Here is a 72,089-nt window from a genome sequence, read left to right on the forward strand (position 1 = left end):
AACTTTAACTACATGGTTGTCCAAATTAAAGTTCCCCAACTCAGAGGCCTGTGCAGGATGTTCTATGGGTCATAATGTGATGAAATTTTGGAAACAGACACTTCAGATCATGCGCTCGTGATTTATTTAAAAAAAATAGTACTAAAAGTTGCCGATAGAGGGCGCTGTAACACAAGTAATTGGGAAATTTGCAGAGTTCGACAACGCGATTTGCAGAAATAAAGCTTCTGCGCAACATATGCAAAAGGTGAGCCCTACAAAAGTGGATGGTGGAAGACAGGCGCTGCACAGGCAGTTATTTTCAACCTCGCTGGTACACAATGGTGACTTTGAAAGACAAAGCTCTATTGGTCAAACTTTTTTACCAGAATGACGAGAACTCATGTGCTGCTTTAAGAGCATTCCGTCGGCTGAAGAACATGCGCCGAGGACAGATGTCACCACGCGCTTTAAGAAGATGATGAGAAAGTTCGAAAGATCTGGACAACTGGGAATTTTGCCAGATAGAGGATGTCATGCTGTGAATTCTGCACGCGTAGAAGACGTTGCTTTGGCGGTCGTGGATACCACTAGACAATCGCCACATGGTGTTGTCAGTGTGTCACGTGTTTCTCGTGCTGTGGATATGCCCTTTATGACCGTCTGGCGTGTGATGCGTCGAATCCTACGCTATTTTCCTTACAAAATCCATAGTCTTCATCAGCTGTCGGACGGGGACCCTGTGGTTCGGGAAACATTTGCGCTGCAGTTCCTTGCCAGAATGGAAGTCGATGCTGCTTGGCCGTGGAATATCCTTTAGACGGATGAGGCTCATTTTCACCTGAATGGTCAAGTGAATGCGCACAACTGCCGCATTTGGGCAAGTGAAAACCAGCGAGCAATTCATCAAGTGCCCTTGCACCCTGCAAAGGTTACGGTATGGTGCGGTTTCACTGCAACATTCATCATTGGGCCTTATTTTTTTTTTGAAGAGGTGACTCCAAGAGGATTCGAAACCTGCTCTGTCACAGGAAGACGATATCAGGACATGTTGACAACGTTTGTGATTCCTGAACTGCAACAACGTGGCCACCTCCAGGACACGATATTTATGCAGGATGGTGCACCTCCCCATATTCTTCTGGGCGTTCAACAGGTGTTACGGGCAACTTTCACTGATGCACGTGTGATCAGCCGTTGTTTCCCAACAGCTTGGCCTCCTCGCTCGCCTGATCTCACCCCATGCGACTTTTGGTTATGGGGATTTTTAAAAGATCAAGTCTACCGAGAAAATCCAGCAAGGCAGATCTGAAAGACTCAATTATTCAGAATGTGCGTGGTATTAATGTGCACTTATTGCGTTCCGCTGTGGAACACACTGCTTTACGGACGGAAAAAGTTGTGGAGAACCACGGCAGACATATAGAACATCTATAGAGTGTCTTGTTGATCTGCAACGCCACCTATCGGCAACTTCAGGTACTATTTTTTTTTTTTTTAATAAATCACGAGCGCATGATCTGAATTGCTTGTTTCCAAAATTTCATCACATTATGACCCATAGAATATCCTGCACAGACCTCTGAGCTGGGGAACCCTGGACAACCCTGTACTTTAGTAATGTAATAAAGTTTTTTAGAGATTAATGTTGGTAACATTATATAGCTCGCACATTGTGGCAACATCATGCTTTCGAAGTAGCTATTTACTTAGTTTGTCTGAGAGTATCATCTTTCATTTGTAGTGTAAGTCACACAAAATGACTTCATTTTGAAATAAAATTAGCTCCTTACACTATTTTGCGTTTTATTTTCTGCGAATTAGAATCCTTTGGAACAAATTCAAGACAACAAATGATTCACGGACAGGGTAGTCTAAATAAATAGGAGTTTAAAAACGTACCGCAAAAATGAGTTTTGCTCTCATCAGGGGTGACCATTAGAGAAGAAGGGGGGGACGGGGGCGGGAGGCGCAACTTGCACCAATGAAAATTTTGAAGGGTTCTTTTTAGGGTTTTTTTCTTTTAGGTGCTCTCACTTCAGGGGGGTGTGGAGATTCGTCATTGCTCTTCAGGAGTGAGAGGGTGGAGATGGACTCTCCTGCTTATAGGGCAAAACATAATCCTTTTTTTTAATTCGTAGCTAGGCAATTTACGCGATTTTTGAGCTCAAAACATTAATTACAAAAAAACTAATGATAATTTAAAAAAAATAAAACCCCAGGTGCACACCCCCTGGCTCGAAGTAATTTTGTGCAAAATTTCAAGGTTGTAGGTACTATGGAGTCTCCTGGACGTAGGTCCGCCACAGACTTCCTTCCAGAATTTTTTAGAAACCTTACTTTTGTTTACTATAAAGAGAATAAACGAACTAAACTACTTGAGGAGTTTTTATGTACTATGCCTACATATGCATAATAATTTCTCCTAATTTTATTTTTATACTAATAATATTATGAGTAAAATTTTTTCCAAAGACATGCAAGTCAGACCTGCATGAAATTGCTAAAACTTCTCATGCAAACAACAAGTCAAATGATTAGGAAGACTTGTCAAATACCAAGTGAAAATGTTCACCCGGCATTTATTAAATATTTAGTTTATGATCCAACCTTCTTTTCACAACTCTGAGACGAACTTATTTTAATTCAATTCTCGGTATATCAAGTCAACATTCCTCGCCAATTTTATTAAATTATGTGGCACCCCAATTCGTTGACAACTTTATGATCCATTTCGGCGAATGTGATCCATTTTAGACACACCGTATGTTTTTTCAACCTCTGTCTTCCCATACCACTGCTATTTTAGTCCGGAATAACTTACCCGAGAGTTCTGGGTTTAAAAGTCTTTTAGCTCAGCTCGCGATATCTGTTGACATTTTTTTCTTCGCCAATTTGGAAATGTTCCCCCCTCACGTTAAACACTGTTTCCTCGACTCGTGGCTTGAGCGGAGTGTCGTTTCTGTTTACAAAAATGCCTCATATGAAAAATTGTTTCGGCACATATAGATTATATTGAATTAATTTTATTGGATGAATTACTTTCACACGATCTGGCAGGTAATGTGTTAATGTCAACTACGTATTTCAATCTGAAATTTATGTGCATATCCATTAATCTCAGGTAGTGTGTGTGGGTATTTTATTTATTTATTTATTTATTTATCTATTCATTTATTTACTTATTTATTTATTCATCTATTTACTTATTTATTTATTTATTTATATATTTATTTATTTATTTTTATTTTTTTATAATTTCATTTGTCTTATTTTTATTAAAATGTATTTGCGATTTTTTTTTTCATTTCATTCATGGAACGATGTCAAGAAAATAAATGATTGCAGTAATTTTTTGCAGCAAAACTAATTGCTTCCTTTTTTTATACGTTATTTATTATTTAACAACCTTGTGAAAGGGAACCCCGTGAAATAATATTGAATGATATAATGTTCTTAAATCAATGTAAATATTTAAAAGAAACAGGTAGTTTAATTCCGAAGGAATTTCTTTTGGATTTGGAATACGAAAATTTAAACATTGCATTCAAACTCTGAAGATGATGTAGTTTACATCGTTTAAGTAATAAATTAATAATGTTATAAAATATTTCTCATTTTTATAAGTTTGTTTATCGATATTAATAATTCAATTTCATAGCGTTAAAAATTCCTTGAACCAAACTAAATAAATATGTCGCCTTACTTGACACCAAACTCAAAACTTAAGACGGTTTCCCTGTCTGGTTTTCTCAAATGACTGTTATTTATTTCAGGGAGCTGAAGTAAAGATAAACTTATGCATATAAGTGATGATTCATAAACATTTGCTTAGTAGTTTTGCTTTTTCTGTGTTTTTAAAGCAAACAGCAGAATATCATCGCCTCAGAGCAACAGTAGGACATCTTAGTGTTATTACTGGAATTAGATGTTTTACTGTTGCTCTGAGGCAATGGTATTTCAAAATAACGCAACTAGTGGGAAAATGTTTTGATTTATTACACGTGCAAAAGTGAACGATTCTTAGCATAAGCTTATAAGTACATCGTATGTTCTTTGTAAGTGCTGATGTGGTGTAATTGGCGCAAAGATTTATGTGTTTAAGTTTTGAGCTCAGGCAAATTCTCTTTTTATCTAGTAATTTTAAAGAAAATTTTTAAGAGGCAGAAAGGAGGGATGTTTTTGAGGTGAGTGGAGCGATTGAGCAAAAATGACGCAGACAAGTGAGAACGATGCATACCATGAAAAGTGCCAAAAGCATTTGAAAAACCGCGTTGTGCAGTCCTAGTTCAGATTAAGCACCCAATAGAGAGAGCACGGGATTGTTTTTAGGTGCCAACGTGGAACAGGTTTTTATTTGATTGTGAAGTGATATTCTGTCGCTCCCCCGCAAAGTTTAATGAGTTAAAATTGCTGTTCACCACTTTTTGACTATAAATGCTTTTTTTTTTTTAACTTAAGTTGACATAATTACCTCAATAACCAAAGCTCGCCAATGGATTAATGTACTTAGAAACAGGAAGACCTATGAAATAACGAAAAAGAAAGTGATAGATCTTCGTGGAGATTTTCTCGTGATTCCAAAGGATGGTCACTTTATCTACTAGAATAATTCCTCTTAGAATCCGTGTCAATCTACTCGGAAGGATTCTACTTAACAGAGCCTCAGTTTATTGTTTGATGCATCGTATTCTTTATTTATTCTGAATGCCCCTACCACAAATTGGCCGCTGTTGTTACTCGCTTTAAACTCATTGACTCGACATCAAGAAAGTTCTTGATAACCTTGTTTCCAAGTTCGATGACATTCATTGCGTCTATTGGTCCCCTGGCTTAGCCATGTGCAATTCTATCTTGGAAGGTACCTCAGGGTACTTGTAGGGGGGGGGGGGTAAAGCCCTAAAGACATAGGCCCCGTGTAATGACAAAAAACGAAGGCGTGATTTTTCCCGAATAGGAGAAACGTATTTCTTTTTTAAAGAATCTGATTCAAGGATAAAAGCTATGCTAAAAAAAGCAATCGAAATAACATGCTACAAGTAATTAACTAAATTTTACTGAGAAAATAGCAATATTTCTCCATTTATCATTTAATATTGTGCAATGTAACAGAAAACTGAATTGTCCAAATACATTCATACTGGAGACATAAAATGCTCTCAGTTATTAAAAAAAAATTTAACGCATTTTAAGCCTTTTAACTTCAGTAAATAAAGTAATTCGAGGATTGAAACTATACATGGAATAAATCAAAAAAGCATTCTGAAAGGAGATTGGTGTAAATACTTCTATGCTGTTAGTTTTATTCGACATAAAACAAAAAATACATTTTTTTTTCAAATAATCTTTTTAAACTGGAGGTAAAATCGATGTACAGAAAATTATATCGTTGCTGTATACTGCTGTCTTGTGACTGATAACATAAAAATAATTGAGGAAAAAAATTTGACTTTTTGACAGAAAAAAGTAATTAACCCTTATTCGAACATACAAGTAAAAACAAAACACTAAAATAATTCTGAAAATGAATGTATTTTAACTTAATTTCAAATTTGAAGCGAAATAAAATAATGCGCTTCATTGTTTAACAGAAGCGTAATTTTTTAACGAAATAAAATAATTTTTTAATGGTAAAAGAAACAAAAATCAAAATAGAGGAGGAGAATAACTATAGGTTTGCACCACAAGACGGATCAGTTTGCAGAAAATTTTCATCATTTTTGATTTTTGGCTGAAAAAAACTTTTAAAAAATATAATGATGCCATTTACATGAGCATAATGAAATTAGAATGTTTTCAATAGTGTTAATTTTTTAAAACGGTTTTTCTACAAAAGAATTTCTGTTCGAAATATTTACAACCTTAACCGATTTGGAATGAAAAAGATAAAACTTAGGTAATAATTTCTCAAATAATTTAAAACCTAAAATTTTGAACAATTTATTGCCGAATACACTTGTACTGAGAGTTTTATTAGCATAAATCTAATCTGCAGAAATTATGCTTTTATATAAGGAAGAAAAAAACAACTTTTTATAGGAAAAAGTATTTTTTGTGTAGCCTGAAACTAAGCTTTATGTAAAAAAAAAAAAAAAAAAGAAAAAAATTCTGTGGAAAAATTACTTTCATGTAGCCTGAAATTCAGCTTTATGAAATGAAAATAAAAATATTTTTCTACGGAAAAACATTTTTTTTGCCAGAAATTAAGCTTTATGTGAGTAAAAAACTGCCTTTTTCTGTAGAAGAAGCATTTTCGTCTAACGTGAAATTCAGCTTTATGAAAGGAAAAAAAAGTTCCGTAGAAAAAGCGTTTTCGTGTCCAATAAAATTAAGCTTTGCTAGTGGATTTTTTTTTCTGTGGAAAAAGCATTTTTGCGAAACCTGAAATTCAGCTTTGTGTAAGGAAAAAAAAGTATTTTCCTATACAAATAGCATGTTTTGTCGCCTTAGACTAAGCTTTATGTAAGTAAAAAAAGACTTTTTTTTCTGTGGAAGAAGCATTTTTGCGTGCCGTGAAAGCAAACTTTATGTAACCGAAAAAAACTTTCTTTTGACGAAGCACTTTCGTATCGAATAAAATCAAGCTTTACTTACGGAAAAAATGATTATTCCTGTGAAAAAATCATTTTAGTGTAGCTTTAATGAAACTTCAAGTACGAAAAAGAAGGATTTTTCATTGGAAAACACAATTTTGTGTACCCCAAGGTAGATGTTTGATTATACTACGGATATTGATATGAAAACCTTGAGAGTAAACAACGTAGAAAGGCTATAGAACGTAATGGCGTAGAAACTAAGGAGGAATATGTCACTATGAAATCACTTGTAGCTGGATGCAAATTCCTCGCTTTATATCCATCATTTCCTGCTTTGGCTCTGCTTATCACACAGTTAGTTCTCATTGGCCCATTATGAAGAGCTATGTAAACAGTGTTTACTAAATCTTGGCTATTCATCTATATGCGAGTCTGTATGCTACTACTATAAGCTGCTTCAAATGGAAGCTCAGTCAAGATTTGACTTTAAATAGCGTTCTTGAGTCAATTAAATTCGATGCACTGTACATGTAGCAAGCGATTCAAGCGGCAATAACTTCTACTACATAAATCGTTACTCTAATTATCTGCTGCTCATCCCTCAGTTGGTGAGGTGATTTATTTTGTTATCGTAAGTAGTGCGTACTGCTTTAGATTGTAAGCATACTATTTATTTTTTGCTTTTTTTTTACTCCTTTTTTATTTTTTCACAAAAAAAATAATCTTGAAAATGACATTTTTACCGATTGTGACATTTGACTGATTTGACTTTTAAAATCAATCTTTTTTTTAATTACTCTTCTGATTAATCAGGATTATTTGACTGAAACTATGCTCTTTACAAATGAGGCAGTGAGAAGCAAAGGGATGTAAGTGGCAAGATTAAAAATTTGGAGATAACCGATACAAATAGTAGGGGAACCTCTCCTCTGTTTTGGGGCAAAATATAGTACTAGTAGCCCTGGTAGGTGCTGCCGTGCAGCATGATATAGGAAAAAAATTACATGAAAGCCTACCTATGATGTTATTTTTAAAGTCGTTGCACTAAAAATTTGAAAATGTCCTTTTACATCCTTTTGCTTCTCACTGCCTCAAATGTAATATAGATTCTAAAATGTTTTTAATTAGTATTCATTTTGTATAAATATTATTGTACCATTATACGTTTCAGTAACATGTTCAAAATTGTACCTTTAATAACTTCAACTATGTCACGTTTCTCAATTTGTAATCGATAGTAAAATTGTTAATCATTATGCACAACATTTTTTCTTCCTGTTTTCGTAACTATATTTTTCAAAATTGCAATAAATGCCGCTGGTTTTCCGGGTCTTTTCCTTGTTTGGAAAACATTGGATAGTCACTTAGAAACTCCCACTAAACCGAGAAGGTCTTGTTGCTAATCGGGGAAGAGGTGAAGGATTTGGATAGGAGTAGTGCGTATGTATAACCATCATTACATTTCGTGTACATTCCACAAAATTTAACGAATAAAAGTAGAAAAAATTCCATTGGTCTAGTATTAGTTATCTATATAAATGTAAAACCTAAGCCGTGCTGTGAGCAATATGCACGTCATTAGAAAGTTATACAATGAGGCAATGAGCAGAGGGATGTAAGTGCTAACATCCCATCTCATTAGTTTAGGTTAATAAATAACTTTAAACAAGAAGTAAATTATTACAGAAGAAAATTTCGCATAAGTCTATATCGTGCTGTTATTCGTGCGGATTTCTTGTATAAAAAATACACTCTTCAGAAAACCAAATAAAGGTAAACAGAACACATTTTCCAATGAAAAAGAGCGAATTATTATTCAAAACTTCAAAATATATCTTTCAAAAAGAAGAAAATGCTGCAAAACTTCGGTAATTGGCATAAACACATTACATAGATGAATCCAATAACGTTGATAAATAGTTAATGTCAATGTTAACGGCATTTTATAGATCAGAAACTTTCCAAGAACTGCATATAAACAAACATTTTTTAATTACACAAAATATTGGGAATTCTGAAGAATGGCATTTTACACGAATAGTAACTATGTGTAAGGCTTTTTGTCTGAAGGAAAACAGAATGATAGTTAAGTGTTATTTACTCTAAATAACACAAAAAACGCAAGAAGGAGGAGGTACCGACTGTTACAAAAACCTATAGATAATATGTATAGTGTACACACTTTTAAAATAAAATGCATACATTATCGAGAATTGAACGTTGTATTCAACAAAAATTCTAATGCAGGTTAGCTCGTGACCTTCCACTGCATAGCTTGTCATTCACGTTACAATTGGACGGTTAAATAGACGCAGAGCTGTTCTTTGAAGCTGAAAATTTTGGATATGATATTTTTATTTGTTAAGTATTTTCTTTACTCTTTACTAATGATAAAGCTAAAAGTCTGTATGTCTTGATCTCTGTCTGTTGCGCGCATAGCGCCTAGACCGTTAGGCCGATTTTCATGAAATTTGGCACAAAATTAACTCGTAGCATAGGGGGGAGCACCTCGAAGCGATTTTTTGAAAATTCGATTTTGATCTTTTTGTAATCCAATTCTAAGAATATTTTATTGAGAAAATTATCATAACGTGGAGAGTAAATTACCATAACATTAACGACCAAATTACCATAACATGGGCGAGCAAATGAACATAGCATATTGGCAAGAAATTCATCATCCATCATTTGCAAATATATGTGAGAACCAAAAGACCTTTTAATGTTTTACTACGGGCAAAGCCGTACGGGTACCGCAAGTTAATTATGATATAACTTGCGTCTCAATTGACTCAGCACTATATTTAGAGAAATTAAATTCCAATTTGTTTACATAATCATAGTAGTGTTTGACGTTCAGTCCAGTTCCATCATTTCGAAAATTTCATGGGACAAAGGATAGACACTCAACATTTTTATAGGGGAAAAAAAAAACAAATTAAGCTATGTTTCTTAAATTCAGCAGGACAATATGCTGCCTAGAAAAGATAAAGCGCAGAATGTGCAAATTACTGCTTTACTGTACAAGCTTGCTTGTTTGATTTTTGCGGAAAAAAGAGCACCAGAATGATCAAAATCTAACATTTCATTGCTGTTAGTGGGGAATGCAACACACGGTTTTTTTTTTTCAAATAACTCAAAAACGAATATCGACAAATGCTGCACTTTACCTTTCCACGTCAGTATACTGCCACAATCCTGTAAAGGACGAGCACAGCAGACTTTGGCAAAAGAGTTTTCAAGCTCATTAAGCAAATCATTTGTTTCCTGTAGTTCAGAAAAATACCATAATATAGCTAGAAGCACTACTTATCCAAATCTTTGAGTAATTTACCTTCATTTACAGCAGATTATGTGAGGTAGTGAGAAGCAAAAGGATGTAAGTAGATATTTTAAAGCTTTGAGGGAAAAACGTGTTTGCAGTTCCAGTCATAGTTAGGCTTTCATTGAATTTTTTTTCTAAATCATGCTGTATCGCAGAACCTACCGCGGCTACTAGTACTATCTCTTGCCCTAAGACAGAGGAGAAGTTCACCCCTACTATTTGTACTAATTATCTGCAAATATTTAGTTTTGCCACTTACATCCCTTTGCTTCTCACTGCCTCAAATGTTCTCTTGTATTTAGAATGTACTCAGAGCTCTTGTACCACAAACTGCGCAGTTCTTACCGAATAGTCCTCCGACATATTAAAAATTCTCATATAGATAGTTTTCATTAACATACGTTATACCGGGATTTTTACAATGTTTTATTAAAGAAACGTACTAGATTTCCTCTTTATTTTATTGTAACTATTCAAACATACTTTTTTTTCTTAGGATGAAGCAGTGCATCCGTCGCATGAACAGCAACTAAATCTACTTCGAGAATCCCAGCTGAAATGCATTCTGTCTATTAACCAGACAACATATCCTCTTAACGGTAAGACATATTTTTCTGCATAGAAGTTTGAGTAATAAATTATAAAATCTTAATACTATGCCTCAAACCTGAAAATTATTGTTTTAACTTTTGACACCCTGCAAGATCGGAATGAAAGGTTGTATTTTTACCTTTATTATTATTCTTTAGTGATTTTTTAACGACTTTAAACCTTGACTTTTTTTTTTGATTTTTACTTGTTAATTAATGTATATTATTATTTTAATTATTGTTACAAAAATGTCTTACTTTTCAAAATGCAGAACATCCCAATTGTTTAATTAAGACACACTTGCCGTTTTGCTAATATACCATTTTTTCGTTCAAATAGTTAGTAAAAAATTCATAAAAAACCGAACAGAGATATTTTACACCTTGACGTCTGATTTCCTTCGTATAGCGCTAAAATATTTTTTTCCTTAGTTCATGATATTAATTATACACCTGTCGATCCAATTCGCTCAAAGTAAAATTTTATCAGTCCATAAAACTTCGTTTCAACTAGTAAAATTTTTTCTAGAGCTTTGTAGTAAGTAATAAAGGTTTCAATATGTTTTTTTTTCCGGAAAAATCATTAATTTTTCTCCATGACAGTAACTTAAATGTTTTCAAATGTTTCAAAATAGGAATAATTAATTACTTTCATATTTCTTCTCTCAATTTGTTGCAAGTATAAGAAATATTTCAGTTCTTCGAAAGCGTGTTTGATATTTCATGAAAAGTAACTTGTACGTAGCTGTATATGAAAGTTTAAAAATCAAAGGAAAAAGTTCACTTTTTGTTTCAAATAAAATAAATTTGTCTCTTATTTCTAGTGTTCTATTAATTGAGAAAGGCTCATTAGTGTAGTTTATGAGCAAGGTATATTACCATCCTCAGATATCCAAAATTAATGATGTTCGTGTTTGTCGTAAGATTTAAAGTTACTGATTAGTCTTTTCTCAATTAATTTCTACTGCCGTGCGATTTGATTAATTATTACTAATATTGGACTTTTCTTTAATTTTTATTTTGTTTGTTCATACATAGCACACAGAAAATATAAAGCTGAGAGTCATTTCCATTCAGTTAATTTTCATATAAAAAATTTAAACCCTGAATACCAAAATAACGTGATTAATTTATTCTTGGGGGAAGTTCTTGAATTCGCCAAGTACAAGAACAAATTTGTTCCTTTCAGTGGAGTGGACAGTAACAAATAGTATTTGAGAAGTAAAACTAATTTCTTTTCATGATAAATTCGGCGGTACGAAGAAAAAGGATGTAAATAATTTTTAAAGGTTTTGAATGAAATGTGTGCTAAATTCAAACTCTAGGTAAAGGCTGACCACCGATGAGATGGAAAGGCACACTTCCGGTTCATAAACGGAAATAGATGCATTTATTAGTTTATTGGGGTGGTGATTTGTTTGTAAAAGATTTGCACTTTTGTCTCTTAATTAATTGGACGCAGTTTGGTAAAAATGAAATTTTGTACACGGCAATAATTTTTTTAATATAAACTACATTCGATCTATTTTTTCACTACAAAAGTTGATTGACTCATTACTTTTTTACAACATAATTTTGAATTAACCATCTTGCTTTTACATTTCCAGACGAAATGATAACATTTTGATTCCTTGTTGTTGTTTCGGTAGACACTCATTTTGTTTCCCTTCATCTAGAATTTAGAGAGTGCAATAAATTAATAACGCCCTAGGGATATTATAAAACACGTGCATCAAAATCCTTCGCAATTTTCCTTTCTCTCCTACCACGTTCATTCGGTTGGAATAGTCCTAACTTGGACACTTGCCAGAGTCCACGTCTTCTGTGGTTAGACTGTATATGAGTGTATCAATTGTTTTTCTTCGAATGCTTTCTTTTGTCTTGATACTCTGTTTTCAAAGAGATTGCTACTTAAAGTCACTGAAACTATATTGAAAAACTATCATCTAGATCTCAGATTACATGCAAATGAATATGTGCACATGCAATTACATATTTTTGCTTAATTTGTTGTTAACACCTATAAGTGCATTAAAGCGATAAATTGTGAAAATAAATCCCTATCACTGAATGTTTTACTTAATTTTCTTTCTTTTGGGACATGTTTTTAGTGGGTTAGAGCGACCAATATCTTTGAGTAGCAAATCTACAACGCCATTTTAAAATGGTTTTTCAAATTTTTACTCATAAGCAGATCTAAAGCAATAGCGTGTAAGCGTTTGATTTATGTGTAGATGAAAATGCACTTTATTTGAAAACAGAAAACAAACAATGGAAACGTTTAATAATATTTCAAGAAAAAAGCAAAGGTTATCCAAAATTGAAAGAAATCGATAACTATCTAAGTAGCAGGGGCATGAATCTTCAAACTGATATTTCACAGCAGAGAACAAAGTTAAAAACTCCAAATACTGTTCAATAACATCTATAGCAGTTGAAAGGAGAAACTTTTCATCTGGATAAATGGTATTAAATGGCAAAAAGCGGGGGGGGGGGGGGGGGACCTGGAACAAGATATCGTGGTTTAGTCAAATAAGAAAAATAATCTGCACAAAATTGCAAATTACTTCATGCACATGTTTCGGGATCGCTGTCTTTTCACCCATAAGATTACTTATTTTGCAATGAAAAAAAGGTTCCTGGTAACCTGGAAATACAGGTATGCAGTAATCTGCAATTTTGTGCAACTAAACATTGTTGTTTTTTGTTTAACCTTTCAAGCACAAAGGTATTTAATCAATTTTTTTATCGTGTTTTGTTTCAACAAAAGTAATTATCGTTCACCCTTGTGGAGATAAATTTTAAACGATTATTTATACATACATTTACCACCTGAATAACAAAATGCAAACTGGAACGGTCGAACATATTTAATTTAAATGTGATCAATTTTCTTTATGTAAGTAAAAAAAAATAGTTCATATTTTTTTAGTTAAAGTAATGATGTTAGGTATTTTAGTGCATATTTGTTTATCTTTCTAAATGATTTTTAGTGAACATAATCCGGGCTGTAAAATTTCTGGCCAAGAGGAACTCTGACAGTTGATAAGTTCGAACAAATTGATCAAGAAGTCTACGCTTTAGAGAGACTTTACAATTTATGGAGCTTCGTTCTAGAGCAAGCTTTCTCTCAATAGAAGTGCAATAATTACCTCAAAACCCTTTTCTTTGGAAGTATTTTATCAATAATAGGCCGAAGAATAACTTCAAGAGAATATAATACATTCTCGGATTCGAGATCAGTGTAACTGAAAACGATTCTTATACTATAGGGGCTCTCCATGAATGATGTTACACTTTGTTTTCAACATTTTTTACCCTTTCCCCAAACCCCATTTGTCTCAAAGTGCCACATTTAACCTTGCCCCTTTTGTCACCTGTGACGCTATTTTTCATAAACAAATTTCTAAAAAAATGCGTTACTTTCTTCCTCCCCCATGCCACAAACTGGATACTTTAGGACAGATTCACTGGAATTAATCGCACTGAAGTGAAATTCCCTAATTAAAATAGGACAATTAATTCTCAAGGTTTTCAAGTAAATAACTTTTTTTTTTTTTAAAGAAAAATCTCAAAAAAATATATTTATTTGCTTTGTATTTTACGCAAAAAAAAAACAGAGTTAAATTCCACAGTAAATAAAAATCATTAGTGCTTATTTATGTATTTTTTTTAACGAGCTCCTCAAAATTAGGGGCAGATTTACGTTGTTTTTAAAAGTTTTTTCATATTCTTAAACATTTTTAAACATAAAACACTTAACAATTTTTTTTGCTATATTTGCTTGCTTAATATTTGAGAAAAACACAATGGTCGGTGATTTGGCACCAAAATAACTAAATCTTTAACGAGTCACAACTTTTTTTTCAAATTACGACCAGAATTAATTTCTAAAGCTTCTTACATGCCTTCTTTTTTCAACCGATGGAGTAAATCAGTACCAATTGAACTTTACAAACTTACTCTTTTAGGGAAAATTGCATAAAAAGTTGAAATTTCACATGTGTACTGTTCATTCATTGCAAATAAATAAATATATATTTCAATGAATGGGTAAATAAACAAATTGAAAAAGAGTATACGACTAATAAAAATCTTGTAAAGAATATGAGAAAGGTAAAGAGAGGTTTATTAGAAAATATGTGCAATATAAAACTCAAAACTCTCTAGAAATTATATCGACCAAAAGAGATGTTTCTGAACGTAAGGAAAACATAGAAAGATTTATTAGATATTAAGTGCAATATAAAATTAAAAACTCTACAGAAAAATATATCCAATATATCTAATAAAAAAGTTAGTGAAGAATGTGAAGAAAATGTAAAACGTTCTATTAAATACACTGTGCAATATAAAATTTAAAAAGAAAACTTCCCAGAAAAATAAATCCAATAAAAAAAGTTAGTAAAGAATGTGAAGCAAACATAAACATTTCATTAAATAATTTGTGCAACATAAAATTAAAAACCCTACCTTAAAAAAATCAGTAAAAAAATTTAGTAAAGAATATGAAGAAAACCTAGAAAGTTATTTTAGATAATATGTTCAACACAAAATTGGGAGCACCCGTGAAAAATTTCTCGCACGTAAAACAGTCGACCAGAGAAATTGCAAAGTTATTGCTCTCGGAAACTAGATACAGCCACTCTACCAAATGTGTGAGGATTATGTCCCTGACAGACAGAAAATACGTTTCGGATATACTATTACGAATAATATGCTAGCCTGGAGGCGTCAGCACTTTTCTCAAACTCAATTTCTGAGAAACTATTACTGATCTAGGTCAATAAAGCCCAATTGCTGCTTCTTTGTCTTTCTTTTCTTATGTGTTACATCCGTTATGTCTTTTAGTGTTCCTGACGTTCTTATGACATTTTATTGAACCAAATTCGGTCAGTCGATTATGAATTGATGTTAGAATCCTTATCTTCGGTAAATACAGGGTGGATCAAAAATGTCCTAACAATGTTAAACACATATAACTCTCGAAATAACTTATTTCTAATTTTTTAAAGATATATTTAATACATTTTATGGAAATTAAGGCTCTATATGTGGAATACGACTTTAGACAAATGTCCACTTCTTTGCTCTATGCAGAGATTGGTTCTTTTTAGTGCATTTTCGATTACTCCACGTAATGTTTCTGGTTGCAAACTCCGTATTTCGTTTCAAATATTCTGCTTCGACTGACAAATAGCCATTAGTATAGATGCTAATAGTTTTATTAGCATATGCTTTTTCTTCTAACTATCTTAATTTTTTAAAAAATGGGCGCAATAGGAGGTTATCTTAAATAAAAATGTTGGCAGTATTTTTTTTCTGCGTTTGAACACGTTGTTGTGTTCTTTATGATTCCATGGATTTCCAAGAATTCAATTGCAACTAGCAAAGGAAAAAAAAAATAGTTATATTAGGAAATAAAAAAGTTACTAAAGCTCTTATTTCACCCACCCTGTTCTCTGGTTATCTATATAGACACCTAACATATCCATTCAAGAACTATTTAAAAGACTTTCCCCCAGATTCTATGTCTGTTTATCATGACTTCGGAGAAACCTTGTTACGGTCCATTCCGTGAAAAAGTCAATCCTTTGTCCCAAATGTCGGGATTCATATTGCGATTTTTCATTGGAACAATATTATTTCACTAGTCCCTTGGACTTCGCTATAACATGATCCGACTTCATTGTAATGGTTTGTCCTTGGTTATTCACTTTCAAGCTGAGTGGTCCGAAGACATCGGCTGGTTTGAAACCACTGAGTTTTTGCAATGTGCAGTCTTTTCGAACACCAATTCAGTAACTGTAGACAAAGAAGTTGTCCTTGTTAAGCCGCTCCATCCTTAGTTAACTAAAAACAATGTGTATACTGCATTTCTGGATAGGTTCTAGATTTTTCCCTCTCCAGGAAACGACATTAATAGTGTAATGATGATATAAAATTCTATAATAAAGTAGGGGAAGGTGGGGTACCTCAGACCTATTTTCACTTTTCAATTTTTAATTTCATAATTATTTGCCAAATCTAAATACAAATACCTTTGGTTAAAATTTTATGATTTTTTACACAACATATAATTATCTTAAAAATTTATTTAACTTATTTCAATTACATTTTTAAGAAAAAACAGAAGAATGCAATTAGTACCGAGGTACACCACCGGTGGTGTACCTTGGGTCTTAGGATGGTGTACCTTGGACCAATGATTAACAGGTAAAGAAAACATGATTTTCAGTAAGAACATCACTTTTTATCAATCAGTAAACCACACATTATTTTAGAAATACATTTTTTATTTGTTTCAAAGATAAATAAAAATTTAGATCTTATCTTATTACGGTTCACTTTTTTAATAAAATGACCAGACGCTCTAGCTTCTGAAAACCATACTAACGATTATTTTTTTAAGTTACACTTATTTCTAACTAAGATTCTAATCGGATAAGTCAATTCCAAATGTTAACTCCTCGAGCTGCCTTTCAGGTCCACCAGTTAGTATTGGGTGTGGTAACTTGAATATGATATCCTTTTTGTCGACTTCATAAAGGGTAGGATCTTCTCTGGTGAACTTCTGACAGTTTGGATCTTTTTTCAGATATTTAACTTCATGTCCATCATCAGCAATAGAAATAATCTCTGCAAGAAAATATTTGAGTTTTCTTGCCAGCGAATTTCACCAATACAAACACCACCAATCTGAATATTGACGTTATCTGGATCTTCTAGCTCATTAAAATGATGATCTAAAATATTGGTATCCTCATATAAATCTTCAATATTCTCAAGTTCAGACTCTGAGGAATAATAAAGTTTTCTTTTAGCTGACTTGGTAGGGGTTTTACTGTCTTAGTTTGATTTACTTTTTTCATTGCCATTTTAGAATTTTCTATTTCAAGACGCTCTTTCTCGGGTGTGTCGGTCAAAATACAAGACTTTCTTTTAGGTCTCCCCCTATAAAATTGTTTTCTCGGTAGTGCCTTTGGATATGGCCTTATTTCTTCAGGAGTGACAATTCTTGGCAAATAAATACTAGCTTTAGATATTGACACACCAGTAAAATCATTCTGTGTGTTATTTTCTCGTTGCTTTTGCATTGAGAGATCAGTGACATTTTATAGGAGGACTAGTGGCACCCGCACGGCTTTGCCCGTAATAGAAAAATTAAAAGGTCTTTTGGTTCGCCTGTATATTTACAAATAATGTATGGTGAATTTTCTCGCCAATTGGCTTGCTCCCATGTTACGGTTCCACGTTATGATAATTTCGTAATTTTCATAACGTTTTTTTTCTTAAAATTGGAATAGAAAAAGAACCACATCGAATTTTCGAAAAATCGCTTCGAGGTGCACATCCCCATGCTACAAACTAACTTTGTGCCAAATTTCATGAAAATCGGCCGAACGGTTTAGGCGCTATGCGCGTCACAGACATCCTACAGACATCCAGACATCCTCCGGACAGAGAGACTTTCTGCTTTATTATTAGTAAAGAAGAAGTCAAAATCTTGAGAAATATTTTCATTCAGTATATGTAAGCCAGTGACTTTAAAGCCATTAATTATATTTGATAATGGGAAGGACAGTGGGAATGCTCGTCCAACTATTCCAACAAACTGGAGAACATGAAATTTTAGGAGTTGTAATAACTATATGCAGAAGTGTGTACCTTGGACCAGTCCAAGGTACACCACTTGTATTGGGTTCGAAGTACACTACTTGGTATAAAAAACAAAATAGCTGACCATTATGTTACAGTTAGGTTTAACTTTGTTTCAAGCACATGGTGTTATAGCTAGAACATGACTGTATAATGCATAACCTTCATTTCAGAATAAACAATATATGTTTCATAATAAAAAATACATAAAAGTATCTGGAAAAACTTATTTTTGAATGGTATATTTCTTTTTTCAATAATACTTCAATCAGATAAGATTTCAACAAAACATAATAGTATGCACTGAGACATCTAGTGACAAATACTTTAACTACACATGTTGCTATTCAGCTATTTTAATAAGCAGAGCTATAATCAGCCTAGGTCCAAGGTACACATATGTCCGAGGTACATCACTTACCCCTATACATCATTTCTATTATTTGTATAATAATATAATAATGAGGTATAATAAGGAATAAAAAATAATATACAAAAAATACTTTTGATCTAAAAAGTATTTACTATTGTCTCCCCGTCATCGAGATACATGTATAAGGTCTGAACGTTGAGCAACATTTAATAAAAAGTCACCACATTTAACAAAAAAATGGAACGTTCTGGAAACATTGATCACACCATTTTACAAACCAGAGGTGGATACAGAAAACCGTTTTAGGTGGGGAGGGGGGGGGGTGCTGAAGACTGACAGAATCAGACCCTCCCCCATGAACGAACCTATGGTTTTGGGTGCGAAAAGTTTCTGAAACTGCTTGGGAGCCAATAAAGAGCACAAAATCTGCCAGGAATAAGGCACCTAAATGAGGATAAACGTTGCAATTTAATTTCATAAGCAATGAAGCGAAGTAGTTTTTCAAATATCTACTTTCAAAAATACTTAATGAATTGAAAAGATACTGCAATCGATTACATTTTATGCTCTTAGTGTTTGAACACAATCTGGACGGATACTCTTATAGACGGTTTATGGGTGGGGGATCATGACCTCCATGACCCTCTTATTGTATCCACCACTGCTACAGACCATCAATTAAATGATACTTTTTATTCTATGGGACTTCTACAATAGTGGTAACAATGCAATGTTCCATTAAAGTCGCTGTACCCTCGTTAATATTCAAGATATCGACATTCTGAGGTGAAAAATAAATTTTGTCACATCTACTTTTGTCAATTACCATAAAAAAATAACGCGCAGGTGCCTTCATCATCTTCTTCTGACTCTTCACTCTTTTTATGTAATAATTTGTAGAACAAAACACATGCATGAACATTTCGCTTTGATCTGTCATTTTAAATGCTTATTCCTCTAGTTTTTGCTATTTTATGTCACTTTTCTTGAAAAACACATAATGCATCTCTTTTTGTTTCATAGGTATATTTTGTCCTCAAATATGGGATGGAGCATACTGCTGGCCGTTCGCATCAGCCGGCTCTTTAATCACCCGACCATGTCCTGACTATATAGTTGGATTCAATCCAAATGGTAAACTTTCTCTTTAGTTGATATGATAAAACAGAAGTAGGAGTTTGGTAGAGGAATGTGAGACAAAGGAATATAGTTAAGCTAACTACCTCTTTCAAAATTAACCAATTGCAAATTTGGTTTGAAAATTGCAGTACAAAGAAAAAACAATGTATTTTAAGATAAAACCCTCATTGAAACATTATTTTCATTTCTAGCGGTAAGTTCCTGTTTTAGTGGATTTTTTTCACCTTTGTTTTCATGGGGCAAAGTGAAAAACAAAGCAAGTGGGGCAAAGTGAGTAAATAATAGTATGCATGGATAAATGAATGAATAATGAAACAAAGGACTAATAAATAATTTAATTAATGAATATGTAAGAGAAAATCAATGCGTGAAACTATAAGAAAATAAGTGAATGTATGAATAAATGAGTAAATTAGTAAATGAAGTAGTATATATGAATTAATAAATGAATACAGAGATAATTAAAGAAATGAATGAATAAATAAACGAAATAAGCTACAGTCGAGCCCGTTAATAGGAATATCGGTTGAAAGAATATCCCGCTTAATGTAATAAATTTTCAGTGTACCAAAAAATGTAATTTGTTATTGTGACTTCGGATAACTGAGTATCCCGCCTATTAGGATAATTTTTTGGGTCAAATGGGCTATTCCATTAAACGGGTTCTACTGTATTTCCCTTTGCCCCGCTTGTACGCGACAAATTATGTTAAAATTTTAAATCAAAATATGAATAATATTGACAAAAAAAGCACTGCACTAGATATCAGTAAATCTCAATTTATACTTAAAATGCTAATTTCAAAAACTGTATCATTTTATTCTAACATAAGTTATTTTTTATAAATCAAAAAAATATTGCAAAACGAGTTCACAATTTTGAGAGATTTTTAGAGTTAGTTATTTTTTGACTGAAATCAACTCTAATATATTGCTACATAGGTGGCAACTTATGTGCAAACAGTCAAAATATTTTGCCATTACACTTTGCCCTACTATTACACTTTTCCCACATTGCTTCACTACAAATGTAATAATATTTAAAATAAAAACAGTTTATTTTTTTTTTCTCTTCAACAAAATCTTGTAAAAATTTTGTATTTCTTTTGCTGGTTACACTTATGTTGTAATGTTTGCAAACTATGTAGTTTTTATTGCAACTTACAACTTATTTCTACTAATATATCTATAACTATATTCCACCAATTAGTTTCTTTTGTTTTCAGAAACAGCCAGCAAATTTTGCGCTGAAGATGGCACATGGTGGCGGCATCCAATTCTAAATCAGTCTTGGACGAATTACACTCTTTGTGAAGACAGGCATCAAGATCCTTCAGTATTTTCTGTAAGGAAATATGTACATTATATTCTCCGACGCATATTAATGTTACTAATGCTTCATATATGAAAATAATTTGTGTTTAAATTGATGCGTTTAATAATAAAATTTTCTCAATCCACCTTACACTTGAAAACTTTTCAAAGCAAACTAAAAAGCTTTCAAGCTTTAAACACTTTCCAAACTTAATAATTTTTCCATTAGATTCTTTTGCGTTTGAAAACATTTTGTTGTACGATTTCATGTTTGTCTAACAAAAAAATTAACAATTAGGTGGCGACACCAGTAACTTAATGTATTTAGCTTAATGTATTTAGAATTTTTAAACTTTTTTTCTCTCATGCAACTTCATCTCATCTAACGTTTGGCTGCTTCTGGATCGTCTGAATTAGTTAATTCTATTTTCATTTGCGCATTTTCGAAAAAAAGTCCGACCCCCCAGTAACAGACACCGAACATTCTAACGATACCCAGTCACAGGTAAGATGAGCAAAGGATGAGTGATCAACAAAACTCCCTTTTTCTCTTCAAAATATACAAAAGTTCTTTATTTTTAGGACTAAATCCTTATTTAATTCAAATGAACATGGAACACCAGCTGATTCACGTGGTGTTTGTTTATAACATTCCACCACTGCCTTGTAAACAACCAATCGACTCATAAAATTCACTCGCATAACACTGGATGGGTTGCACCGTATTCATGGGCCACAACAACAGTTTTACCCGCGTAAAATCTTATTATTTAAATCCAAACTTATGACTGTCTGTTACTGGTGCCATTGCCCTATTGTCTAATTATTTAGAAAAAAAAAACTAATTTGGGTTTAACTGATTTTGCAGTAAAACAGCCTCAGTTTATTATTTATATTTTTATTTTCCGTTAAAATTCCAATTAAACTCATGTGGTTTCTCACTTTTATGCTATTTACTAGGCTTTATAATAAGATGGTCACAAAGAATCAATTTTTGATTTTCTTCCGCTCCCCCCCCCCCTCCCCTCTTAAATACACCAATGGACTAGAAAATATGATTCGCCGAGTTTCAGTTTAATCCGATGATACTAATAAGTGCCTCAAGAGACTAAAGTTACGAAAAATAGCGATTTTTGGAAAAAAATCGTAGTTTTTCTTCTTCAAAACCAAAACTGTTCATCCTAGAAACTTTGTTCTGCTCTCATTTAATGGAAAATATCATTCTCGTGATAAGCTATTTCATCCATTTTTTAAAAGAAAATGTACAGAATGGTACTTGACATTCAGGTCAAAGAAAATATCACCAGTAAGGAATTTCCATGCAAAAACCTAACAGCATTACAATATTCAATCACATTTCTTTGCTCTTTGCTGGTCTTATTTTATTCATATAATTTGTTATATTTATATATTTTTTGTTACAGAAACTGCCATTGCTCTTCGTCTTTCGTCAAAAAGGAGCTGAAAACTTGAATTCGTTTTATGCCTCTTTCAGCTGTGCCATTGACAACCCTTAAACTGTTTCCTATTTTTTTTGATTTAATACAGTATTGGTTTTCACACCATTTATCAGGACCAGTAATTAGGAACTCGATTTAATCTCTTTAAAAAATTAAATCTCATAAAAAGTTTAAGGAGAAAACTTCCAAAACATGAAAATTTGGAGTCCCTCCTCTCCCCACCCTGGCACGAAAAGGTTTCAGTGTTAACTGTTTATGTTTACATTAAGACTGAACAAGAGTTGATAGAATTCATGACCAATAAAAAGCGCATTATTGATCAATATGATTGACATTTGAATAGTCTATGCTCATTACAACGATATTTCAAAATACGGAACACAAAATTAAAAATGTAGTTTTGGAAATAATTTCACCTCAAAATAATAAAAGTAAAAATCCTTTTACTTAAAAGATTAGCAATCACGGTCACGTCTAAAGCAAAATTTATCATAAAAAACAATGATCTTCGTTGTGAACGAACTGCAGTAAGATGAATTATATAAGTTCGTCCGTGCTTTCAAAGTTTTTCGGCGGGGGGGGGGGGGAGCTGGGGGTAAAGGATATGAATTCAGTTTATTTAAAGGAAAAAATCATCAAAATACAAGAAAAAATGCATAATTGCTTTATGTTGTGAATATCCAGAAGGATCACTTGTCCCCCCCCCCATTGATTGCCAAGTGACGGGCATGTATGTAGGTAAATTGAAAATTCAGACATATGGGGTGTCATGAAGATAATTATGCATCCTTCAACAAGAATATTAGTGAACGATGAATAAACTGAAATAAAATTAGTAGCTACGTAATGCAATTTTGAAGCTACGTCAGCATTATTTTAAACAAGAAATAAATTTTGATTTCCTAGAGAAGAAAACCCAAGGAAATAAATATTTCGTTATATAATCAGTAATAAAAAGTGTTACCAACATTTAAAATAATTAGCCTTAATAAAATCAAACCATAAACGTAAGATGGTTTGATAAGAAAGACGATAAATCACCATTTGGTAATAACATGTTAAAAGTAATGGAACATTTATTCTAAACGCAACAATGGACTAAATTTACAACACCAGTTTTCAAGAATTCTAAGTTAAAATCAACATTAGAGGCAATAAAACGACGAAATAACCCTCTTTTGTCGAAAAAAGTTTAGGCAGAAAGTTTAAACATTTTCTTCAGAAGAAATAATGTTAGAAAGGGAATTTTCTCTCAACACAGCTAAATTGCCGCTATGTCAATACTTTATTTCAATTAGTATTTGATGAACATTAGAATATCCATGTTAATTACGCAGTTAAATACTGGGTAGATCAACAAAACAGTATAGAACCAGTGGTCAATCTGCCGTGGGCGACTATTGGAAATGCATAAGAATTACGTACCCAATGGTCGGCCACCCCTCTAAAAATAATTGATTCGATGAAAGAGTTTATTTTTCAATTGAAACGTAATGTTACATTATCCATTAAAACATAAGTAAAAGCAAATTTACATCAGAACGAAAAGAATAAGGGTACCTAACATTTAAAGAGGAAGTGTCTTCTTAAGAAAAGAATAAGCAAAATCGCAAACTAGGATGATGGGCACACTCATTACTACTTAATAAAACATACTTACAACTTCACTGTTTTTGGATGATAGTTGGGGACAGGTGAAGGAATGTGGGAAGGCATCATATCCGATTTTAAGTTATACATATTTTATTTATATGCAGTTTTATGTCTTTCTGGTCGACTACTGGAGCACTTACCCTACTTATTTGTCTAATAAACTAAACTTCCTTCAGATTGAGTTGTACTTTTGTAGCACTTTCATCATCGCCTACTTCGGATCTTGATTTTGCAGCCTTGTTTGTTTTTATCTTCTTTTCCTAAAGTATCATGAAAAAAAAAATGGAAATGCAACCTTCTCTGAGCTCAAGAATCATATGTAGATAATTATTTTAGCGCTGTGTCTGCAAAATCTTCATCAATGCTCTTGCATTGAACTAAGGATTTTAATAAGAGATCTTGGGGGGGGGGGGGGGAAGCTGGATTGCAGACAAACGATTGGGATTCGTTCCCAATCGCTTAGTGGTGTGATGGTATAGACAAAGAATTATCATATTATCAGGGGAAAAAAAAACTCTTTTGAAAATTAATGGATTGAAATATTTTTTATACTAAACGCTTCAATTAAGTGATCACTTATATTCGGGCAATTCCACGAACTGATGTTTTCAAAGCAAAGCACTATGCATTTTGTAATATTCAACGCAAAATGTACATTATAAAAAATAACTTTTCTCCCGTTACGTTTGTAAGCTAAAATTAGTGGTGTAATGAATTTTCAAAATAAAGAACAGATAAAAAAATTGTTAAAATAACGGTAACTGACTTACATGTTACTTTTTAAAAAGGCAGTCATTTACAATGTTTTAAGCAAATTTTTAGAAATAATCCAAAAGGTATTTCAGGAATTCAACTAATGCAGCTTAAAAATACAACAATCTAAGATCTTTTGTATCAATATATCGGTATATTTTGCGATATCACAAAATATAACCTGTTTTGCTTTTGAAATGTTAGTCAGTTAGTTGCCCGTGGAATTTCCTATTCCTAATTTCAATGTACCTTTTTGGCTAAATTTTTCAACGTTTTATTGCTTCAGTTAATGGTATAGTAAGTTACTCCAACGGATTGGGACTCTTAAACCTCTTCAAAGTCTGCTTACGTATTGAGGATATATTCTTACAAAGCCTAAAAAGCTTCTGGAAGTGTTTTTTTTCTTCTTTTTGAGAATGAAATTTATCACCGCTGTCGTATTCTACACTACTTTCCATCTTTAAAAGCAGGCCCACTTTAATGTCGTCTTCAGTTTTGGAAATAATCAGCAGTACCAGGGACTATGTTTTAGAGAGAAGACAGCATGAAGGACAATTGGAACTGAGTCCAGTGACTGGAATTTTATCGAAATTGAAAGCAGGATATTTTCAATAAAACTGCAATCTCGCCGGTTGGAATTCTAGTAGATGGAATTACGGTTCAATGGAATTAAAGTTGTTCATTTTACCTTCTATGCGCTACATTTTTTGTGTAGGCACTTGTTTTCCAAATTGATCACGACATTAAAAATAACCTGTTTTGAAAGTAGAGTAAAGGAATGCATAAAGTTGAAATAGACAAATAAAACATTTGAAAATAGTCTTGAAGAACTTTTTTTCCATTGAAAATGGGCTTACTAGTTTATAGAGTTTAAAAAACATAGCTTTTAAAACCTGTTGCTTAAAACAAATGTTGTATTCTTTCTTTCAGGTGCACATACCAGTCATAAGAGCTATATCTCAAGTGGGTTATTCCATATCATTAACTCTCCTTCTGATTGCCTGTTTGGTTCTCGGTAGCATAAAGTAAGATGTTCCTGTTGTATAATTTGTGATACATTACGTACACTCATCGTTGCTTCACTTTTCTTTCCCGCCGAAAGTTTAGAAGGATGAATTAAAATAAACAATAAACAAAATTTAAATCTAAATTTACTTGAATAAAATGTAACTATACGCATAAAACTTGCCCTTAATGTTTGTCTTAAGTGCTTTTCTCAAAGTTACTTAATGTGTGAAGATTTTTTCCAATATCTAATATCATTCTAATAAACTTTATTATCCAGTTAAATCATATGAGTACGTTAATGGGTTAAAAATGAAGTACATTTGACATGGAAATAAGGAGGTCAAACAGAGGAAAGAATTTCCTCGGATGACTTTTCATCCAGAAGCTCACACTTATTTTCATTGAAAAAGATGTTCCTTGTAACACCGAAACAAGTGTCTGCAGTAATTTGCAATTTTTGTGCTTCTAAACGTTGGTTAATTGATTCATTTAATTTTCAGCACGAAGCTATTTATTCATTACAAGATGATATTTAGTGCCTCAAATGAAATATATCGTTAATTTTACGGCTGACCTTCAGTGGACCCTGGCAGGGGTGGCTAAACTGTGCCGAAGAAAGTGAAAATGTGTCATGTTTGAGGCTTCCTGGTTCCATGCACTGAGGTTCAACCATAGTTTTTGTGAGCAAATTTGTGTAATAATATTTTTAAATTATTAAATAGGCTCATTAAAAGCACGGTTAATGCTCATTGCTACTACAAAAATAGCAGTTTTGTCTTCAAATTATGATAAAAAGTGTACCTTTTAGGTGCCTATATCTTAGAGCACTGAGGGTCAGTTTAGAACTTGATGCCTGCATTTCAAACTATAGTATATGTCTTTTCACAAACAAATGAGAGAACTATGGGCAATGGTTCTGCAAGCTCATAACATGCACTTCAAGATGAGGAAATTGCATACGAGTTAACGACGCTTCCTGTTAGTTGTTCTCAAGTTATATGCTTTGTCTTGCATTTTTTATTGTCCCACTAGTCAGTTAGGCAACCATATCCTTGTTTTATAATGTCATAATATTGCTTTTATCATAAGTAATAAAATATGACTTAGTAATTGTTTGTTATCATGGTAGTTTAGTGCAAAGAAAATAATTTTAGCCACTTTAATGTACAGCCTAAAAATGGAAAAAAATAAGTCATTATCAAACGGAAAAAACTATCTAAATTATAATATTAAAAATATACCTAAAACACCTTCAAAAACATTCACTTCTAAAATATTCACCACTTATTAAAAGTGGTGAAGCATCAAGAAGAAAAATTTGCTCCGAGAAAGTGGTAGAAGCAATGCGCACTGCCACCATTAAAAAACATGACTATGTTTATTCCTCGAGAATATTTAAAAAAAGCACAGATTCAGTCTTTTTTTTCTCAAGTATGTCAACAGCAAAAAAGATTGGGAAATTGTAGCCACCATCAATAAACGAGATGGAGGATATAATTTGAGAAGATAATTTAAGAAATGAGGTAAATTATTTGTCTGTTTTCAACAGATATTTCTGACGTGTACTATTCTTAAACATTCCTCCTTTTGTAAAGTAAGAAAAACAGCCTTAAAAAAAGCACAAATTTGCTGCTTTTTTTAACGTTGTTTTCCCTCCTTTACTGTTCAGCACAAAGGTATTTATTTATCTTATTCCTCCTTTTGTTTCAGAAACCAGGTTTTTAAACTGCTTTTGAAATCAGTAAAATTATGAACGATATTAGAAACGATGAGAAATTTTCAGTACAAATTGTATAAAATAAGTCTAATCAACTACTTGTACAGCTACTTCTGAAATAAAATACATGTATAATGTAAAAAATACAAATTTGCGTGAACTTTGTGTATTCTCTTATACTTCTCTCAAATTAAATTTCAATCATCACCATAGTGCCAATCCGGGGGAAAGTGTAAACCGGGTATGTTAATTGAATTGAAAACTGAATAGCTCATTTTACTGTTTTGAAATACATATTGTGTTCTCAAAAAGAATTTACCCATAGTTCTGTCATTAAAAAAAAAAAAAAAAAAAAAAAAAAAACGTACATACTCCTGTTTGAAATGCAGATATCTAGATCTACACCGATTCTCAGTGCAGTGAGATAAAGGCTTATGAAAACTGCACTTTTTAGCATGTTTCGATATAAAAAAAATCTGCCATTTTTTGGCAGCGCAGAAGGTGAGCCATGCAACTAATGAGGGTATTGAATAATTTATATATATTATTACACAAATTACGTACAAAAATCATGGTTTAACCTTAATGCAGGGAACCAGAGGGCCTCAAACATGGCACTTTTTCATTGTTTTCAACAAAGTTTGGCTACCCCTGAAAGGCTGTACAGAAGGTTAGCCACAAAATTCACGATAGATTTCAATTTAGGTACTTATTGTCATCACAAGATTTTTTTTTGACTGATGCTCAATACACAGAAATAATCGAATTTAAAAAAAACGCTGATTTGGAAGAACCTTTACGTCGAACTCCACTTTACGAACTTGAACAGGTCCCCAAAAAGTTTTTGGAGGAAAAGAAATAATACATGTCTCCTGAAATATTTAAAAGAATCCACCATAAAAATTTGTGCAAAATCAAAAATGGTGTATATCCAGACACCCCATTTCTGCTCGGTTCTTATAAAAAATGGCTCTTAGAATTTAAAGAAAAAACATGCTTGAAGTAAGTAATTAAATACTTCACAAAATATCAGTAAGTCTCAATTGAAATTTCAAACATAATAAGAATTTTATCATTGCAAAAATTATTTTTGTTAAAAAATAAAATGTTACTATTTGAGAATCAAATTTTAGAAATGGCTTGTATCATTGGAAATCTTAATCTTCAGAGAAAACCGTTTTCTGACTGGAAACAACTACATGTTTAATAACCTAGTTAAAATATTACCAGATAGGTGGCACTGCAAACTGAGTAAGATTTTTTACCTTTTCACTTTGTCCTGAAATTTCAGTTTGCCCTAATGCTTTTACGTAAGAGTAAGCCAAATTAAAAATATTAAACATATCCAAAATATCCTAAGATAGTTTCGAAATTGATTGTTTATTCCTGAAATTCATACCTCTTATTTATTTTCAGGAGGCTACGATGTCCACGCAACAATTTGCATCTCCAACTGTTTTTGTCTTTCATTCTACGAGCATCTGTGACACTACTGAGAGATTTAGCGAGCAAGAATGGGTTGAAAGAAGTAAGTTACGACATATTTAATTGGAATACAGTCGTCGCTCATTTCATTGTGAATGTACCAAACACCGTGGTAATTTGCCATTTTTATCCTGGATTATAGTTTTGAGCGGCAAATCCACTATTCCATTGACGGGTTTGAAGCTACATTTGAAATTAGAAAGCATACTTGAAAAATAAAAACCCGTCGTAGTATGCGAAGTTCGAATAGGGACCTTCCCCAAATGACGTCAAGTGTGGCGTACATTCAAAGAGCACATAACCCAATTTTGCCTCCAAGTCCTGTGGTCATTTTGAGATCATCTGGCTCATCAGAAAGTTGGTTGTGGAGAGGGTGTAAAGTGAAGCGAACATTGTGTTACAAGGGGAGGGGTCAAATTTGTTGAACACGTCTTTTGTGGTCAGCCTCATAGGAAATATTGAGTTATGTAAGATTTCCTTATCTATAACGTATGGCAGTTCAACTCTGAGAACGTAGTAAAATCGTCTTCTTATTGCTTATTCTCCCTTTAGAAGAAAGGTTTTCTATCAAGGTTATGCTTCATCGCATCAAAGCCCGGCTGAGTGCAGAATTGAATTTTGTTGTTTATTTATTTGTGGCACTAAAAGACAGCAATGGAACAATATTTTGATTCATTAAAATGTCAGTAAAAACATTAAGTCTCTCTTTGTTTCCCATTTATAAAAAAAGCGAAACTTTATGCAGCTTTCAATTTTCTTTCTTCTATGTGTTTAACTATCGTTATTTCGAAAGTTCCAAACTTTTCTACTTTTTTCTTCTAATATTCATTTTTTTAAATTCCTCTCCTGCTAATTATCTTCATTTATAGATAATCAGAGACAGAGAGAGAGAGAGATAAGATAATCACATTTTAAATATATATTTTCAACTTGCCTTACTCCGCTGAGTATGGTAAAAAAGTTTAAGATAAATCTGAAGACAAATTGCAGAAATAAACTTTTAGACAAACAAATCTTTCCACAAATGAAAATGTATTGTTGTTTTCTCCAGCTCGTGAAACAATTAATGAATGAATTGTTAATATATTTGTTTAGGAGAGAAACTTTCTCCTTTTTTTTTACGAACTTTTGAAAATGGGATTTTAATTAAAGATTTTTCATTGATTCTCAGAAGTATTTTCATGCTTCGTGCGATTTTAGTTTTTCTTGCTTTGAAGTTTATTGATTAAATGAGGCTAAACTGAAATGAAAATTCTTCGAAATGTTTGCCGACAAAAACAGAAATATTAATAAAAACTCTTTAGAAAAATAAAATTTATCAAATGCAATTTGCTTGAGGCATTTGAATATTTTCCATAGGAAGTTTCCTTTAGCTTCGGAATCTCGTTTGGTGCCAATTTAAATGGTCACCAGAGAAAAAGCCGCAAGAGGCGTTATAAATAGGATGCTGCTATTAATATTAAAAAATACACTTTCTTCTTTTTTAGCCTACTTTCCCAGTAAAAGTCAGAAAAAGAAAAAAAAAAGCATGAAAGAAGGCTTAATGCATCTTAAAAATATCGCAAAAGCAAAAAAAAAGTCAAAAATAAATAAAATAATTAAATAAATATTGAAAAATTAAAAATTGGAAAGTAGGGTATTGAGATGGGGAAAAATGTCTGTCGGTCTGTCTGTCTGTCTGTCCCCCCCCCCCTAATAACTTTTAAATGAATCTTCCGATTCGAACAAACTTTTTTTTGTTCGAAAGATCTCGGCGAGAACACCTCATTCCCATAGTTCACTTTTTGATTTGAACTATTTTTTGTTCAATTTTGAACAGTTCAAAAAACTTAACATTAGCGCCTACGGGGAAATTCAAGGCAATTCCGAACTGTGAGGCGAATTTGCTTCAAACAAACTTTGTAGGAAAAAGCGTTTGATGAAAAACTTGTATATAAAATATCGTTTTGATTTGAACAATTTTCCGTTCAATTTTGAACAGTTCAAATCCCTTAACATTAGCGCCTACGGGGAAACTGAAAGTCAATGTAGATTCCGTACTTGAAGGCGGATTTACTTCAAACAAATTTTGTTGGAAATAGCTCTTGACGCCAACTCCAGACTTCGACTCCGAGAATTTAGGGGCACTTGACTCCGACTCCGACTCCTGTGCCCGACAATTAATCGGACTCCGACTCCCCGACTTCGACTCTGACTTCGTAGCCTTTGCAAAAATTTATACACGGAGGACAAATGACTGACTCCGATTCTTAGATATTCGACTCCGACTCCTTTACCTCAAAATGAGATTGACTCTGACTCCGACTCCGCAGCTATGGTTTTGACTGTGAAATAATTATTGTTGATCTGACTTGTTTTTATTTTTACGCTGAAGTTTTAATTTAGGTATTCAGTTTTCGGCGAATAAACTCGAAGTCATTTATGTTTCTACATAAAGATATGCGCAGACGATTTTTTTTTTTTTTGACAATGAAAATTATTTCTTTAAGTTGACATTTTATTGTTTTTATTTATTTTGGTAAGTGCATTAATTCATTTAAAAAATTGTTTTTGGCAACAGGGGAAAAAGAAACGATATTTTTATTATTTTGATATGATGTATTTATTTTAATGAGCTTATGAATTTTAATTATAATTTTTTCGTTTCGAAATCTGTTAAAGATTTTTTTTTATTGGGAAAAAGTGTATTAGCTGCTTTGTTTAAAAATTGCTGCTTTTTTTTTTAGATGAGTGAGGAATATTTTATTCCTAGAAATCAGCTTAAAGAATTTTTTTTTAAATATGTTTGAAAAAATTCGCGATTTTAGCTATTTTTGAGTATATTGATCAGGTGTTAAAAAGTAGTATGGGTATACGGGAAAGTAGGCTCGTCTAGTTCTAGACAGAACTTCTTGTATTTTTTCAGAGAAAAATGTTTGTGCAAGGCATATATCTGAACATTTTTTCTCAACTGTGCACTTCCTCTATAACCCGTGAGTCTAATTTTCAGTAAACTGAAGATGACTTAAAAAATAAAGATAAAGTTAAAATATACATATACAACTTTCAATTTAACTTTTATACGTACTTTGAAGCAATTATTACAAGTGCTAACATGTTTCAATTATCCTGTTTGTCAATACTGTTTCTAAGTAGTTTCTAAATCACAAAATATATGAATGAAATATCCTTTAAAAGTGTAAGCAAAGTCAATTGCTCTTTCAAATACAAATTCTTTGTCACTGCAGTTTTGAATTTCCACCGGCGGTTGTAGCTGCAAATATTCTTCTCCTCCCCCTCCCCACATCTGACCATATTTTGAATATCATTCGGACGGTAGCCGTTACTTTTGAGTAACGTTTCGTGACTTCAACACAAAATGTGTCTTTGTTGCCAAGAGCAACGAATGATAATTTCGGAAATCATTTTTATTCTATTTGAAACTAACTTATGCGCCCTTAACGTTGCAGATTACGCTCTCGTTGGGTGTCAATTATTTGGCTAATAAAGATTGCATTTCATTGTAGCTGTGTTTCAGAGGATTGTTATTTGTTGACGTCGCAGTGAGCACACGCAGGAGGGGGAATGGAATTTTGGTGCGAAAAATATAACAAGAGAAAAAATAAAGCATAGAAATGTAATTTTTTTAAGCGTGACTGAGGTTGTGTATTCACATACATTTAAAGGGTGTCCTGAAAAAGACTGGCTGTTTTCAAAAATTTATAACGCGAAAATGGTTAATGATGAAAAAATAACTTTTGCCGAAAATTCATGTGGTGGGCCGTAAGTTTCGTCCTTCAGAGTTCCAAAATTTAGTTCAAAATTTTTTCAATAGATGGCGTTGCAGATAGTAAGCTTCTTAAGTCAAAAAATAATTATTGGAATTCAGCGATTCTTCCTCCGATTCCGACATGTGGTTGCAGCCGGCGACAGGCATTTTGAAAATATTATTATGTAATTTTGTTTATTAAAGCATTTTTCGAAAAACTATGATATAATTTTCTGTCTTTCTTTGTTTTACGGGCTTACAATCTGCAGCGCAATCTATTGGGCAATTCTTGAACTATAATTTGGAATTTTGGGACACGAAACTTATGGCCCATTATATGAATTTTCAGCAAAAATTATTTTTTTATCATTAACCATTTTCCTTTTATAAATATTTAAAAACAGACAGTCTTTTTCAGGACACCCTGTAACATGCATGTCGATACATCGCTGTTCCAGTGGAACATTGACGTAACTGCAAAATTAATTGAAAAGGAATTATTGTCGTCTCTGGGTCCAAACATGGTTACACCATTCAGAGGAACACTGACAGATTTTTTTAAAAACTTTTAGCCACCAGGGACACGAGCGTCAAATTTGCAGAATCAGCTGATCTTGGAGGAACAGTTTTGTATATTTGATTCTCCTGTAAAATTACGTTTTTTGAAGTTGCTTCAATGTTCCACCAGAACGAAAATGGCCCAAAAATGCAATAATTCGCAAAAAATAAGGGAGGAGTTTTAAATTAATTATGTAAATTATTACTCGTAGTAGTTCTTTCACGTTATATTGACGAAAACCCACACAGCAAATAAAAAATTCTTAACAACAATTGCATTACAATATTTGCTTTTCATGTAATCTTAATCAAGCCATGGATTTCTTTTTCGAAATAAAAATTATGGACAGAAAAGCTTTCAGTTCAAAGTTCAAACTAAATTTCCCTTTTTATCAATCCACTGAAGGAGTTTCGACTTGTTTCCTTCATTTACCTAAAAAAGAGTACATTCGGACCGTAATATCGACTTCGGGGATTTTCGAGCTAATTTTATCGAGTTTTGTCACAACATTGTTACACAATAAAAACGGTTCGCAGTAGGAGGTTGACATTTTGTATATCTGATCCGTATAGTGTCTATCATGCATTTATTATAACTGTTATTAGACATTATTATTTTATTTCATTTATTTATTTATTTTTTTATTTTTTTATTTTTATTTACTTATCTATTTATTTACAACTAGAAGTCTCAGAAAGCCAAAAAACTCTTAACGCGTGTTTTGTAGCAAATCATTTTTTTTCCTTAATCTCTATTCATTTCAATAAATCCATATGTATTATTTCCTTCTTTTTTGACTAGCGTTGGCGACAATGGATTACCAGTATCTTTTTATTTCTTTGTTGTACGCAGTTACAGAAGTTTTATAATCGCAATAGCTTTCGGCTTTCCGATGTCAATGGTAATGATTTTTCAAATTAAACGTCTTTCCGTTAAATGAAGGTAAAATGTCAACATAAAATAGAAGTAAGGAAATGCAATGCAAGTTAAGCTGCAGTAGAAGGAACAGTAGTTTTTTTATAGCTAACTTCCTTACTGTCAAATTAAGTTTTCTCTTTGTTTCACTACGCAAAGTTCTAAATCAAAACTTTGAAAGAAGCAGCATTATGTGCCTCACTAAACATCAAATTGTTTCCAAATAAAACTTTCGAGCTTTTTAAAGACAAATACTAAATTTGTAAAGATTCTTTTCTAATAATATTTGTTAACCGAATAAGTCAATACGTTTAAAATTCGTTCTTTGTGAAATCGATAAATTGTTCTCGGCTTTCTTTGTCCAAGTGTCATTGATTACCGTTATTCAATATCTTTCATCCATTATGATGGGCAAGTCAGGTGTGAAATTGTAAACATTGGTTACCCTCTCACGCGATGCAGACGAAAGGAATGGCCTCTATCCTTTTAATCTATAACGTTAAGTTCGATTTCTTCGTCATTTCTTATCAAGTTTTCACTTTTAATCAAATTTTGAAATTTATTCGCTTTTTGCATAAAGGTATTTATCTAATGTTTATTATGATGCTTGCAAAATGGCTACATAATTATTTGTTGTTGTTGTCTTGTGCCAGCTAGGCTGGCAATTTGAAGTGCGCTGCTTCACTTTTCCAACTGTATCGTAATTTGGTGTGAAATCTGACATCCACAGTACACACATGCCATAATGACACGTTTATAGGGTGCTGCTATTGATGTAGGGAACCATTCACAGCATAACAACACATTCACACAAAGGAAGGACAAGGACAGGAGAGAGAAAGTACATCCATGCCCAAGCCGGGATTCGAACCCGGGATCTCCTCATCGCAGTCAGACTCCTTTGACCACTAGATAAGGCGACAAGGCGGGCAACATTATTCGCTCATGTAAATGAAAGGGAGTTAGTACCGAAAAGCCTTTAACAAAAATCAGTTTTATATTCAAAATATTCAAATAAAGTGATTCCAAGTGACACAGAATTCATGATTCTACGTCGATTTGAAGTAGCTACAGCAACCTTTCGTTATATCGCTCTTGTCAGGACAACAAAAAAGCACGATGCATCTGAAAACGCGATTTCACCAAGGTCATATAAAGTAACGATTCAATTAAATTAAAAATTAATGGCATGTGCCTCTACAAAAAACATTACTTTATTTTCTTACTAAACACAAAAGAAAATTAGTTTCACAATTTTCTTTTATTTCTTATTTTATTTTATTTTTTTAAATTTTCATTATTATTTTTTTTATTGTGAAATGTTTTATTGTGGAATACGGATCGAAAATTTCAACCTTAACCGTAACGGATTAAGTTACTGGAAATTATACCAGTTTTTTTTTTTTTTTTTCATTTATTTAAAAAAAAAAAAGAAATTTTTCTGATTAATATAATATTTTTTTTCTGTGGTGTCAAACGTTAATCAACATAGAAAAATAACAATATGATTTTTCGAGAGACAAAAGAAAAGCTTGATCTATCTGAATGAGTGATATAACGAGCGGTTACTGTTATTTAAAATGTTAATGGGGGCAAAAAGGCATAAAAATATACGCGCAGTTTCAAATGCAGTTTTCCTAGACCACCAATTTTAAAAATTCGTGTTCCTTTTTCTAGAAAACTACTTTACATAATACTTTGAATTTTTACTACATTTTTGTGTGTTCAGAACTATACTGAAGTGAATTTTTTTTTTGCTTTAGGACTCTCTTTTCCCTAAAAAGCTGTTTGTATGGTCAAAAAGTCTTTTGTTCATTTAAAAAGTGACTATTGGTTCAAATTTAACAATTTTTAGTGTAAACAGACTTTTATATTTATTTTTAAAACACTGAAAGTTGAAAGATCTCATCAATAAAACGTTTTATGAAAAAAATGCATACAATTAAGCAGTGAAATATTACACGTATACAGGGTGCGATTCCCTTAAAATTGTTATATAGAACAGAAGTGATGAAAATATTTTGAAGAAAGTAAAACACTTTCACAGCTGTCACCATAAGCATATTCGCAGATAATCTTGACTGCTGATTGAACTTCATTTCAACTTTCAGTCAGTTACGTTCTTTGACATGATTGGTTGTAATTCACCTATGACGTGTGAACCTATAACGGCTTTTTGAAAGCTTAGTTAATTTTATTTTAGTTTTTGAAGTACAAATTACTGATGTTGGTAAAACTAATAAAGCTCTGCGATGTAAAGGTTCAATAAGGATGTAGCACCTGTCAGGTGCACGAAATTGGTTGAATTGAAATTGGTTGAATTTTGTTTTTGATATTAAAACCTTTCGATATATTTTAGTGCTGTAAAGACTTGTACAAAACCTGGTAACAGCACAAAAGTCTATTGATCCTATATGGTAGCAAATTTAAAAGCAACCGTTTATAATTGTGTATTATCTATGCAAATACTTTCCATTCTAAACTATAAAACTACTTGACTTATTTCTTTTCTTATTTTTTTAAATTTCCTTTTTAACATGAAATTTAATAAATTGAATGATACTTACAGCTTATATAATTTATCTAATAGGGAAACTTGTGCAAGACGCTGACAAGTGTATGGCAGTATTGTCTAATGGCAAATTACTGTTGGATTTTAATGGAAGGTCTTTACCTCCACAATTTAGTATTTCTGTCCATGTTCACTGACGCAACTGGAATACTCAAATATGGAATATTAGGATGGGGTAAGCTTCCTGAAGAAAAGCTCTTCGTTAAATTTTATAAAGATTTTGTTTTAATTTGATCACATTTGCATTGATTTTAATTATATATTTTGTAACTCAGAAAGTCAGTTTCTTGTGCTTAAGCTTTTTTTTTTCTTAACAGGCCTTCCAGTTATATTTCTAATTCCTTGGGTAATTGTTAGAGCTACTCTGGACGACGATGCGTGAGTTTAACATTTTTACATTTATTATTCCATGACAGACTTCAATGTTTTCATTCTTATTGCATGATACATTGGCATTTTATACATGTAAAGTGGTATTGACTAAATCAATTAGTTCTACAAAGGACTATTCTTTTTCATTATTGGCTCATTTTGCTGTTAACGTCAGTGGAAGCGTACATCATGTTCAACCACCAAGCCAAACAACATAACCTATATATTCGTGCTTTGTAAGGAGATAAATGAAGCTTTGGCAAGAACACACAAGGACCAGTGTATGAATTACCCTGGTCTACAAAAAAATATTTTTTTCCTGTCCCAAAAACTTTATTGACTGATTTTCATAGTAGTTTTAACGCTAAATTTGAAAATGCAAACCATTGTTCTCCATAACGTAAGGGTTTTGAGTGAAAGGTGATGTAATAATTTACAACAGTGGCTTATACACAAAGGAAGTTAAGTAATGTTCACCTTACCTTAATAGTCTGATTGAGGCATGGTCAGCATAACTTGCCTCTGGAAAATCGTATAAAAAAGGTCAACAACAGTCTGCAAGAATACTTGCTCCCCACGTTTCTCGATTTCATAGCAGAAATGTCCTGACAGAAGCGCCCATTATATTCATCATTACAGGAGTCAAAATTGTCTTAGTCATGGTAGAAGCCGATTGTGGTGCCATAAGATAGAATGGTTGCCAATTCTTAAGAAGAATGCACAAATGTCTGAAATTTTTGAGGCTGTAATAAGTAACCCATGTTAGAAATAACAACATATCCGCTTACAAGAACTATAGTGGAACTATGATATTTTGTGCTATGATCTTGATAAAGTTTACTTCTTTGTAGGGAGAAGGACGTGTTATTTCTTTGAATTTGAGTTGGGACACTCTTGCAAAACTACTACGTTAACCAACTTAATTTAGCGCCATTTACCATTCTCTATTACCACAAAAAGAGGTAAGCATTGCCAAGGTCACAGCTCAACTTATCAGTACCATCACACAATCCAAGGATTCCTTTTTCAATTGAAAAACGTATTGTCTTTTACAAGCAAACCAGAGATTAAAAAAAAAAAAAAAAAAAAAAAAAATATCTGCTCTTCGCGTATGGCTAAATTGAAAGCATTCAATTCATGCTGACTTTTATCAGATTTATTTCTGTGTAGTATCCCTATGGTCTTTTATTTTGTAGAACTGTAAACTTCATTCAATACGTCATTTTCTCGTTTCAAACACCATAACACTTCATTCGCTTATACACTTGCAGTAAGTAAATATATGTTATTCAATGAATAATCAGAATATTTTATCTGGCATCTGTCTCGTGCTTTTTGTGAAAGAAAAAGTAAATTATTTATTTAAGTTCAATACCGGGGGAGAAACTATGTATGAAGGAAAGTGTTAGAACTTTGCAAAAAGTTTTCTTCTGCATAAATCCAATCTGAGCAGTATTTTTTAAAGATAAACATCAGCAGTTTTGTATCTCAAGGAAAGAAAAAAAAAAACAACTCGTTTAAATTGATTTCTTAGAATTCACTCTGAAAGTATTCGTTACTCGCAGAAGAGTAGGCACCGTTTATTATTTGATTTAAAATGGAAAACGAGTCATCTTTTTGAAGTCCCTTTGATGTATATCAATACATAAAAGAGTCTTCTTGGTACGTAGGAATAAATGTATCTAAGAATGTTTGTATGTAAAAATAAAGACATAGGCCAATGAAATAGGAACCTTAGACAAATCTTATTAGACCTCTTTTGCATGGATTGCAGCTCGTATTTCTGCAGCTTTCGAGTCTACAACTTCCTGGATTGCATTTAACGCACAATTATTCAGGTAGTATTCAGTATACTGCATATTCGGCAGGCAAACCGAATATTCGGTTTTACTTAGTTGTTCGTTGTAAACGAACAACAGTGAAGCACTGTTTATACGTTTTTGAAGGGATTGAGTGAAAAAAAGTGTATAAATAAAAAGAAACGTATACCAGGTATACGTTAAGATGTATTAAACTGTGCAGAGGTCAATTTAAAAAACGTATAATTGATAGAGACGTATAAAAGAGCAACGTATAAACGGTGCTTCACTGAATATTTTTTATACATTGCATGGAAGTTTACCACATTACAAAGTTAATTTGAATTGTTACTTATTGATTTTATCTCATTAAAAGAAATTTTAATGTTATACAAAATACTCAAATGTTAAATTTCAATTTTGTTGCTTTTGAATTTCTTTCAGATCTTATGACACACTACATTCGACTTACTATTACTAAATCATTTAAATATGAAACAGTAACCAGTTAAATAACAACTTCATGATGTTAAATAGTAATAAATATGTAAAGTAAATTTATTACTAATTAACATTAACTGCTTTTTTATACACATGTATAAAATACACAACTAAGAAAATAGTAAAACACTTGAATATTAAATTTTGAAGTACTTTAATTTATAAAGTTTTACAACCATATGAAATATTAAGTTCTGTTTAAAATGTACCTAATTAAAATAATCATTGAAATCAAAGTTTAATAATACTTTGCAATGTTTCAATTTCATTCTTCATTTCTTTAATGATGATACAATTATTTATCAGTTACTGAAGAGATTAACATAGCAGAAAACCACTTGAATAATTTGTACTGCTATTTTAAGCAACTTGGTTTGTATTTGTCTGCAGCGTTCTTTATTTATGATATAGCATGTTTTACCATGACTATCAGTTATAAAGCCATCTCTCTTGAAATAAATTATTTATGCAGAATTTCAGACAAACATAAACCAAATTATTATACTTACTATATTAATTTATTTTTGAAAGGATTTACTATACATAAGGTAGATAAAATTACGATGTTAAATGAAAAATGTATTTATGTTTCTTAAAATAGAATAATATTTTCTATTTTAAATTGACGTAAAATTCTCAAATATTAGGTTGAAAAAAAAATTAAGCAATTGTTCGGTATTCGGCAGAATATTCGGTTTTAATTTTAACTTAATATTCGGTATTTGTTATTTGGAGTATCTCTAATTTATATCCATAGTTTATTCTAAAAAAAGAGTTCTAGACTAGAACTGTCATCCACCTTCCCAGTACGTTTAACCATAATCCTATTTTAATGTGAAAAATTATGGTAAACGACACCAACACTGTGGCTAGTTGCGCAGACGCATTAGTTACAAGTCTAGGGATTTGAAGCGGACTTTGTTCATAGTGCGGCACGTCAACCCGTATATTGGGAATGTGGCGCAAGAGAAGAACGTACAAGGCGAACTATATGCTTCGTACCGTTAAGTCACGTGGTTTTCTAAATTGAAGCTGCAATCGCGACTACTTCCGGTAGAATTAACAGTAAAGTTTTCTTTATACTATGAATTGGCTAAGCAGATTTTAAGATACTGTAAATTATATATGGGAGGAGATTGCTATCCGATGCGGCATCCCAACATGTCTCAAACATTTTTCATTCTGTTAAGATCCGGGCTTTGCAGTGTTCAGAGAGGATATTGAAAATCCGATTGATGTTCACTAAACCACTTTTGATTGATTCTGGTACGATGTAGTGTTGCATTATCGTCCACGATATATCCTTCTTCTCCAAAGTAAAAACATAACATTGTAGAATGCTCTTCATCTTTCAATGTGTCCAGGTATTGCAGGGCTTCTTATTTACATTCGAAAATGGCAGGGCTTCGTATTCAATACCAGCAAATCATGGTCCACGCATGATTCTCACACCAGACAGTGCAAACAAGGCAAGTTGGGTGTTCAGCTTCCTGGGGATCTCACTCAGTTCCGTCTTTTCCACCAATGTAAAAAAAAAAAAAAAAAAAAAATGTGCATCTGACCATATAACTCGTTTTCTACCTTTAGATGACCATTGTTGTCTTTCACGACACCACGGTAAGCGAACTGGGGATTTTGGGCACAAATGAAAGAGAGGTTTCTCACGAGCTTACGTATATTCATCTTTTGCCATTGTCTGCACATTGTTCACTCCGAAATAGGTTAGGAAGAAACTTGGTTGCAGGTTTGTGTCAATAAAAAGCAAAACACAAGTCATTTTCTATCGCAGAATTTATAGGAGACGAAAATTAGGACGGTATGGGTAAATTATGTTTCAACCACAAATACGTCTAATAGACAATGACTGGGCTGTGCTTCCAATTTTTTAAATCTTGGATATAGCTGCTTTGGAAAACACAGGGAGTTCCACTGTCTCCCCAATAGTGGTTAATGCTAAATGTCCCCAAAGATAAGCCCTTTTTTTTCAAATAGTGAACGATCTATATTTTTCCCAGTCTTCTTCGTTTCTCGTGAAATGCTTTCGTAACCAGTTGCCAACGTGAAACAGATTTGTGCTTGATTGCCACGTGACATATTGTCTCCGAGCATCAAAGGAGTTATAATGCAATTTATGCCTCATTTTTTGGCAAGAAATGTTTTTGTTGACTCTAGTTTTCATTATTAAACCTTGTCGTAACCATAGGTCGGCAATAAATTATCGCGCACTAATGGTTCTAAAAACGCCTGTCGCACAGAATGAAGTCACAGGTCTCAACGAAGGCGTTCTTTCTCTTCTAAAATACTTACGGAGCACGACCTTCAAGCAATGAAAGTAGTTATTAATATGAATCGTAAAAGCTTCAATTCTTACAGTTATTGAATTACTTCACAGTGTCATTAACATTTTTTTTTTCTTTTGAAAGGTGCTGGACTGTCAACGAAAACTATCATTATTACTGGATCATTAGAGGACCCATTACCGTTTCAATTGTTGTAAGTAATTCAAAAATTATTTAAAAAATTTGTATGTGTGTAGATTTGTGTTCGCATTCTAAGATGGTGCGTTTTCTGCACAAAATATGGTTAAAAAGGAATCTTTTTCTTTTTCTTTTGCTAAATCTGAATAACAGATGAATGCAGTCTCCTTTTTTTTTTTTAGTTAAATCTGTTCTTTTTCATCAACATTACTCGTGTGCTGTTCCTGAAGATGTTCTCCTCACAAGCAATACAGAGTCGCAGATACAGATACAGGTATTTTCTACAGCTCATTACTTTTATTTTAAGATTACAATTAACTGCTTGGCTATTGAATCCTCTTAACTTCTGAAATAACTTTGCCAGCTTAAAAATTGATACTGGTAAATGGGTTAATTTACAATAAGAGCAAAAACAATCAGGTACACTTTTCAGAATTTTTAAAGTACACTATATGATCCAAAGTATAAAAGTGGGACACTATCAAAAACTCACATTTTTACGGATTTCTCGAGAAATAAAAGACCAATTGCTCTGTAATTTTTTTTTCGCATAAAAGGTATACTCCAGCTGCCAGTTTCCAACATAAAATAAGTCTATTGTTCATTTAGGGAACGAGTAAAAAATTGAGGAAACAAAAAAAGTTTTTAAATCATTTTCATTGTGAATAGCTGGGAATAAGCTGAAAATTTCTTAAATAAGTTAGAAACCTATCTGGAATTTATTTTATATTTTCGTGAAAGTATCTCTTATACCCACGGAGATATAAGCATTTTTTTTTTCAAAAAAAGTATAGAAATTTGGCTCATTAGATCCTGACAACTTTTTTAATTTTAAAGATATTGAAGTGGAAGTTTTTATAAGTAGTAGGATATATCTGAGCTTTGGATTATGAAAGTTATAAATTGCTATCTTTCGCGCATGCGCGGTAAAAAAATAATTGCTTTAAACGTTCATATTTCGTTAAATTTTCAATATTTTAACTTCAAACTTTGTTTTTGTGTTTCTCGAATATGCTGCCAAATATTCTGAAAGTTAAGTAACGTTTGACAGAAAACTCTGCGTGATATGAGCCGAAAACCTTCAAAACAAATTTGCATTTTTGAAAGAAAAGCTTACGTCTCCGTGGGTATAAAAGATACTTTCTTGAAGATATAAAAATAAGTTCTTGATGGATTTTAACTTATTTCTGAAATTTATAGCTTATTCCTAGCTATTTACAATGACAAATGATCAAAACCTTTTCTTGTATCATCAATTTGTTGCTGTTCCCCTAAATGAATAGTTGACTTAATTTTTATTGAAAAATTACAGCTGGAGTATTATACCTTTTATATGACAAAAATTACAGAGCAATCTGTCTTTTATTTCTCGAGAAATCCATAAAAATGTGAATTTTTGAAAGTGTCCCAATACTTTTGGTCATATAGTGTATGTGCAATTTGAAAAGATGGTTAGTAAATTAGGATCAAAAAATAAATTATGAAGGTAAAAAGCGTGAATTCTGTACAGACAAAGAAACTTTGAATAGCAGAAATAAGCATAAATTTTTGATGTTCTATTGCCAACAGTTACAGCTTCTTCGCTGAATTGTTTCTATCTGTAATCAATGAAGGTTAGTGCACTGTAAGTTGGTCATTTATTTAGCAGTTCATTGCGCTTCAAACAAAACTTAAACACACTTAGACGAAAAAAAAAAAAAAAAAAACCTCACTCTTCATTTTCTTCAGACTATGCCATTTTTTAAATATAAACTTTTAATGCGATTTTATAAAGTAATCGCTACAGTCGAAGACATTTTTTTTCTCCAAATCTAATCTTCTATGATATATTTTCAATGTGACACTTGGCGATACCTTTGTTTGCTCTGATCTGGAAATAACGGAAAGAGTGTTTTCTTAAATAGTACTTTTTGGAGGAAAAAAAAGTCTTCGACTGTAGCGATTACTTTATAAAATCGCATTAAAAGTTAATATTTAAAAAATGGCATTGTTTAAAGAATATGAAGAGTGAGTTTTTTTTTTTTTTTTTTCGTCTACGTGTGTTTAAGTTTTGTTTGAAGCGCAATGAACTGCTAAATAAATGACCAACCTACAGTGCACTAATCTGCATTGATTACAGATAAAAACAATTTAGCGAAGAAGCTATAACTGTTGGCATTAGAACATCAACAATTTATGCTTATTTCTGCTATCCTTTCTCGTGAAACAGGTCTCACAAGTAATTCAGAACTTCTGACCGGTAGCACTACATGAATTGAGTAGTAATGAAAACAAATTGAATAGGAAGCAATCGATAAAGAATTGTGAAACTTTTTTTTTCTGACGCAAACCTTTTGCCCCCGTTTCCCCGTCATCAAGATGAAAGGTCTTAAAGGTCTACCGAAGTTTGAAGAAATGCTTCCAAATTTAAAGAGACTTGGGGCGAGAAATGAAAGGTGCCCAGTGACTTCACCGTCTGCATCTGGCAAGACATACCATTGCTTTTCTGCTAAGAGTGTGAACGATGTCTTCCATTTCTAACCGAAGCTAGTTGAATTTGGCTACTTTTTTCTAAATTTACGCAGACTTTAAGTCTTTATTTTTCGATAATAAAGACACAAGGGCCCATATTTTATGTCAGAAAACATGTTTTACCACGCTTTTTTGATTGCTACATATTTTTTTCTTCCTTCATTATTAAACTATCGTATGATTTGTCGGTGATTAACAACGACACTCCGTATTTCAGTGGTAGCAATTTAGTTTAACTATGTGAAATGCTAGTATACAACCATATAGTCATAATACTCTCTTCTAGTATCGTTATCGAATATAAATTTTCTATTGATTGTTTTAGAAAATGGTTCAAATCAACACTGGTACTAGTTCCACTGTTCGGAGTCCATTACGCTCTTCTGCTTAGTGTCAGCCTGGCAGCAGTTCACAGCGAAACACTGGAAGTCGCATGGCTCTACATTGACGTCACATTCTCCTCATTCCAGGTAGATGCAGAAAGAAAGAAAAAAAAATCATACGTAACTCCTGAGACGACTGTATCGTCACAGTAAGAAAAAAAAAATGTGATGTGAGATGTTTATACATTTTATTAAACAGAAAGCGATACCTTTCATTACCAGAATTAAAAGTGGTGCACCTTTTCTAGACATGGGATGAACTTGAGTACCGTTTAGATATGGTTCGAGCAACATACGGTACAAGCAGCAACAAATAAGCGAGCAACATACATTGAACTCGGGTAATGAAAGGTATTGCTTTCTGTTTAATGAGATGATCAAACACCTCACATTACGTTCTCTTTTCTTGCTGTGACTTTTCAGCTGTTACAGGGGTTACTTATAATTACACGTTTTTTATTTCTCCTTTTTTTTCGTCTTTTTAATGATTAAATAAAAAAAATCTTGAACCTGTGAAGTATTATGGAGCAAACTGCATATCCATACGTCAATGTGTTGTTTTTCTATAGTTTTTGAAAATGTGTAAAGGACTTTTTGGACACTCTGTATATTTTTTAGTTTATGTAGGAAGTTTTATTCTTCAATCCAGTGCATAATGCAATCACATGCCTGAGAGTGACACTTGTAAATCCGTGAAATTTATCATACGAATGCGAGCACCTTACGTGTACTACGCGCGAATAGGCAAACGATTGGATATGATGAAATGCTTGCTCCATGCAATTGGTACTTGACTTTGTGAAACAATTGAAAAGAAACGCAAACTTGTTTAGCACACTAAGGAGCTTTTGGCTACACTCTAACTACCCGTATTTCCTTTCGCAATTAGTGGAAGTGTATCTTATATCTACAACCTCCGACAATAGTTCAGTGAGTTACCCTGTAATATTAACGCCCCCCAGATGAACTATTAATGAAAGCGTCTTTACTGTCTTCCGAAATCTTCACCTCCCATAACAAAGCACTGCTGAGATCTGAAAAACATGTAATACTAACTTTGAATTAAGTCTTCTTTTGCAATGAAGTTCAAAAGTCTCGTCACGCCTCGTTGGAGGTCGGGAGTATCGTCAGATTTCTTTTCTTTTAAAGCGAGAGGGAACAGGAAGAAGTCTGGAGGATTGAAATCTGGCGAGTATGGTGGATGTTTCATTTTCATCACCCTCTTTTTTGCCAGGGATTGCTTAGACAGATATTAAAATGACATTTTGTTCAATCATTTTCCTGTTCTCAATTAGGAACCAACGCACGAAACAAGCATTTCATAAAAAAAATCTTACACGGAACACAGCTGACGCTCAACTGAACAACGGTGGGGACAGGTGGTCAATATCTGCCACTATGCAGGTACAGCGTTGTGTTTCACCAGTGTTACCAGTGTGGCCATTCTGACTTTATTCACTAAACTTTATCGTTAGAGATTGTACATAAGTCGACATGTTTCGATAATTATCCAAAGAAAAACATAGTTATTTTTTTCATACGTCAAAGAACCACGGTTTTAACTACAAAAGAAAACTTATGTGTAAAAAGTTTTTATTTTCACACAAAGAGGCGTTTGTTTCAATCGAAAACTGATACCGAACATTTGCCAAACTTGTTTTCGAAACAAAATTATAAATGATAAAAGTGAGATGAATAAATTTTAGATAATATTTTTCATCGTGTTCCGTATCTTATTATAACATCAGAAAAACTCATAAATTAAAAAACTTTTTACCAAAAATGACGCATTCTTAGAATAAATGTCAAGTTCAAAGTGAAAATTTATTTCCCTGCCCTTAGCAGTTTACGTGTTATAGATCATAGCCCATTACTCATGGAGTGCATGATTTATTCTCCTAGTTATTACATGATTTATTGTCTTAGAAACTGCTCTTGTTACACAATTCCAATTTCAAAACATAGTTCTGTGGGACAGAATGTAGAAATTCATTGAAACAATATATTTCGTTCGTCTGAATCAGGAATTTGTTTAAATAATTTGATAATGTTTCGAATTTTGTGTAGTTTTACTCGCTTTAAACTTTCAAGTATGTAACAATGTTAATTAAAATGTTGCACAGTATCTCTTATTTATTTTTTAGAATCTTCGAAACAATGATTTAGTTCATTAAGAACATTGGTTATGGATTTGCGCTAAAACGTGTAATTTATTTATGTTGACACGTTTTTATCTCAAACATCATTCGTGTTTTTGACATTTGGGGAAAAAATCATGAACAGTTTGCGAGAATAAAAGATAAGTAACTACAGCCTAAAAGATACTATAAGAGGCAAAGTGTCAAAAAACAGGCAAGAAGAAAAGGAAAAGAAAATTTTTAGAGATAGATGAAATCATAATATAAACGAAGGAATATCGCGTTAATTAACTGACGAAAGCTAAGTTCCGATTTAAACGATGAAATCTTAAAAACATGTATCGAAAATTCAATTATATGATTCTATATCGAATGTTCGTCATCTTTTGGTGGTCAGCAAGCCGTTCTTATTTGTGTTTGATTCATATTTTATTTTATTTTTTAGCGTGTGTGCTTTCATCGTTATTCAGCGTCCCATTTTTTGTCTTTCTACATAAGGTTCGATTTTCGTTGCACTGTCTACCTCGAAAATAAAAACTGCGTCAAGTGACCCATATTCAACAATCAGGTTTACATTTAAAAAAAATAATGATGCAAAATCTCTCGTCAATGGGCAGAAAACAGTAATTTTATGTCCCAAAATTAAATTCAGATTTTTTTTTTCAATTCCAGAAAGTCAGCAATTGTTATTAAAAGGCGTAAGCATTTCCTTTATGAATTCTTGAGCACCAAAAGGTCTCTGTGTCAAATTTTGAGAAAATCTGGCGCTAACAGTGTATTTGTTAAAGGGACATAAACACACCAATGCAAGCATTCAGTTTTATATGTATAGATTAGAAGTTATGAATGTAATAACCTTTTCAGGTCTATTTCATGTTTCTATTCTTTCACTACCTCTTATTTCTCTTATCATATATTTTTTCTTTCTTTTCTATTTTCCTTTTTTATAAGTTGTTCTCTTCTTTCTGAACTCGCTTCCAAAAAGCGGCGGTTATCAGTTCATATGTTTTTTTTTTGTCCACTTACACACTTACAGCGTCTCACCTATAGTGAACCGATTTTGATTATTTTTTTTTAATGGATAGGGGATGGCTTAACTTATGTCCCATTACTTTGTTTGACCATATTTGTTCCTTAGAAAAAAATGTTATGGACAAAAAACAGTAAATTTCTTGCAATTTCCCTATTAAATGATTAATTATAAAACCCATTGCTACCAAAGTTTGGTGCCATACAACAGTAACGTTAAAAGTAATTGTAATGATAATTTTGAATGAAGGCTTCTCTGAAGCAAGTATCAAGTTTCTTCAAAGTCATTGCTCTATTGTGGGGTTAAACCTAACCTGGAAGCGAGGTAATGCAGTGATTGGGATCTGTTTAGCCTTCACAATGCTACCAGGTTAGGGTTGCCTCAACTATAGTAGTATTTTTATCGCTATCATATATGCCAATAACAGTTGATACTAAGTAAGGAGTACAGGATTGCATCACAAGCAACTTGTATGTGGTGAAATGTAAATTAGTTTGGGAAAACGTAAATGGATTTAATAAGATAGTTACATTAAGTACCAATATATTAATCACATTTTTAACCGTCTTCAAAAAGGAGGTGGTTATCAGTTCATACCGCAAGTATGTCTACTCAAAGCGTTTCACCTATGATCCTATTTCTGAAATGCATTTACACTAAAAAGAATAAAATTTAAAAAAAAAAAAAAAGAAAGAAAAAGAAAAAAAGAACAGACTTCAAAATTGCTCTAAAAAGTGAAAAATAATTTTATTCTTTAAACACCATCGATAATACTTTTAGACATAATTTTTGAAGTTGGCGCAAAAACGATAGATAAAATCATTCACAGCCATAACTCAACTACAACTATAAATTCAACCAGGTCCAGTTTCTTCCCAATCATATACATTATGCATTGATAGCAGCATATTTGAGTAACGACATAAATGTTTCGTTCCTAACTTAGGATGGTTTTCTGAAAAAAATATAAACGAAGCAGGGTTACACTGTTTTTTTTTTCTTTTTTTTTACGCCAACTTCAAAAATTATGTTTAAAAGTATTATCGATGGTGTTTAAGAATAAAATAATTTTTCACATTTTAGAGCAACTTTGAAGTCGGTTCTCTTTTTTTTTTTAATTTTTTTTTCTAATATGAAAACGTGCTTTGGTTTTCAATTTTTTAAAATCAATTTTAAAAACCTCTCGTATCTTATAAATCAACTCTTATGACTCATTTTTTTATGGTGATAAAAATTAAAACACTTTTTTTTTTTTCAAAACAACCTCTAATCCTCTGTTTTAATTTTATAGGGGTCCTTTGTCGCTCTGCTGTATTGCTTTCTAAACGGAGAAGTAAGTTTTCAACCTCTTATGTTAGGTCAATGTAATTCGAATAACATTCGTTATAGGAAATGTAACCTATGCACGAGAATCGTCATAGAAAATGACATTTTAAGCGGATAGTAAAGAACGAAAGAACAGTTAGAGCTGCTGTGATTAAAAATGAGAAAAGCTTTTCTATTTATATTTTAGTATTTTTTCCGTGCGAGATCAATGCTTGTGGTGTACCGAACTGCCACTATCGTAATATTAGTGACGTCAGAGCCACTGACGTCACTGGGAAAACAGAGCTCAAGACAACTTCTCTCAAGAACAGAGCATATCGAAATTGACAACACACTGTGCATTTTTAGTAGTGTTAAGTGTTATATATATAGTTTATTGTAGTCATGCCCGGCTCCTAACGTAAGCGACCTGTGCCACCGCCTTGGACGGAAGATTTTAGGGGCGGCAAATTTCATGGTGGCAAAATAATAGGAGGCAAAAATGGGGTAAAAATAAAAAACTTAAATTTGTTCCTTACCTTTTTTTTCTTTTGCAACTCAAATTGCAAATGCGTGAGGGTTGCGCGATGTTATATATATATATATATATATATATATATATATATATATATATATATATATATATATATATATATATATATATATATATATATTAGGGTGGTCCTTATTTTTGAAGTTGTAGATATTTTACACGACGCCCCCTCAATTTGTTCCATTATACAAATAAATGATCCGTGCAAAATTTTAAGTCAATCCATGAATATTAACACGTGCCCTAGGGCCCCCTTTTTTGAATTTTAAAGAAAAAATTGCGGATTTTCTCATTTTTATGTACAAATATTCCTAGGTTTCATATTTAAAGTAATTTTGAACCTCAGTAGATGTTGCTACTTCCAGACCAATCATTCTCTCACTTTCATTCTGTAAAATTTTACATATTACATAGGGTACATGTACACCAATGGCCTTGGGACAGGCATACCACTATTCGCGCTCGTTTCAAACCAAGCGGCAGGGGAACATTTCTTTCAACCAAGATGGACACAAGGGATTCTAAAGGCCATTAATGAATGATTTTTGACAGCAACAAATTGCCTCCTCCAGGCTTTGGGGGTGTTGGTTTAGAAAATTTTCTGTGTATGTAATAGGTGTGGCAAATAGGGTCACTAGGTTTCCATGCAAGAAATATAAGTAATGACAATTACATTTTAATTCGCTGTTCTTTAGTTATATACTTAAATGTTTACGTATTCTTATAATTTAAATTTTGAAAAATCCTTGATTACTCTACCATAAAAATAAATTCTTATTTTCCATATCTAAAATATAAATTTTAAAAAATTCCAGATCGGAATAATGTAAAAATCTATACTTTAAACTGTCTTCTATTTCAGTACATAGTCCTTTATTATCATGAAATTCCTCTTGCAATTCACAAGATTTAGAAACCGAAATGGGTATCTATCCTAACCTGTTGAACCTTTTTTTTCTATATCTGGTCTACCACAACGCAAAACAACGACAACTATTGAGATCTGCTCGCATTTCATCAATGTTAGACAAATGCCATATTAAGGACAAAGAATCTGCCCATTTATTAACAGCCTATGTAGATGCAGTAAATTTAAATCCAAATAACCTTATGATCAGTCGTACATCCCTTAAGAGAGCAAGAGAAAATCTTCGAGAGGTAAAATCAGATTTCATGAATTTAAATTTAGATTTTTTAGTTATTCCCTGGGATACAAAGCTACCTCCAGATGTAACTGAAAAAAAACGCCGATAGGCTTACCATGATAGCTTCAGGTTCCAATGTTGAACAGCTACTCAGAATTTCTGAGATATTTCTTCAGTTGTATATGATATCTTAGATTATTGCTCTTTATTGCTAACTGTTCAAAGCTGTAGTGTTTTATACAGCGGATTACAATACCGGCCGTATAAATTGTGTGTGTAATTTTTTAGAGCAAAAGCTGAACGGTGATATATTGCATTTGTATTGCTATCACCATGCACTTGAAATCTAATGCAGAGTGTCTTTAAAGAAGTTTTTGCCTTTCTTAGTTCTAGACTCGATCTTCCATTATTTAAGCGCTTCAAAATTTAAATATTACACATACCACTTAAATTCTAAAAGAAGAATTTGATGACATATTATTGTTCATAGAAAGCGGAATTAAGAAATATTACAGAGAATTCTCATAACGAGTAATAATATTTCTTGGTGAAGTCCTCCCTCCTAAAGGGATATGTTTTCGGCAACCTGGAGCTTATCCCTGACCCAGAGGAGTGGCAAAAGGAATTTCTTGTTTGAAAAATTATATATTTAGGAAGCAATTTAAATTGACTTTACATGAAGAGATTTCCCGTAAATGTTGTTTTACAGTTAAATGTTGTATGAAGATATAGTTTTTCACAGCATCCCATTCTATGCCTTTTAAATTAATTTAAAATCTAGTGTCTAAAAAACCCTGCAGCGTGCGAAATGATGACAAACTGCAGCAGAAGCAGTGATTGAAAAAATCATAAATCACTAATGATACTTAGGGGATGAACTAGTACCTTTGTCCGTATTGGATGAAGGAATTAACTCTGTGAAGATAGGAAAAGACTACTTGAAAAAAATGCTTGCTGAATAGGAAGACGTGTCTGATGACTATAAAAAATTTGAAATAACAGTAGATGATTTGGAATACTTTCTTAGTAAAGATCTTCCTCTTTATAGAATCAATTACAAGTCAATAAAACTGTTTGGTAAGTTACAAACACCAAAAGATGTTTTCCTATTTGATCCTGATTCATGGCAAAATGAAGGAAGCTATTTAAAGGGGAGAGATATCGTTAAAATGCTGTAAATTGTGAATGATACAACTGAAAGAGAAGCACAATTAATCGAAGAATTTCACAAACAATTTACCAAATATGAGTCACAAAAGCAATTTAGTATTTTACAGACACTCTAAGACTATCGGAAAAAAATGCACACGATTGAGATACATTGAGAAAAGCGTACGATTAAGGTAAAGTTTCTAAAGCAATATTTCGTTCTTATTCAATGTAAAATCTTTAGACGATATGAAGTAATTAAAACGATTAATTTTAGTGCTACCTCGCTGTAAAAATATTTTGCAAACATAGCAGAAACGATGTACGGGGTCTGCAATAAAAACTCGAAGATTTGTGAGAAAATTATCAAAAGTGTTAAAGTTCAACGTCCTAGGGGCACGTGTTATTATTGACCGATCGAGTTCAAATTTTGCACCGATCACTTTTTATTATAGTGTCACAAAACTAGGGGGCGTCACTTGTTGAATTCCGAAAAAATAATTTTCCCATTTAAATAAGGACCACCCTAATATATATATATATATATATATATATATATATATATATATATATATATATATATATATATATATATGGTTCATTCTCCAGAGAACCTAACTTTTGAACGCAAATATGTTGCAATTTCGAAACCTTTTGTTTTCTTTTTTTTTTTCATTCTTACATGAAAGTGTTAACTAATAGAAGTAACTATTAACAATGTCCCAGCTAAGTTTCAAATACTTTACTCATAAATAAAAAATAAAAAATGCCTTGTTCACGGAAATTTTAAAAAAAAAGAAAAAAACCTTTTAATATTTAAAAATCGAGACCAATTTAATATCAACGTAGTAATTTTCTTAATTGTGCAAACAATCAACTATTTTAATGATTAGTGGGAATATAATATTAAGCTCCCTTTATTAAAGTACGACTTAATTAGTAATTTTCAAATGTATGATAAAAAATAGTATTTAGCAAATCTGAGGATATACTGGCAATTTATAATTTTGGTAGAATGCCTATTATTGATGTATTTCCCCTCCATCATTCATTTTCACCTCAGAAAAAATGACATTGATAAGGTCTGTCACGGAGGTGAGATTCACGGAGGCGAGGAATTGTCCATTAATATAGGATTAATACATACATTTTTCAGGGATTTTTTTTTTCTTTGTTGCTACAATCTGCACATGTTAAGCATATAAAAGCACGTTCACTTGTTTTGTTTTTTTACATTAATTTACATCTCTGACATTCTTGTTCACGGAGGTGAGAAGTCAGAGTAAAAACACCAAGTTTTTTAAAGCAAAATCTATATCTTCTTGTTTTTCGATAAAAATCTGACAACTTCAACTATGGCTGAAAATAAACAAGTCGGCTCTCTTGTATCATGGAAAATAAAATTTGATATCATTACTGCCACGTGTTAATGATTAATGGTATTTTGTGTTTAGGTAACGGAGGTGAGAATTTATTGTGTGACATGACTCCTTGTCCTACTCAAATTAACTAAAACAGAATATTAAAAAAATAAATATACTTAAACAATAAGTATTTGAGACACTTGCAAAAGGAATAATAAATAAATAAGTACATACTTTTAATCAAACAAGTTATTAAGCACCATATACAGTCACACAATGTGTGTGACTCCGTGGCATGTCACACAATGTGTGTGACATGCCACGGAGGTGAGAATTCACATGTTGTGAACCAAAAATATACTAAAATAAAAATTATTATTAAAAAATTGTTGGCAGGTTTGAAAAGATGTATTTTTGATGAAATTAAAAAGCATTGTTAAATGAATTGTTCCTTAAAATGTTTTCTGTAAAAGGCGTATGAGAGAAAAGTTACACTTTTTGAAGGATGAACCATATATACTTAAGACAATGGAGTAGCCCTTCCCAACATCGCCTGTGGAGGCAAAACTACTTGAGGCGGCCCTGAGTGTAGTATTTAGAATATTAAAGTAGTATTATAAAGTTCTGACTGATCATTTAGAAGCGAGTTTATGTACCATAAAGTAACTTTAACACTTTGTAATTGATCAAAATGTTTGTATGACAGAAGATGTGTCGTAATCAGTTTTTTTTTAATTTCAGGTTCAAAGTGAAGTTCGCAAAGGTATTGAAAGATTTCGTGAGAAGGATGGGCAAAACCCTCAGCATTCATTGATAACACAGTCACTGACATATCTTAGTAAAGGACGCTCATCTGTGCAGTCTTTGCACACTATGCCAGGTAATTACAAAAGAAGTGAGTTGAATTTTTTTCTCAACAGGGATTTACAGGTGGTGGTAGGTTGAACTAGAGAAGTATTTACAGTAACAATGAGACATTTAGAAGTTAAGATTGTATTTCCGTGGTAATTGAGTTCAGCTTTGGAGCTAAATGGAAAACGGGATTTTGTTTTCGTAAAAATAAAATGGACGGATAAATATCTGGAAATAGTTAGGAAAAAATTGATTTTGAATGTCATACCTCATTACCCTTCATTTTGTGATAAATTAAACTGCGATTATTCTGATACTTTTTTAACACAGAAGCACATTTTTGGAACAGTATCAGAAACATTTCTGAAAACACTTTTCAGTACATCTATTTGGATCAGAATACTTTTTAACATTTTTGAAAACGTATTTGAGAGTATGTTTTGAACAATAACACAGTCCTATATGACAGGACACTTTTCAGCACACCTTTTGGGATACTATTTACGGAATTAATGGATCATTCCTTTGATTTCACCAATAATTTTTGCTGTTCATTTCTCAGAAATCTAAAAACAAAATCTCTGAAGATTTTTCGCAGAGTTTGGTAAATCCTCACATAATCCTTTTACTGCTGAAATGTCCAGTGTCGAGCCAAATAAACGTAAATTGCAAGAGATTTAGATCTATTTCTATATTTAAATAAACAACTGAAAATTTGCACATTTCTGCTAAATTTGAAGTAACAACGGCAGAAAATCTGTAGAATTACTTCATTATTGAAATTTCAAAGCATGACGACCCCCTCAAATTGGACCACTTTTCTTTAGACATAGACGATTTGATGACGGATGGTCAACCTAAGTAAGATCTTACACCACATGGGGCTGTCCATAAATTATGTCACACTTGTTTTTCAATGATTTAGACTACTCTTCCTCATTCTTCATTGTGTCACACTTTACCTTACACCTTCAGCTCTTCTTGTCCCATGTCACGCTGTTTTTCATAAGCATGTTTTCATTTCAAAATATGTAATGTCACACTTCTTGTTACCCTCTCGTCACCAATTTTCACAATTTCACGAATGCCTCCTTCCCCCTCAAAACGTGACGTCATTTGCGGACAGCCCCTTAGAACGAATATCGGAAGTTGTCTTAGCGATCGCTTCCTGTAGATCTTATTTTGCGGTTCACTAAGATGCTGTGTAGTTTATGTATCAGGTAGAGCTTGAAATCTTAAAAAGGTGCTATTTATTTCAGAAAGAAAAGAAAACTGGAAAAATGGCGATGTTCTACTTGCTGCCCCTGGAACCATCAACGAAAAAGTTGAAAAGGAAGACTGGGGAACAGCTGTCTCTCACAACAACCAAGCGGAAAGTCTTCTATAAGCGAGGTTATATTAAATGTATATATGCAATGGAATATTTGCGAATCCTAACTGTGACGATAAAGCTTGCACACAAGCTTTGCCGGAATTTATGCGCATGTATGTCTACAGTACGTGTGAGACTTTTCTCTGAATGTACAGTGGTTATTTCGGTTTTTGTGAATAGATAAATGTGCAGGAATACTACCATTTTATTTGTACGCATGAGTATTACGAACTGTTGAAAAATCAACAGGTTTATAAATATCGAGATTTTTTGTAAGATTTTGATCATTAATGGTAGCATTTCCGTGCGATAAATATTGTATTTATCATTTTGTTTGTAAGTAAATTGCATTCTTCATAACAGTTCTAAAATGTACAGCAACTTTGCGTTTAAACTTTGCGTTATTGTTAGTTTTTGTTTTTTTGTTTTTTTTTTTTTGAAATTTCATGAATTATTTATTAAACTGATAGCAGTATGTTGTCTCTGTTATCACGAAAATATTTTTTATTTTCATATGAATCTCAAACGATCGCTCAATAAAGATAAATATAATATAAATATCCTCTTACATGTAATATCATATTTCAACATTACTCAGATGTTACTACACGTCATGTCAAATGTATTGTGAATTGCATTTCAAAAAAAAAGTGAAATTATTAATGTTAGAAATAGGAAGCCGTCATTTATGTATTTTTGAAAGTTGCATTGAAGACTATTTTTTTGGTGTTTAAAGACATATAAAACAAATTTTAGTTCTGCGGCAATATTGCCTGCATCAAACAACTTAAAATTGTCTCCTGATTATGATAAGCATGTCAAAAAACGAATACTTTACGTTTCTATTTTCTGTACTTTCAGAAAATTTTCTATAAGGACAAGAGTTTAATACGTAATTCACAACTAAAGTGTTGTAAACTTTTTGGTATAAAAGAAGCAGGGAAATATTGCTTAATTAAAGCAATATTGTCGGAATTCCAATTTATTTTGACAATGGTTAAAGATAAAGTTATCAAACGAATATACATGTATCTTTGTCTAAGAAGCTGAAAACTACCGCATCAAGTCGGGGCAAAGGCTGAACTAGAAGCATCAACCAACAGCCTGATGGGTTTCTGGTTTATGTTTATACTTCTTAGTCAGCTCCCGAAAAGAAAAAAGAAATAATTAAGCCATATTTTAGGAATTAATTACCTTTTTTATTTTTTAAATTAATTACATATTAGTAGAAGTTACTTTTTAAAATCCTACCCCATCTTCTTATGCTACCTTTTTCTTTTTCTTTCTTTTTGTCATTTAATAGTTTTTACAATCACTTTTCTTCGTAAGAACTTTGTAAAAAGTGTTCTATGTGGTGGTTAAAATTCTAAATTAAAGCTGAACAAAATACATTACCAAGCGGCTTAATATCGCAGTTTGCAACGAAGTATTCGTTTTTTTCAAAGGTATTGCTCAATTGGTCTCATAATTTTAGCGAAAGATAATAATCCCCAAGCAGTAACTGAAACGAATCAAGTGTATAAAAGTGTAGTTCCAGCTTATTTATAAGTCTTAAATATTCTTAAAAATTCAAAAGGGGATTATAACGATAAAAAATGCTTTCCATAGTATAAAAACCTTTTTAGCAGAAAATAAAAACATACAGAAAAATTATTGAAATTTGATTTAACCCTTGTAACAGAATAAATTCTGAAGTAGAATTGTGAAATTCAAAACACATATGCTCATCAAAATAAAAAGGGACGCGTAGTAAAATACTCGTTCTTTTTTACCTTTTTTTAGAACATAAATTTACTATTTCACCGATTTCTGACCCTTCCCCCGTGTCCAATCTCAGTCGGAATTATAAAACACTTAACCAAAAATGTTTTAATTTCGTAGACTATGTACTACGGCAAAGAGTATCTGATAGACAAAATTTCAAGTTTTTAGATAAAAAATCAATCGAGTTATGATGTGTCCAATATTCCGGTGATACGTTTTGAAATACATATAAATACAGTTTTTAGAAAAATGATGAAACATCAAACTTTATTGTAAAATGATCTCCAAAGAATATTAAAACACTATATAAGCATTTGAAATGATCAGAAAAAAGAAATATATATTTTTTTCAAAAATCAGATAAAAAATCTCGCTTTTGTGAGGAGAAACCGTGGTTGGAAAAATAAGCCACTCTGAATCTCCCAGCCCTTGTCAACCCTTGATTCCACCCTTTGTCACTGTTGTCAATTCCAAAGCGAAAAATTATTGTACATATAATAACAATTAGAATGACAGAATGTAAGGAGTTAACTACAAAAAAAAAAAAAAAAAAAATCAAATAATTTAATCAATTATTTAATGATTGGCAGTTGTTTAAAACTTATGTCCGGTATACCGGACACCAGGATTGAAGGGTTAAAAATTGGGATTTATTTTCGGGCACTGAAACGTATGGTAAACCTTTTAAAAACAAAACTTTAAAATGCTGTGAAAGCACTTATTTTCGCAAGCCCGTCGTAATCGCAAAAATTTAAGCCTCGCGAAATGTTATTTTTTCCTTTTTTTTGGGGGGGGGGGGAGGGGGGCAGATTTTCCTATTTTTGGTTTTGTTCATGCAAAATATTCGCGAAATTTTCTGCTCTCGAAATTACCGATCTCTTCTTCTTCGCGAAAGTTACGGCTCGCGAAAACAAGTGCTTTAACAATATTCATTTTTCATTATTTCAGGGAAATACAAAACAAATTTCTTGATTCATCAACAGTTATTATTTTATTTATATTACCATGTCATTTAATAGTCTGGATAATAATGTTGGTTACGAGAAAAACTGAAAATGTCAGTAATTGTAAAGATGCATTCTTCATCATGTACATTAATCTGTGCCAATAAAGTTTTAATGGAAAATGCACTCATCTCTTGCCCTATCTCTGTTTTTGTGATTACTATTTATTACCTTCTAGGCAGATATAAAACTGTTAAAAAGCTTTTTTCTTTTTTTAACAATCAAGATTTCTTGCTTTACCAGGTAAACCTGGTTTAATCCTATGTTCTGTGTTTGATATAAATTTCATTCAATGACGACTGATGGATAAAAATGCATTACTGATTTATACGATGCTAGCTGACCGGAACGAAGTAAGCGAGCTTGAAATTTGTTTAAAAGACACCATGTAAAAGCAATATATGTAAAAATGACAAATTCGCCACGTTGATTTAAAAAAGCGAAGAACATCAACTTAGCTTTAGTTTTAACTGCACAAGTGATACCTTAGAGCAAGAATTAGTAAATGGAGGGAGCAAGTCCAAGCATTGGCTAATCAAAAACTGACCTAAAGATCCCAAGTCACGTGACTCAACAAGGACGAATAGTTGGCACGTTTTGCGTGAAACAAGCGAAAGAAACCTAATTTTTTTCCAATTATTTGCTTTAAAATCTATCACGTCTTGGGGTCTTGGCTTTACTAATGAAAGTCTTCACTCCCTCCATTTCATCTCCACTCAATGCGATATGCGTAAAATGCATTAAGTTAAAAAAACCACTAATAATGCTCCCTGTGGGGAGCTATCAAACTGCTTGGTATAATACATCACTACATGCTTGATACTGCTCCCTATAAGAAACTGTTGGAATAAATTTAGAGTCTGCTGGCTGAAGGTTAGCACAGAACTTGTACTTTTTTCTCAGTTTGGGTCAAAGAGAAACTCCAGGACCAAAGTGGTCAAAATATCTCATATTCTCCGAATGTTTAAATTTCATCCCATATTTTCTTTTAAATCATTTGAAATTTTTTGAGAATTTAGAACTATGATCTTCTACTTTTGTTTTAGTCACTAAGTACAAAAACCTGACTAGCAATCAGTAATACATGGCATTGGTCATTTAAAATTTATCATTAAAAACTTCTACATTTGCAAGGATTAAAAAAAATTCTTGGATTTCTTAAGTAAAAACTTGCTCTATCAAAAACTTGTTCTGCCTTAGATAGTTTTGTGAAATTTATCTAGAGGCTGTGTACATTTCGTTTTAGATTTTTATTAGTGTGGCCTGAAAGCTTTCGAATTATTAAGGTGTTTACTTCAGCTTTAAACAACGTCCGAAAATTCAATTCAGTTTCTTGAATATTAATGAAATATGTATAAATAATAAGTTAGAAAACGAAATTCAGGAAAAATTTCAATTTCCGAAGAAACCTTAAAAATCTAAACAAAAATTACATTTTACGAAATGAGAAAAAGTTTTGAAACAGCTTTAAATTATTTCTGTTGCTTTTAAATTATAGAAGTTTACAGCCAGTAGGGGTTTAAAAAAGACAGAAAAGAAAATATAATTTCAATGTGTCAAATTTAGACAATCCCCTTTTTCCTGGATAATTTCTCTAACTCGGAGCTAGACTAAGGTAAATCTAAAAATGGCAATTTTCAGGTTAATACTGCTTTATATGCAGAATCTTATTCCGCATCGAGTCATGCAACGTAATGGGGTCGTTTCTAAAATTTTAAAAACATTTTTTTCTGAAAGAGGATGCTTAAAAACATAGAATCTGACCATTTTTTAAATAATTTCTTTAAGTTTGATATTTTAAAAAAATTACTTAAATCCGTGCTCTTTCATCGTTTAACGCTTCTGCCGATGACATCACAAATGATGAAATGCCATTCAGTGTTGCCTTTCACGGTCCAAAATATTTAATTCGCATCTTTACTCACGTGTATTGGCAACGATATGGTTGATAGAAAGCGTAGAGCGCAATTGTAATTCGCTTCTTGATTATCGTAACGTGGAAATGCGGTTGAAAGATGCGGCAAAGTGCATCATTAGTGACGTCATAAAGATCACGCCTTGTTTGACGAATTGGACATTTTAAAAAATTAATTAAAAATAACTGTTGGGAAAATGAAAGCGTTTTCTGAGTCCATGTTTTTTTTTTTTTTTTGCTTATTCTATCAATTTCAGTGACAAAAAGTACTACTTTTGACTGAAAGAAACAACCCCATTCTATGAAAAAAATTCCTTTATAATTATTTATCAGCATAAAAAGAGCGCAAGTTGAATGCACCAGACAAGTTTTTTTCGTTCTCCTGCAAGGTAGGAATAATGTGATTTACGCTAATCTGCACATAAAGTTGTGTACATTGCGTTCAAAACTACACACTCGGAGGGTAGCTGGATATGGAATAGTTGTTTCAGTTTGTTAGCGAATGAAATAATGTTTTCTTTCACTCAAGCGTGTTTCTTTTTATCTCAGAGACCAGGAGCTAAACAGAGACAACTTATTTATTTCCCCCATGAGGTTTATGTATGTGCAGGCAGGATAACCGCACTACACACAATCAGTTTAAAAGTTTAAGAAGTTCTACAATAACAATGCTCATTTTGTGGTCCGTAAGTCACATGTGACGCGTTGGATCTTCCAAAAAATTTAGTCTCAAATTATTTAGAAATAAAAAATCGTGCAAAAATAAAAATTTTGCTCTCAATTTATGTAAAGTGCGCACAAAGGTGTAATTTATATCAAAATTAAATTCGGCAAAAAAATTGGAAGATTGAAAAACTTAGTTGTTTCCAATTAACTCTAAAATATTAATAGGGAAAAAGAGCTACCTAACCTGCACATAAAAAAACAGCTTAGAGATGATATTTATTAATAAATAATTTTACTTATCTTTTGCATGAGAAGTGAGGCTAGTTGAAACCTATTACTTCAAGTTTGTACACCTGCTGCAGGGGTAAATGTAATATTATTGAACTTTTTAAAAATATTGCATATCGTTTAAGCACAGGATAGAAGTGAAACTTTTATATATTTTTTAAACACTCTGAACTGTCCCTTCACCCGCACGTTTGCTCACACGCCATGCTCTTGTTCTTTCTGCCATTGACTTGTGCATATTCGCAACAAAATAGTTCATTTTAATGAAAAAATAGATTATAAATAACGAGAAAACAAAACCCTAAATCCACTTTTTAACTGTTGCCAATAACAATGAAAAAGAGTAGTAATTAGTGAATTCTAGCAGTAATGGAAGGTCAGTTTGAACAAAAAAATCGATATATTTCTGAGTATATCAGAATCTATATTTTTTCAAAAACTGATGCATAGACTTTTATACACATCGTAGTAAGTTGCTAAAAAAAGCCGAAGCCAGGAATGTTTTACCAGTAATTTTTTTAAAAAATGAAATTTAAAAAGCGGTATCGGAAGGACATTTTTACGAAATGATTTCTACGCAATCATGTTCTCCCGAAAGGTTCAGCCGAACTATAAAAGGAAAAATTGTATAAAAATGAGAGCACATACATGAGTGTTCGATCATTACAATTTCACCTCTAATTAAAAAAAATATTTTAAGCGTATAAATTATGTATTTGTTACGGGTAACGGAAGGACAAGAAGTCGAAAACAATTTAACTTGGTAAATTTCAACTTAGAAACATTTATTCAGTTAATACAGCAGTCTGAAACAATGACATCTAATACCTGAGCCATCTGTTACAATTCTGAATTCTAGAAATACTCAATAATTTTATCAGAATCCATAGAACAGTTATCTTCTTCAAAGATCATTCCCACATTATTATGCATTCTCAAACAAGATATTTCTACTCCTTCATGCTCTATATGAAGTACATGTCCAACGTTGTCCTTTGTTAATTTCTTCCCCTTCCATTCAACTAACATAACTTGTCCAAATGTTAATGAATCCTTTGGCATATTCTAGTGACTTGATGTTTTTGGTTCAGCTGTATCTTAATTTTTAACATTGTTTATAATTGTCAGTCTGTCGACTTTGAAGTGAATTCTCCTTCGATTTGTTGAAGTACTGACTATATTTAATAACATAACTTGTTACAGAGTTCAAATAGTGAATATTTTGTGTGTCAGAATGAGAATGGACATCACTCTTTTTTGAAAATGGATCTTTGAATTTACTAATCTCTTTGTAGTACGTTTAACGCTTAAACCATGCTCTCAACAGTCCTTTCCTGTGAGTTGTGGCAACAAATCTGAAAGCAGTTTCAATATTAAATTATTCCAATATAAATATCAAGTTTGTAAGCAAATGTTTCGTCTTGATTTGTTTTGTCATATCACAAACATATCATACCAAAATGATTTTCACATGCTTAGGAATTTTTAATTGTAGTTTTCATTATTTGTATCACATTCAATAAAAGAAATAAAATTCCAAAACATATTTTTTTTAATTGAATTAAAGTTTATTTTCTAAATGAAAGCACACATAATTTTTGTACAAATATTACTTATATCTGTTTTAAATGTGACTACTAACTTTAAACAGTAGTTTGTTTTCTACTAGCATTCTAAAATTTTACCCTGTGTCGGCTGATAAATAAAGGTCCTTCCGTTAGCTTCATTTTTTTGTCCTTACGTTACCATTAAAAACCATATAAATGAAATACATATATTCAAATTATAACTATGCCTCATTGACAAGGGACATAATTCTGCTTTGCATAAAAAACATTAGTTTCTACACCCAATAGGTTTTTGGTGAACTAACTGAGCTGTAGTATTTTGGTAACGGAAGGACATCAAATTGTCACCCCCAGAAATTGTCACTTTTTCATGGTTGAAAAAAAAAGAAAGAAATTTTAGATTGCTTAACAAAAGTTTAACTAGACATTCAAAAGATAAAAGTTAACCTAAATATTACGTTCTGATAACAAGCTTATTGAAATTGCAGTATGTAACAAAAAGGAGAATTTTTGCTCTGTAAAAACAAAAAGAGAAAACTTTATTTTGCCATTGATTTTCTGAAAGTCATCGAACTATATGGGAAAAACAGGTTAAGATTCAAGAAATTCATTTATTTCTGAAAAGAATGGTACATGGCAAGTGACAGAATATTAATTTTTAAAATTCAAGTGTCATGTTCCCTTTTTCCTGGTATTCACCAATTCGGAACTCCAGCGCTCGAATACGCTACCTTGCGGTGATTTACAAAACTGTCGATGAAACTAAAACATTGCCACGTTGCGTTCCACGTGTGTCTGTTGACGTAAACACAGGCAGTTTGTTCTGAGTATTTATTAACGCAATCGATGAGTCTTAGTTTGCTTTCAGCTACAGAAATTAATTCGTCCCTTAGTAGTATTCTCGAGCTTCTCAAAAAAATGTTAGTTTTCCTTATTTCCTTCTAAAGTATGAGTTGATTGAAAATGGTGAAAGCGAAAACTGGATTAACAAACTTGGATAACGTTATACAAGGTAAAAACTTTTATTGTTTTGTATGAATTTGTAAGAATATGAGTTTTTTTTTTTAATCTTAAATTAATTTAACTAACCATCTTTTACAGCAGCATTTAGTTTGAATGGACGGTATGCAAAATATTTTCTTGAATATATTATCGTAGAACAAAATGAAAAATGTTTCACCGAGAAAGAATTTACTTATTCCTTTTATTCTCAGCTGAAAGGTTTCGCCAAATTTGTTTAGGGTTATAGTTTTAGTATTGTGCGAGCAAAGTAGCCTTGGCGAGATTTCGCGTTTTTAGTTAAACCATTTTTAATTTTTATCATGAGTGGAATAAAATGGTAGTAAGATTACAAAATTCGATAAGTAAAAAGAAATAATGGTCAATCAACTGAAAAGAAAACTACCACCATATATCCGTAAGAATTCTGTCGATGATTTGCATAACTTGACATAATTAAATCGTAACTCAGAAATTAGAAAAATCGAAACAGAAAAATTTTAAATTAACCGATTCGGGAATTCGAGAGAAATAACTCAGCAACAAATACAAAACAATAAGCGCTAGCCAAGCAAGGCAAAGAAGTATCATCTTCTTTTGATAATAATTTGTAATGTCATATTGAATTTTCTAGCATTAATTGTTGTCCTTGTCAGGCCACAATTATTATTTAGTTTTATCAAGAATTGATAAATATCGAATTCAACATCGTGGAAAAAGCTGCTTAGAACTACGAACTACGTAGTTTGCATTAATCTTTGACGTTTAGCAATGCTTCTTGAATTCTCATTTCTTTCTACGTGGGCCAGAATATCCACAAGATTTTGAGAATTAATTTTAAAAGAATAAAGCGAAAAATATCATACATACGAACAAAAATCACAACATTTTTAGCATTTTCTTCGTTACCACATGCGTTTGTTTTAGTTTTTAAGTCGGCCATTAGACAGTGACTGCAGTGCCCCCTATAGTTCGTTGAAGTTGCGAATTATAAAGTCAACTTTGTTAATAAAAGTTAAGAAATTAATATCAAGGCTGAACTTAAGCAATGTGTATTATGCATTTTAACTGATGACTTGACTTGAATCGAAGAAATCTTCGAAAAACTGTATTATTTGAAAAGTTTAAAATCCCCATAATTCACAAATATATGCTTGCGTATGTTAACCCTTGAAAATGTTTTTTTTTTAAATATACTAACAAAACTAACTTACTACTATTTTTACCATTACTACTATTTTTCAATGTTTATGGCAAATAATTAAAAAGCAGCAACATCACTTCTTTCACACAAAAAGTTACGAGTCGCAATTTCAAAGCGCTTGTTGTACAAGTTTTAATTCGGGAACTTTTTCAGTGTCATTTTTCAACAATGTAGACGCCAATGTAATTGTTTGGGAAAACGTGGCCCTCTCAGATTCAAATCTACATTTTACCTGGTTTTCACTTACCAACAGCAAAGTTTTAAAACTTACCACGAAAGTGGAAATAGTTTTTTTTTTTTGAGCAATCACGATAGTTTATTGTTCTCACTTGACTGTTTTGATGTCCTATGATTTTATTTTCCCCCCGCCTCCCTCTGCAGCACCAACGTCGACTGGCCTCACGATGCTGCTCCTCTAGCGAAAACAGTCTCCAGGTTGCGTCCATATCCTATACGCATATATATACACACACACACACACACACACATAGACACATACCCACACACACACGCCTAGACACACATACACACATACACACACATATATACACACATATCCGCACACACAGACACAAACACACACGCCTACATACACACGTACCCTCACACACACACACGTCTGCACACACGCAAAAAAAACACGTGATTGCAAAAAACATAATTTGAATTCAAGATGTCAAAATTCAAATTAATTAGTTTTTTTTTCATTTACCCTTTGCTTCCTACTACCCCTACTTACCCTAGTACGTATTTTCTCTTATTTTTTTTTGATCTTATTAAGCTTTGAAATATTGTGAACTACCTTTGCATCACGAACTCAATAGCTATAGAGAGAAGCAAAGGATGTAATTCAGTACTACTATGGAACTCCCCCGCCTTCTAGTTTACAATCTTCGTTAAATTACAATCATCGTTTTTATATTTTCGATACTCTTTTTATTTTCATATAATAAGCGTTTTGGAAAAAATATAGTCTTCTTCAAATTGCAGTAAGGGATTGCTAGAATCATAAATGTGGTGCTTTAGTCTAATTCCAAAGTGACTTAGAAATCAAACGAAGGTTTTTGTGATCTGAAACTTTATCAAGTGGTTTCACTTGAAAAGGCGCTATTATTAACCCATAAAATAAAAAAAAGGTGTTCTTTTTCTTAAGTAAGAATATACATTGCATCAGATTTATCATTAAATCCCTTTTAATGACGAGTTAGTTGAAGGAGATTTATCATTAAATGCCTTGTACTGACGAGTTAGTGACAAGGGACTTGTCATTAGACAGAAATTGCTCCAGCGAAACCAATCAGTCATCCACTTAAGATCAATAATTAATCTTTATAACTGTACTGACTCAAAGATCTAAGTTCAAAATGCATATAAAATAAAACACTTTTAAATTTAAATCCAAGCTGTAGCTAAATGATTCATTTGAAAGGAAAGGTAAACTGTAAAAGCGTGTCTACAAAGTGAAAATAAAACAAAATTTTGAACCTTCAGAAGTTTGAAACTTTTACATGGCTTCTTTTTAAATACTAATCCGGAACCATCCCAAATCTAGTGATTGTAAAACTGATAATAAATATCAATATGTACATGTACAGAAATGGAGAAAAGTGTCCAAAAAAAATCCATGTTGATTTGCATTAAGGATATCGTAAAACCAACCTTAAATGTCTTTACAGATGCCCGAATGGAAAGGAGTGTCCTTAAAAAAAGAGAATATATATATATATATATACACATATATATATATATATATATATATATGTAAGGATCTCGGCTGGTCTAGGGGTATTCTTCACACAACAAAGCATAATGAAGGCATCGTACACTAATAAACATTTAATAATTGACAGCACAAGACGAATACAGGAACATAGAACAAGAAACATTAAAACATCGAGAACAACACGTCTTCCACCACACTTCCCATCATTCCTTCTTCTTCAATCCGCCAAAACTGGTCGCGTCGCGCACAATCTCACTCCGCGCGTAGGAATAATAAAAACATAGTTCACAAGAGTTCGAGTTCTTAATAAAGTGTCTTATAAAATAACACATCACCACACTCGTCCATCCTGATTATTCACGTCCTCGTGAACTGGTAAAATTTCGGTGAGAGAAAAAAATGAAATGTTCTAGTTTCTTGGAAAGAGGTAAAAAAAAAAGGTCTGCAAATCCTTTGGAGTCGAGCTGGCATCAAGTCGTTGCTCCTCCATCGTCGTCAGCATCATCATCGTTGTCGTAATCTTCATTACGGTAGTCATCAGCATCGTTGTCGTCATCATGGTAGTCATCATCATCGTTGTCGTCATCATGGTAGTCATCATCATCAGGTGGAGTTGAAGGCAGCACGACGTCAGTTGCACGCTCCGATCATCATCAAAAGCAGGATTTGAACAGGAACACGAAAAAAAAAAAAAAAAAGAAAAAGAAAAACACTAATATTTTTTTTCTCCCCCTTTTTTTTTAGGGACAAAGTTAGTCGGTTGGAGTTGTTGTCCATTTTTTCATAAAGTCAGCAGCAGATGAAGTCGAGTAAGGGCCTTCGTGTGTGCCAACTTTGGTGACCTCATACCGATTGTTTGGGTTGACTTTCGTTACTCTGTAGGGACCAAGAAATTTAGGTCGTAACTTCATACCTGTACCAAACTGAGTTCTTTTTATGGCAACAAAGTCGCCTATTTGATACTGAGTAGCAATTTTTCGTTTTTTATTGAAATTCTTCGTATTTTCCTCTTGAATTTTAAGTATGTTTGTTTTTGCTGTGTTACGAAGCAATTCTCTATCATCATGAAATTTTTGTTCATTTTCTTCTTCAAGTAAACTAAGTATTTCTAGATCTTCGTTCGAACGCATTTTTACACCTGTCAAGAGTTCGAATGGTGAAAATTTTGTAAATGCATCGATAACAGTCAAAATGTGTTGATAGTTCTTATTTGTAGACATTAAAGGTGCTAAGAAATCGACGTGATAAGTGCTTAAAGAGCGATCATCTTTGGGAATTGGATTCAAAAATCCATCTTGCTTTCCACGTTTTTTATTTACCAAAATACAATGCACACAATTGGAAATCACAGTTTCGACAGCTTGTTTAAGGTTAGGGATAAAATAATTTTGTTGTACAACATCAACAGTTTTGGCTACTGCAAAATGACCATTTTCATGTACATGTTTGATAATCTCTGTTTGCATACCTTTGGGTACAACGAGCAATTCGCGATCATTTATCAATTTGTACAAAACACAATTTTTAACTACATAGTCATTTACTTTATTTACCTTGACTAGGGCAATTACTGTTTTTAAATTTTCATCATTTTGTTGAGCTGCAGCGATTTGATCTGTCAAGCAATTTTGAGTTATCATCATTACAGGATATCTACTTAAGGCATCTACATGGTTCATTTTTGTTGCGGGGCGATGAATTATCGTAATTAAATTCTTCAAGCAACATGGCATATCGGGCGATTTTAGGTGATATATCTTTCTTAGATAATGTTTTCTTGAACGCGTCACAATCAGTAACAATCATAAATTTAGTATTCAAATAATGTCGAAATTTTTTAATTGCTTCAATGACTGCTAACATTTCAAGTTCATAGCTTGAATAATTTTCCTGCTGAGGGGTCGTTTTTCTACTAAAGTAGTAAATTGGGTTATAGTTGTTATTCGAAGACTCTTGTAGGAGTATAGCACCAAATCCGTGTTCACTTGCATCAGTGTGTAACTGAAGTTTTGCGCCAGGACGAAAAATGTCGAGAACAGGATAAGAAGTTAACTTTTCCTTCAAAACAGAAAATGCCTGATGTTGTTCTGGTCCAAAAAGAAATGGAGCTGATTTCCGAAGCAAATCACTGAGTGGTTTAGCAATTAATGCATAATGCTGAATAAATTTTCGGAAGTAACCAGTAAGTCCTAAAAATTTTTGTATGTCTTTCACATTCTTCGGCAGGGGAAAATTTTGAACTGCAGAGGTTTTGCAAGAAGAGGGCATTATTTTTCCATTTTTAATCACATGACCCAAAAATTCTATTTCTCGCTTGAGAAATTGGCATTTCTTAATATTTAGGTCGAGTCCATATTCAGAGGCAATTTGAAGGACTTTTCTCAACTTGTTTATACCGTCCACTTCATCAACGGAAGGAATAAGAATATCATCCATGTAAATAATGACGGTCTGATCAATTAAAAGTTCACGAAAAATGCAATTAATATATTTCTGGAATAATAAGGGGCTTCCACTTAATCCGAAGGGACATTTCTGGAATTCATACTGGGCATTATGAGTGACAAATGATGTATACTTCTTACTGTTTTCTTCAATATCAATATGAAAAAATGAATTTTTCAAATCTAATGTAGTAAATGTCTTTGCTGAACTTAAAGAGTCTAAAATTTCATCAATTAAAGGTAAAGGATAATGATCTTTAATTGTTTTACGGTTTAGTTTGCGGTAATCAACACATAAGCGATATGAATTATCTTTTTTCTTACAAAGTACGATCGGTGAAACAAAGGAACTACAACTAGGTCTAATAATATATTTTTTAAGCCAATCAGCAATCTGAGAATCTACGATTTCTTTTTGCAAAGGGGATAACCGACGGGGTTTGCTTACAACAGGAATCTCATCTTCTAAATTAATTGACATCTTTAAATTGGTCGTTTTAATTTTATTAGGCTTATAACTCTTAATTAAATGACTAACTTCTTCACGTATTTGAGGGGTTTGAATATGTGCAAGGTCTAATTCAGGTTCATTGGGCACAATATTTGCGACATTCAACAAAAAATTTTCATGTTTCCTCAAGTTACAACCATTTTTATCAACACATAAAATACCTTGATTAATAACATCAATACCAATAATTGCATCCACATTTAAAATATCATCATCAACTACATAAATCAATGTCGAGAACATACAGTCATCAATTTCAATATCAGAAAAGAAAGTGCCAATGGGGCAATAGGTTTTGTTTCCCAAGCCGGAAAATGTTGCACTTGTAGGTTTTAAACTTATATTTCGGAAATTTTTAAAAATTTTATTTGAAAGCGCGGTTAACTGTGATCCAGTATCAATTAAAGTAGTTATAACTGAATCATTTATTTTAGCTGACTTCAACATGTTGGAGTTAATTTGGAAAGAATTACAAGTTTTATGAGCATAGTCGGTCGTTTCCGTGGGTGAAAATGGAGTCGGATCGGCCTTGCATTTCGAAGAATTCGAAAAAGATCTCTTATCAGTTGTTTTCTTTTCACAATCTTTACTAACATGGCCAAAGCCTGAACAAAAAAAACAACGTTTTCCTTTGTTTTTTGTTGGACAGTCATACTGCAGGTGGGAATCATTTCCACAAAGAAAACAAAATTTGTTCATCTTTCTTTCGTTATGTTCGTTATATCTGGCTCCTAGTGAATTTTTTTCCGATCGAGTTGAAACTGGAAAAGGTTTAAACGCTGTATTTTTTCTCGAATGTGCATCAGCAGACATTTCAGAATATATCTTCAGCTTATTTCGAAAGTCATGAATATTCAAGCAATTATACAAAACACTTATTAAATGGCGTATCATCTATTCCGTTTATTATATAATGCATTAATGATGAATCATCAATATTAGCCGTCGAACCAATCTGACGCATCTTAAAAAAATCTTCTTCGACACTTTCATTATAACGCATTTTTCTGTTCGAAAGCAATTTGTGTACCTCAGCCGGACAACGACTGTCGGAGAATTCCGCAAGCAATAAGTTTTTTAACGTCTGCCAAGACGTTGGCAAAATTTCGCTATCAATGAAAAGTTTTGCTTTTCCTCCTAGTAATCCTTTAGAAAATAACAAAGCTTGCAAATCACTGAGATGTAGAAGTATGATCGCTTCCTCAACGGAATCTATCCAAATGTTGACGTCAGACATTGCGTCGCCATTGAAACGTTTAACTAGAGTTTCGAAATCAGAAAATGTAACGTACGGTAATGCGGTGTTTGGATTATCAACATTTGTTATTATATTTGTTTCCTTTTCGTTAGGATATTCGGTTTCAGTTTGCACTGTAGCAGTTGCAGCGCCTTTAGGTTTTTGATCTCTCTTTTTGGACTTCATTTTTTCCACACCACGTCTGTATGTTTTCGAAATAAGGAATTGAAAATTGTGAAAAGAGTCACTCACCGCTTAAAGTTGAAGGAACAGCTACACGTTGAAACTTTCAAAGGGGCGAGGTTTCGGAATCAAAGGCCGTGCCCCCATTTGTAAGGATCTCGGCTGGTCTAGGGGTATTCTTCACACAACAAAGCATAATGAAGGCATCGTACACTAATAAACATTTAATAATTGACAGCACAAGACGAATACAGGAACATAGAACAAGAAACATTAAAACATCGAGAACAACACGTCTTCCACCACACTTCCCATCATTCCTTCTTCAATCCGCCAAAACTGGTCGCGTCGCGCACAATCTCACTCCGCGCGTAGGAATAATAAAAACATAGTTCACAAGAGTTCGAGTTCTTAATAAAGTGTCTTATAAAATAACACATCACCACATATATATATATATATATATATATATATATATATATATATATATATATATATATATATATATATATGTGTGTGTGTGTGTGTGTGTGTGCGCGCGTGTATCTCATTTGAATTCTGATACTTTGAATTCGAATTATGTTTTTCGCAATCACGAGTTGCGACAGGACCCTACTTATTGGAGGCTATTGCTTCTAGAAACTGCTCATACCCTCCCAAGCCTGTCCCTCTTTCTGGGCGGTTACGTATGTGTATGTGTGTAAGGACTTGTTTGTGTGTAGACGTGTGTGTAATGTAGAAGTAAGTAAAAAGGTTGCAACTTCCCGAGGGTCCCTAATCTGGGCAAGTCACTACTGTGATAGGAACAGGGGACCCTCGGGTGTGATGTGATGTAGGAGTGTGTGTA

At 32.5% G+C, this 72,089-nt stretch overlaps 1 protein-coding gene across 1 annotated transcript; it reads left to right on the plus strand.

Annotated features, from left to right (window-relative positions):
- Positions 1–2,910: 2,910 nt before the first annotated feature.
- Positions 2,911–56,107, plus strand: LOC129230463 (secretin receptor-like). Its single transcript, XM_054864864.1, has 14 exons — positions 2,911–3,039; positions 10,337–10,439; positions 19,486–19,596; positions 20,828–20,946; positions 25,712–25,806; positions 28,923–29,034; positions 36,804–36,960; positions 37,103–37,163; positions 41,881–41,950; positions 42,117–42,208; positions 44,771–44,915; positions 49,288–49,329; positions 54,254–54,407; positions 55,624–56,107. Exons 1-14 carry the CDS (start codon positions 3,013–3,015, stop codon positions 55,749–55,751), a joined length of 1,416 nt encoding a protein of 471 aa, XP_054720839.1. The 5' UTR covers positions 2,911–3,012; the 3' UTR covers positions 55,752–56,107.
- The last annotated feature ends 15,982 nt before the right edge of the window (positions 56,108–72,089 follow it).

The sequence above is a fragment of the Uloborus diversus genome, chromosome 9, assembly GCF_026930045.1.
Source record: "Uloborus diversus isolate 005 chromosome 9, Udiv.v.3.1, whole genome shotgun sequence".
NCBI classification, from domain to species: domain Eukaryota; kingdom Metazoa; phylum Arthropoda; class Arachnida; order Araneae; family Uloboridae; genus Uloborus; species Uloborus diversus.

Excerpts from the sequence above, each read along its gene's own strand:
- LOC129230463 (XM_054864864.1), top strand. The coding sequence starts at position 3,013 with ATGAATTACTTTCACACGATCTGGCAG. Across the intron at positions 25,807-28,922 it reads TTGGTTCTCGGTAGCATAAA|GAGGCTACGATGTCCACGCA; the intron begins GTAAGATGTTCC and ends ATTTATTTTCAG. Across the intron at positions 42,209-44,770 it reads AGTCGCAGATACAGATACAG|AAAATGGTTCAAATCAACAC; the intron begins GTATTTTCTACA and ends TGATTGTTTTAG.